We start from the raw sequence: 72,089 nt of genomic DNA, 5'->3' as shown, positions 1-72,089 counted from the left end.
GGAGTACATACAATCTAAAGGGGAAAGTGACGTTTAAATATGAAAAAGGTAGACTTTTATAAGGAAAAGGCAGGAATTTTTTTCCTTATAAGGAATATGTGGAAGATTAGATCATTTCTAACAATTCATTAACTAGGCTAGGCCTTGACAGAGAATATGGACTTTACCAGGCAGAATTGTGGAGGGAATGAGTTATGAGTATGACAAGTGGTTTGTGTAAATGCACGGAAGCAAGAGATGGTAGAATGAAATTATTCACTTTCCATTTTAACTATTTTATTCAAATGTAAGTTCTTTGAAGGCAGACCCTGTTTTACTTTTATTTTTTTAATCTCTCAAAACCTAACACAGTACTTTGAGCAGAGTTGGTACTCACTTGATACCCACTAAATTAAATTTAAATTGAATGTAACAATAATAATAATAATAATAATGATAATGATAGCTAGCACTAAATAGAACTTTAAAGTTTGCAAAGTTCCATACCAATATTGTATTATTTTATTTTCAAAACATCTTTAAGAAGAAAGTGTTACTATTATCTTCATTTTGCAGATGAAGAAACTGAGATTGACAGAAGTAAAATGACTTTCAACCAGTAAGATTCAGAGGACAGTTTTCATCTCATATCTTCCTGATTCCAAGTGCAGTACTCTAACCACTATGCAACATAGCTGCTTCAATTTTGCTTAAAATATAGATGACAACCAGGAAAGACTAAAATGAATGCCCTCAAATAGTGAGGTCCCAATAGGACTAGATAATATAAATTTATAATATACACAGCTGTCATAACTGAATATGAAATTGAGTAAGGAGAGGGTAGATATATATATAGAGAGAGGCAATTGAGTAGGAACATTGGAGACAGATAGTGAAGGTAATGGAAGGGGTGATATTTAGAGAGATCAAGGGAAAAAAGAATTAAAGGTTGAAAGATAGAATTCTTATCCACTAAACAACCAAAAATACCCGACTATGAAGGTAGGAAAATGATACCAGAGCTCAGATGATGGACTGACAGAACAGGGTAGAATAGTGAGAGGCCTGAGACTGAAAAATATATTTTGTACTGAGGCAGCATAAGAGCTGAAAGGCTAGGAATTTCAAGTCTGAGAGGTATATCAGAGCTCAAAATAATAGAATTGATGCAATTATAAGTGCTAAGTGAGACCTATCCTGTGACCATCCCCATAGGTAGTTGAAGTAAAGTTAAGAATAGGTCAAAGAAATGGAGGAAGTTGATAAAGAGAAGTTAGTGAACTCAATCAAAGGGAAAGAAATATATGATATGGAGAATCAACATACCTAGTATTTAAAAGTTTGCAAAACATAAATTTGAGCTCTACAATAACCCTGAGAAGTACTACTAATATATTAAGCCTATTTTGCATATGAGGAAATTATGCATATGTTACACAGCTGATACATATTTAAAGGTGGGAAAGGTTGGGTTTTACTCTGCAATATTCACGTGAAAACATTTAAGATTCTCTTCTGCAAGGTTTTGAGATTCAAGCTATCTCATAGTTAGTAGGCTCTATTCTTTGAGATACTAGACATATTTGCTTGTTTCCATTCATTAGTTCAAGAAAAATTTATAAAGTACATAGGCATATCCACTGAAATCTCTTGTGTTCTATATTCTAAATTATATGCTTTCTTGAAAGGAATAAATAGCTGCACTGTATTAGGCCTATTAGCCTCAGTTACTACTGCATGGTTACACTCCAACTTATAAATAAGCAAGACAAATTGCACCTTGGCAGACTACTCTTCTTCTTCTTCTTTTTTTTTGGTGAGGCAACTGGGGTTAAGCGACTTGCTCAGGGTCACACAACTAGTAAGTGTCAAGTGTCTGAGGTCGGATTTGAATTCAGGTCCTGACTCTAGGGCCAGTGCTTTATCTACTCTGCAACCTAGCTGCCCCACTTTTTTTTTTTTTTGGTCATACTACTCTTTCTAGATTGTAATGCCATTCTTCAAAGAGTTCTTTTCTTGGTTTATCTCACTCTCTCACTCTTTTTTCCTGATATTGTTTATATTATTGCTCAAGCCTTAAGCAAGAACCCACCAATAATCAAAAGTGCTCATTGCATTCTGTATCATACATAGTGCAATATAAGCTCCTTCAGGGCAGACACTTTTTCTGTGGTTTATACCACACCTAACTTGGTGTCTTGTAGATATTAGGAATTTAATAAATATTATTGGCTTGAATGGTACTGAACTGATACATCTAAAATGATTGATCATCATTGCAAAATGCCTCAAACTCTGTTGGTCTCATTTGTAGTCTTGTCTCAGGAATAGAGTGGTAAGAATAGCATAAATGCCTTATGAAATAACACAGTGATTCTGAAATCAAAGCTCAGTAAATCAGAACAATTGTAAAGTGCCTATTATGTGCCAGGCACAATACTAATCACTGCAGGTAAAAATAAAGGGGGGCAAAGCCCCTGTTCTCATAGAGATCAGAATGCAATGGTGGAGAAAATATGTAAAGAACTATATGTAAGCAAGCAATTCATAGGATAAACTGGAGAAAATCAACACAGGGAAGGAAGTAGCATTAAGGATTTAGAAAAGGTTGTTTACAAGTGGTAGATTTTTATCTGGAACCTGAAGTAAGTCATAAGAGGGCAAGAAACAGATAAAAAGAGGGAAACAGGTGTGAGCAATAGTAAAACTGCAGTCAAGAAATTGAAAGCATTGTTTAAGAAACAAGAAAGAGGTTAGAATCACTCACCACAAAATATATGGAGGGGAGGAAGGTGTAAAATAAAATAGGTTATGATATGCCTTAAAAACCAAATAGAGATTTTTATATTCAGTAGTGAAATACTAGGGTTGATTGAATATTGGGAGCTTGTGGGGTCTAGGGGTGATATGGTCATATTTGTGCATTAGAATTCAGGTTGTATGCCCAAAGGGCTATAGAACTGTGCATACCCTTTGATCCAACACTACCATTGGTAGGTTTATATGCCAAAGATACCACCAAAAATAGAAAAAGACCTGTGTGTACAAAAATGTTTATAGCAGCTTTTTGGGGATGGCTAAGAATTAGAAATCAATGGGATGCCCATCAATTGGGGAATGGCTGAACAAGCTGTAATATATGATGGTGATGGAATATTATCTTGCTATAAGAAATGACATGCCAAATGATTTCAGAAAGGTCTAAAAAGACTCCTATGAACTGATGTATAGTGAAGTGAGCAGAAACAAGAAAACATTGTGCACAGACAAAACAATATTGTTTGATGAAGAACTGTGAATGACAACTATTCTCAACAATACAATGACCCAAGACAATCGCAAAGGACTATTGATGAAGCATACATTCCAGTTTCAAAGAAAGAACTGATATTGATGGAACACAGACTAAAGAATGTTATTTTTCACTTTCTTTCATTTTTTTTCTTTTATTCAAGTTTTCTTGTATAAAATGACTCATGTGCAATGCTTTATGTAATTGTACATCTATAACCAATATCTGATTGCTTATTTCCTCAGGGAGGGGGAATGAAAGGAAGGATAAAAAGTGATAATCAAAACTATAAATTAAATGTATTAATTTTAAAAATCAGTAGGACAGCTGAGTTGAGAATGGACCATAGTGGGGAAAGACTTGAGACAGGAACCCCGAAAAAAGACTACTTCAATGCTAGAGGTGTGAGCTGATGAGGCTCTACCCCAAAGCTATAGATTTCTTCAGCATCATGGAATTTCATTTATTTGGTCAATTGAATTCTATTAAGTCCACTTACCACCTGGATCTACAGTTCTCTGGTTATATTTTTCATGCAGTTTTTTTTTATTCTTATGTATTTGAAGATAATTCTTTCCAAAAAGAAAGCAAATTAGTTGAGTAGTTTTGCCTTCTCTCTGTAATATGCTAACATTTCATCTTTCCAAGTTGAAGATCTTACATATTCTTCTTTCCACATTTTTACTTGTGAGAGGCAGGTCAGTGTAAGTCAGTCAATAGTGACCTGGTTTCAGATCTAGGAAGACAAATTAAATTATGCCTCAGACAAATATTAAGCATGTGTCCCTAGGCAAATTATTTAACCTCACAGCACCAGACAACTTTCTAAGACTGAGCTTTGTTTTAATAGGAGTTTTCTTATTCAGATGTTTCTTATATTAAACTAACACCAGATACAGATTCTATTCATTCTTTAATAAAATAAAAATATCTTCTTTTTTTCATTTTTAGATTTTCTTTTACAAGCTTCCCTTCATTTGTGGTTTTAGTCTTATGTAATTATTTTCTTTTTGTCCTTCATAATATATCCTCTGGTGTAGGCTTATACTCTTTGATACAGACCTAGTATTAGTTTAGCTTTATTTCCTCCCTCTTCCTTCCTTGACCTGAAAACCAGGTATTAGCTTTCCAAGAGATAATTATTCCCAAACCTTTGGGCTTAAGGTTTTTCAGACCCCCCACCCCAACTCTTTATGTAGGTATTCCAAATGGATTTATAGAAAAGCCAAAAAAAAAAAAAAAGATAAAACCATATGGATGAGTGGTGATCTGCTCTTGTAGAATAGGTATAGACACCAATGAAATTACAGATCAAAAGATATTTATACTTTAAACCTGTGAACTCAGAGATAAAACTATTTAGCCACAGAAAGATTGTTTTTGTTTATTTTTATTTCTGTAGTTGATATATATTCTAATTGAGATATCTAATCAAAGAACAAGCATTTATTTTGTATTTACTATGTAAACTGTTTTCTTCCCACTTTAGCAATGATTTTTATAAAATGACAGAAACTCAGGATATAGAGATGAAAAAACCCTCAGAGATAATCTAGTCCAAGTCTTCCCTTAAGAGGAAAATGTACTGATGCTAATCAGAGAAGTTAAGTGACTTCTCATAATTCACACAGTTTCATCCTTTATAAGACTTATTCCTTTGTATATAGTTTCTTGACATGAAACCATTCCCATTTTCCCCTTAACTTTTTGAAGTCCTACCTCATGAAGTTAAATATAGACTTTATCATGGCCATTTTCTCTTTTCCTTGATTTTTTATGAACCTTGAAATGATCTTGTCACTTTGCCTTTAAGGTCCCTGTCATTCTTATGGTTTAAAAAGTCATGGCAAATTTTCTCCATATCTCCAAAAGGTGCCCTAGTAAAACTGCATAGTTTCTAGATTGCTATATCAGACTTAGCCACAATAATCTTCAATCCCTCATATTATGGGATTATCAGATACCATTAAACATTACTTACTGCTGAGGAATAGATAGTTCCCATATACTAGTGTCTGCATATTGTCCTTAATGTTTGAAAAATGTTTTTCAATGACATTCAACAGCATATGGAATCATATATAGTTCATGAAAAAATAATATTTGTTGTATCACTCCAATGATATAAAGGTCCCCCTTTCCCATTTTTTCATCACTGTCTTCTACTCATTCACTTCTTGATATGGGATTCTACCATCCTCCCCACAGCTGAATGCCCATACTCAACATCTTTTTTTCCACTTCTACTAGATTATTTCCTGTGTTTTGATATTCTATCATCCTTAATTAACTGGAGCATGAAGATGCAATTTTGAACCCTTTTCATCTTCTCCTCCACCTCAGAGAACAGCTTGTAATTTCAGAAGACAAAACTGCACATGTATATATGTATATTTTATACCTTGCATGTCACTGCAATAGTTCCCTTGATATACATATTTTATCAGTGTCTAAATAAACTTAGAATTCTTTTTACTTTCTCCTAGAAATTTCCTATTACCAATTGGAGATAAGGAGAAAGTTCAGCATCGCTGGAGCAGCAAGGCACATTGAGAGGGAGACAGGAAGCAGCAGATAACAGGCAATTTGAATCACCACCACCACCTTGGCCACCTCCCCTCAGACCTATTCAAGAATTACCAATCATGTGTAGGAAAAGAAGCATGAAAAGTAACCTTAGTTTAAGGGCACAGAATAGGACATCACAGCAAAGATTGAGAAGCTTTGACACTTTCTCAAGATTATTACTAGCAAGTCTAGTGCAAAGAACTGGGGAGTTTACCACAATGTGCCAAAGGACCTCAAGTATCACACTCTTAATTTTATGAAAGGTTAAATGACTTTGGATGAAGGAACCATGAATGAAAAACTGGAATAGACCTTAGAGGTAATCTATTCCTTCTCCTTCATTTTACAGATGAAGAAATAGAAGCACAGAAATGCTATAAAGCTTGGTTAGGGTCATAAGGAAGTTAAATGCAGCACTGAGATATGAACTCAGTTCCCTAGTCTTACCAAGTCCCAGGTTCTTTCAAGTGAATTGTCTGCTTCCAGAGGCAGCCCAAGATCATATATACAACTTCTGCTTGTATCATATCATCTTACCATACTTTAATTTTCATACTCTTTTAGTTGAGACTATCTTGGTTTTTATCTAAAATATTGGGCTTTGCCTTCCATATCTCATATATTGAAAATGAGGATTTATTCTAAGACAGTTCTACCCCTGTAATGCAGAGAAGGATAGTGGTGATTAGATATAGACCTTTCCCCTGACTTCCTAGAATGATCTCTCTTCTCTTTTTCCCCTTAGGGAGAATGTAAGGAAATGAGTATTCATTAAGCATCTTCTATGTCCTAGGTCCTATTCTAAACTCTTGAAAAATATTACTTCATTTGATCCTTAATACAACCTTGGGAGGTAGGTGAAATTATTATTCCATTTTATACTTAAGAAAACTGAAAAAGGCAGAGGGAATGTGACTTGACCAAGCTCACGCATCTGTTTAAAGTCTAAAATCACATTTGAATTCAGATCTTCCTGACTCTGGGCCCAGAAATGTGCCAAGTAGCTTCGTTAGTCATAAACCAAAATTGATATGGACATGTTTTGGTCTCAAAATATCCCACAGTTAAGCAATAACAAAATAATAAGAAATAGTTGGAGATTGGGTCAAATCTGGCCCACCGCCTATTTCTATATAATACAAATAACATTCTTAGCTAGTAGGCCACGCAAAGACTGTCAGTGGGCTAGGTTTGGCCTGGTAGTTGTAGTTTGCTGACCTGTCACCAAAAAAAAGAGAAGAGGAAATAACAATCTATTCTATTTGCCAAGAAAAGCCCAAAAGGGAGTCACAAAGAGTCAGACATGACTGAAATGACTAAACAACAACAAAATTGTTGGAAAAACTCATATCAATAAGACAATGACTACACTGAAATAACAAAGCATAATTGACTGACTATATTTCTCAATGCTTTTTTGTCACGATGATATGACCCTATTTTTGCTATGAAGTACCACAAAGAGAAATATTCTATTTAAAATCAAATAGAAACATGTTGGTTTGCTGAGTTATCTTCTGCGTGATGCTGCAGTTAGCCTTGAACCATTGTATTTTTACAATGATTAATTGAAATTAAGTTTTGTACAGTTAATATTCAAAGTTTGGCTGCCTTAGACTAGAACAAACATAAATTTATGACATACATAAAATACAACTCTCATTAAAAAGGTACAGTAGGGGGCAGCTAGGTGGCACAGTGGATAAAACACTGGCATTGGATTCAGGCGGACCTGAGTTCAAATCCAGCCTCAGATACTTGACACTTACTAGCTGTGTCACCCTAGGCAAGTCACATAACCCTCATTGCCCTGCAAAAAAAAAAAAAAAAAAGGTAGGGTAGTTTCAGAAACATAACTAGGCCTTGGATGTTCCCATAGGATTTCTATTTTCTTTTGGGGGGAGGCGAGGGGGGCTATTTTCCAAAGAATTTAACATATCTGTACAATTCTAAATTTTCACAGTTACGCAAATCTTAAACTACATAGTTTACTACTTTACTTTTTCTATAATTGATTTTGTAGCAGCTATATTCTCATTATTTATTAGCTAATTTCACATTATTATTATCATTATTATTATTTTAATTCCTAGCGTTTTTTAATAGTATCACTGCCAAGAAAAAGACTGGGTAATAGCATATCCAGATGAATCCATTTAAACAAAACATTATATTGAGTCCCCTGCAGAGATGAACACTACAGGAGTGTGAGTAATGTAAAGGTAGTGACCATACTCATTAGACTGCCCACTGAGTGGACAATGTGTGTGCTTTAAGCTCTGTGGGTTAGCAACAGGATGTAATTTAAGGATGATTGAAGACTCTTTCTAGTAATTTAAAACACAATTATCTGCCTTTTGATGAAATTTAAAATATAGCAGTCTGATATAAAAGTAAATCCATGGATGTAAACCTCATCATTGGTTCCACCTAGGTGTTAAAGAGTTTTATTATTTATATCCATAAGTAAACTACAGGAAAGCTATTGGGTTTGACCGGTAAATCTGGAATCCTTTGTATTGTGTGTAAAAGTAATTCATTCAGTGAGCAAATATTTACAAGAAATCATACTATGCTGTAAGGCTCTAAGAGGGATTGTCCCCAAGTTTAAAAACAAGTGTTCCATCTAATTAGTAAATAAAATATATTCACATGATTTACTTAGAAACCACACAATTATAAAATGTTTATATATTGATATTCATTCTGTGTAAGGAGTTAGAAAAGGAGGGATTAGTGAGGAGGAGTCATTGTTGGTATATGACAAAGAAGGGAAGACTAAAGCTACTCCTTGAGACATAGATATAGATAATTCAAGAGGGAGAGAGGAGGAAAGTCAATAGAAAGGAAATGTTTTCCCATGGAGCCCTGAAGGCTAAGTCAAAAGCAAACTCCTTAATGAGTTTTTATTGATTCCTTGGATAGAAATGATTTCTCCCTCATTTCAGTTGTATTCCTCTTTTGAATGTGTCACATTTTCATTTGTATTAAGTATAGTAGAATAACCAGCATGCTGAAAGGCCTAGAATAAGTCATATAAGGAGGTAGAAAAAAAGGTTGACAATTAGTACTATGAGTTTGGGGAAAACCTGTGAGGCCAATGTATCACAACTATGGAGTTTGTACTTTAGTCCCCTCTTTAGTGATGACAATAGGATAAAGAATGATTCGATTTTAAAAGGGGCCTCCATTTGAAGCAAGTTTCTCTTATAAAAGCCTCATTTCTCAAACATATAGAGAACTGAATCAAATTTGTAAAAATACAAGTCATTCCCCAATTGATAAATGATCAAACACAGGATGTTTTCAAATGAAGTAATAAAGGTTATCTTTATCCATATAAAAATGCCCTAACTCACTATTAATTGGAGAGATGAACATCAAAATTCTGAAGCACTACCTCATAGCTAATGGGACTGGATTATAGGACAGAAGAGGAAAATGACAGATATTGGAAGGGATATAAGGAAGTACGTATATTAATACACTATTGGCGGTATTGTGAACTGGTTTGACCTTTCTGAAAAGCAATTTGGAACTATACCCAAAGGGTTAAAAAGCCATGCATACCCTTTTAACTAGCATACTACTACTACATCTGTATCTAAAAATAGACCAAAGAAAAGCAAAAAAAAAAAAAAAAGAAAGGGACCTACATCTACAAAAATATTTATAGCAGCTCTTTTCTGGTGGCAAAGAATTAGAAATTAAGGGTATGCCCATCAACTGGGGAATGACTGAACAATTTGTGGTATATGATTATGATAGAATACTGTTGTGCTATAAAAAGCAGAATGCTGTCAAAAACCTGAAAGGATTTACATGAGCTGATGCAAAATGAAATATATTGTGTAAAAACTAACAGTAAAATCATAAGATGATCAGCTGTGAAAGACAGCTATTCTCAGCAATACAATGATCCTAGACAACCCTGAAGGACTTATGATGAAAAATACTATCCATCCCAAAAGAAAGAACTAATGGTTTCTGAATACAGATTGAAGCATATGTTTTTTACTTTATTTTTCTTAAGTTTTTTTTTTCTGTTTTCTTTCACAACACGACTAATATGGAATGTTTTGAGTGACTACACCTGTAAAATCTATATCAAATTACTTGCCTTCTGAAAGGGAGGGGGAAAGGAAGAAGAGAGAGAATATGGAACTCAAAGTTTTAAGAATAGATGTTAAAATTTGCTTTTACATGTCATTGGGGAAATAAAATACTAAATATATGATCAAAAATAAATAAAAGTAAAAAATTAAAAGGGGTTTCCACCATATTAAAAATTCTTACTAGCACAGGGAATTCTGATGATTAACTACAGGGAAAAATATTTTTTTTTTCCAAATGAACAAATCTGACCTTTAGCAACTACAATAACTCAAAGGCTTGCACATTTCCTGTATTTTTTCATGCCACCAAATACTGTTGATTGTCTGTGTACTCTAAGTGATCCAGTAGTGTCATAAAAACTCAATATATACCCTAAGAACTTGAAATTGCCTACCAGCCAAAGCATTTTTCTTAATGCACTAATAAATGCGTTTTTCTTTTAATAGCCTAACCACTTTATTTAATCCCCCTGTGTTATGTACCAGATAATGAAAAAATATTCTACCTGAACTTTCACAAAGCTCAGTCTAGGAAACTCTCACATCAAGGATAAATTGTTGGAACTAAACCTGGGGGTGGGGATAAAACAACAAAAATAACAATAACAACAACAACAAAATCAACAACAACAAAATCAAGAAACAAAAAAAATAACCCAACAGGTCTTGAGGTATGTTGTGGATAATATGGGTACCTTCAGACATTTGAAATCTAGTCTTGTCATGAAGAGAGCTTAGTCATTCTAGTTTCATCAGCCTTAGGTTATAGAGTCCATTGTTAATACAGTACAGTGATCAAAACAAGAAACAACTTCCAAGTAGAGACCTAGTTGTTACAATGTAATTAAGTAAGATTTTCTTTCAGTTAAATAAGAAGAGTAATAAGAACAAAAGAGAGAGTTTGAAAGGCTAGAGAAACAGATAACTAGGAAGAGGTTGAGGGGGCCAGAGGCCTAAATTCAAAAGCGGGATACATCCTGGAAGGCCACATCAAGAATAGAGTCTGGAGTGAGGACTCTCCAAATCATGGCCAGTGAGGATGGGGTGAGATACATACAAGTCTGAAGCCAATGATGATACAATGCACTATGATAACTCTAGTTGAGAAATGATTTTCTCAAACTTAGGAGAAACTGATTTGATAAGACTAAACATTTTCCAGATTTAGACTTGCCACATTCAATCCAACAGCATAGGATGTAGATAATGGAAGAATGATTTTTTAAATAGATAAAAAATAGATAGGTAGAACTATGAAGTCTAAAGTACTGCAGTGGAATCAGGTTAAGAGAATATGATGGTCTTAAGAATAAAATGCCAGGTTAGAACATGTTTAAAAAGACTATAATGAAAGCACAGGATACTCACTGACCAAGTAAGAACTACACCAAAGTGGAATTGTTTATTGCAGGAGATAGTGGATTCTGACCCACTTGGTCTCAGGAACCATTTGGGGGGGGGGGTGTTGGAAATACAACTCAGGTTTAGATTAGAAAAGACGGCATTCCGGGCAGCTAGGTGGAACAGTGGATAGAGCACCGGCCCTGGAGTCAGGAGTACCTGAGTTCAAATCCGGCCTCAGACACTTAACACTTACTAGCTATGTGACCCTGGGCAAGTCACTAAACCCCAATTGCCTCACTAAAAAAAAAAAAAAAAAAAAAAAGACAGCATTTGAGACCTCCTCTGATAATATTATTTTGTTATATTTTAGAATATTTGGTTGTTTTAGTTGTTGCTTGTCCTTCATTCTCCAAAAGGATCATGATGTCAGGACCATGACCATGATTTGCAGTGACTCAGATTTAAGTGAAGGAAGGCTGCAAAGTCAACAACCACACTCTCATCCGTAGCTATCTGGGTACAGAGGCAAGATACACATCAGGTCGAGTGGAGATGGCTCCAAATGTTTAAAGAAATTAGAGTTAAGTGACTTGCCCAGGGGCATAGAGCTAGTTAGTGTCTGAGGTGAGATTGGAACTAAAGTCCACCAAACTTCAGGGCAAGTGTTCTATCCACTGGCCCACCTTGGTGCCCAGAATATTTAGTATAGAAAATAGGAAGGACAAGTTAGTGAAGATCATTACATGAGTGATGCAGTTCAAGTAGGATTTCAGTCATGGAGACTGACATTTTGAATGAGTTGAGGAGCTAATTAACAAGACATTTGTGGGATCAAGAAGGAGATAGAACTGCTTGCAGTGATGATAAGGTATGACAGACAAAAGACAAATCTATTCAACTGAGGTTTCATTTCTCTTTTCTTTATCAAGAAGAATGGTCTAAAACTTATATAGCAAAAATCCTTACAAGGAAATTGAAACTAGATTCAATTCAATTGAACAAATATTATATGGTAGTCATTGTATATTCATTTGGGTATAGTGCATGTGTATTTGTGTATTGGATTTAATTGTAGGCATTGAGTATTCAATAACAAAAAACAGTCTTTATACTGAATAAGCTTATATTCTACTGGAGTGAAGCAATAGGTAAACAGATAACTATATATAAAATACATATAAAAGAATTTGGTAGAGAAAGAATTTATAAACATAAATTGGGAACAACAGGAAAGGAAGTTAGATGTAATTTGAGTTGAATCTTCATATAAATTCCATAAGGCAGATAGGTGAAGAATGAAAGCATTACTGTGAATAAGCTATAGAGGTGGAAAATAAGATTGTGTATATGGGGAGGACTAATCAGGTCAGTATGGAATGTAGCATATGTGTGCATGTAAGTGAGTGTGTGTATGTGTGTGTGCACGTGCGTGTTGGGGGGGGCGGATTGGACAGGAAGTGATCTAACATAAAATCAACCTAGAAATCATGGGAGTTAGATTGTGAATGTTTACAAACTCTAAAATGAGGAGACAATCTAGCAATGATATAGAGTCATTCACACATTAAGAAAATCATTTAGCAGCTGCATAGAGGATAAATTAGAGAGAATAGAGATAAGTATGACAGAATCAACTAGGAAGTTACTGCAATAGTTGAGACAAGATATGAGGAATGATACTAGTGTATGGGCTTGTTGGACGGAAACGGACAATAGGGGGAATTGTCAATTTCCTATATATAGGAAATATGGGAAAGTAAAAGTCAGAGGTTAATTCTGTGGTTGCAAAATTTCAATAACTGGGAGAATATTGGTATGCTTGATAGAAGTTTCCCTTAGGGAAATTAAGAAGTCAAGGTGAGGGGGGTAGCTAAGTGGCACAGAGGATAAAGCAACAGCCCTGGATTCAGGAAGACCTCAGTTCGAATCCGGCCTCAGAATTTGACACTAGCTATGTGACCTTGGGCAAGTCAGGTAACCCTCATTGTCCTGCAAAAACAAAACAAAACAAAACAAGCAACAAACAAACAAAAAGAAGTCACGGTGAGGTTTGGAAGGCAAATTTTGTTTTTGAATATATTTAGATGCCTGTTAAATATCTAGGAAAGGATTATAACAAGAAGAATGTGAGCAGTTAGTAAGAAAGAACACATCTGTATTCAATCTGTTCAAATCATCATACCCTTTATCATTTATTTTAATCCTACCTCTAACTTAAAGTATCAGATTTGCTATGAAGGTGAAATTTGAAGAAAAACGCTACTGATATCTTTATTTATTTTTTGTTTATTTTTTTTTCTCTCTAAACAAAAGATGATGTATGGCATAGATGATTAAGAATCAACTTTGGAAGGAGGAAAACTTGAGTGCAAGTTCTGCCTTGACACCGAGTGGCTGGGTAACAATGGACAATTCACTTAAGTTTCACTAGGCTACTCTCTAATTTAACTAGGCAACTCTAAGAATTAAAGTTATAGAGAAGGTGCAGACCTAAATTAGTAGAAAGATATTTTTGTATGGCAGTTAAGTGGCACAGTGGTTAGAGTGGGTAGCCAGGATTCAGGAAGCCTCATCTTCTTGATTCAAGTCTGGCCTCAGAAACGTAGTAGCTGTGTGATTCTGGGCTAGTTACTTAAACTTATTTGTCTCAGTTTCCTCATCTGTAAAATGGACTGGTGAAGAAAATAGCAAAGCACTCCAGGTTCTTTGCCAAGAAAATTCCAAAAGAGGTCACAAAGAATTGCACATTACTGAACAACAACAAAAAAATTTTATTAATGATTTCTCAGTGCATACATATACTTTCCTTTACATTTTTTTTTTTTTTTTGCGGGGCAATGGGGGTTAAGTGACTTGCCCAGGGTCACACAGCTAGTAAGTGTCAAGTGTCTGAAGCCGGATTTGAACTCAGGTACTCCTGAATCCAGGGCCGGTGCTTTATCCACTGCACCACCTAGCCTCCCCTTTCCTTTACATTTTAAAGGGTTTTCATTTTAATGTGATCCAGTGTGTTCCAATGCATCCAATGCATGTGTAATTTGCACTAATACATTCACTCCAAGAGCTTCATAATATCTCCAAGTTCAAGCAAAAATCCTGTTATACATTTAAAGTCCATCATAATCTGGGAACATTGTGAGTCATTTTACACCTTTCTCCCAATGTACCTACTCTCTAATCCTACAAGTGGCCTCCCCACTCTTCCTCATGCAAGATACCATTTCTCTTTGAGACTGCATTTTCACTGGCTATCTTCCATGCCTGGAATTCTTTCCCTCTTTATCACTGTCTCTTGGTTTACTTGGCATTGACCAAGCATCAGCTAAAATTCCATATTCTCCAAGATTGCTTTCTAGGTTTCCATTAATGCTATTTTTTTCCTTGAGATTATGTCTAATCCATTCTTTCCATAGCTTATTTGGAATTCATTGTTTTTATGTTGCCTCTCACTTAAGATTGTGAATTCTTTGAGAGGAGGGACTGGTTTCACCTTTCTCTGTAACCCCAGTCATTAGGAAAGTGCCTAGGGATTATTAGACACTAAAATTCTTAATTTGACCTCCTATATTCCTCAAAAATAAAGTAAGTTATGAAAATATAATGTAATATAAATCTTTCTATATACACACATATACATGTATGCATGAATTATTGTTAATAGACTAACCAAGGCAATAATACAAGCTTTTAGACTTCTGATAAGTACAGAAACTATGTCCTGAGATGCTTAAACTGGTAGTGGCTTCAGAACAAGTATATTTTCACAGTGTCTTTGGTGGAAGTTTTCTTATTCTTTTATCTTTCCCTTTTGTACCTTTTTAGCTTTACTCATTACCCCGCCCTATTTCCTCCCTCTCTTTTTCTTCTTTTCCTTTTAACTTTATAGCATTAAATATTTTACATCTAACTTTTGCCCACAGAAGTTAGGCTTTTCAGTGGAAAGTCACTAAGTGAAATCTAAGAACAAATTCATAATATTGGGATTTCCATGTCGTTCTACTCCATTTTAGCATATCTTATGTTTGAAGTAGTGAAAATGGAAATGCACTATCCTGCAAATCCTGGCAGTAGTGACAGTTGAGAAAGCCTAGGGCAGAGAATAAATTCCCCACTTATTTTACATATCAGTGAGATAGATAGACTGCTAGAACATATTACATTTCTCAAAAGAATATTTTAAAAATTTGACATTTTAGGTAGTTGTATGTAAACATAAAGCATGAATGAAAAAGAAAGGGTTGTGCTCAGCTGGCAAAGGCAAGGGGATAATTAATAGATCATTTATACCCACATATAATTTGGAGACAAAGCTCAACTATCTAAAGGAAAGCCCCTAGCCTTTAGGAAAGACGATATGCGTAGTCATAAAAGCTCTTAGAACTAAGAGTTAGATGGGACCCATTATAGGGCTAAAATTCTAGCTAGTCTGTCTAAAATATCTAATGAGTATTTGCCAATAAATTACAAGCTTTGGCAAGAGTTAGGCTTTTAAGCATTTATTAAGGAGAATAAAATTTTGGTAAAGAGAGAAAGGCCTACATTCACCTATTTATTAAAGGGAGAGCACATTTCTAGCTCCCCTCTCCACCAGAGTCCACAGGAAAGAGACCCAGTCAGAGTGCCAGGCTCCCCCTTCTTCCTCCCACAAGCAAACGTCACTTCCTGATGCCAAAGAAAAAATGCACGGTCTTGCCCTCAAAGACCTTCACTTCACGGCAGAGCTTTTATACAGTAAGTCTCCAGCAGGTGGAATCATTCCAATCTTTACAGTCCCCGCTTTGTTTCTTCAAGAAACAGGGTGTTTCCTTGATGAAACAATCAAAAATAACAGAATATAATAGCCTATGCTAACTAACAATATGTTAATAACAATATAGAAAAGGGAGAGAGGAAAGTTTTGTCCAGAGGGGCAGTTTTTTTTTTTTGTCCTCATGAACTGGTGCTTTGACATTAGGCTTGCAGGGGAGGGCCTCTGCAGAGAGTACATGTTACAGATGGTGTATATTGTAATAGAAAGAGAAAAGAAAATAACAACAACAACAACAACAACAAAACTGTTCCTCAGAAAGTGTTTCCTCAGATGTCCTCTAGGTATAGTCATGGAATGGAAGTCTTTTCAGGGGTTGATGTGTGGATGCTGGTAATAAGCCAGGAATCTTTCCTACAAAATTAAGCTTAACACAACTTTAAAATAGCTTTGTCAATAATCAAATCAAACAATGAAAGTTCTCAAAAACATGTCTAAGGGAATTCAGAATCTTAGTTGTTACACGTGAAACATATAATAAAACAAAAATTGAAACATTCTTTAAAATTGATATTACTATAGTCCCCCTTATGGAGGATAAATTGAGAAAACAATTGCTGTGATATTAATTTTTTAAAATAATTTTTATCTTTGTTTCATCACTTTTTCCATCATCTGCCTAATTATCCTCATACCATTATGAGAAAATAAAAAATCTAATATAAATGGTAACAGGTGTCAAGGCCAAATCCAACACTGTATCATGACACCTGAGATAATTATGGGGGTTACCATAAAAGAACAGAGAAATGATGGTATATGAGCATTCCCACACTTGAGCAATATATACTGCCCATGCAGTATGGCAGGCTTAAAATAGGTGGATGGAATATATGTCCATGCCACTGACCATATTGGAGGAATCTGAGTCAGACTTAATCAGATGCATGGGATTGAGATGTCCATGGCATCAGGCATATAAGAGGGGTCATAGAAGCCAGGTGAAGAATGAGATGGGTGGGATCAAAACTTCCAGCCATCTGTACAGTATTGTGGGGAAAAATAAAATAAAATATTAAACCAAGAGAATCCTGCCTCAACATTTGTCAAAAGCCATTCCCTCAGCCATACCTTGACTTCATGCATGTCTCCCCTCATGTAACAGTTCAACGTCCACTTTTGCATGTATTCCTCTTGTGATTGGATGGCATCTTGGCCAACTGGCATCTGATAACTCAGAATAAAGGCAATTAATGTCTTAAATGATAAGTTCCCATAATCCAAGTCTCATATGGATTTTTAAATTGAGGATAATAAATGATCACAAAAATGTGAATACATCTTGACTCAGAATATAATATATCATTATGCAACAATTTCAAATAATACCCCCTTTTTTTTTACTTAGTATACAATTACTTTTGTGAAAAATAGGAACATATTTAAATACAAGTTAAAGCACAACACAATCTCAAGAGCATGAAGATGTCTATGAAAATAAACCTATACCATTGATTTCAAAATGTGTGTGTAATAGCATAGAAATTCTATGTAACCTCTGAACTGACATTAATAATCTGAGTGAATTTAGAAAACTTTTGATTCCAATATCTAAAATCCCCAATACTCATATCAATACCTTGCTGCTTACTTCTACATTTCTGTAAAATATGTACCCTTCCATGGCAAAAGAAGCAGAGTCTTGAACTATTCAGCTTAAGTTTGTTTTCTTTAACCCCTCTATATTGTCTCACTCCTTTTACCATACAAATGCTTTTTAAGGTTACTAATTAAAGACAAAAGCAGATTAGCAAAATTATGAACAAAACAAGCATTACTGGAATTTAAAGGGTTTTCTAAGGTTGAGTCAGAAGCACAGCCCGGCTGGAGAAGGGCTGAGCCTGAAACTGGAAATATAGGTAGAGAAAGCTGCACATAGGCATTAGATCTCTGGACTTCCCTGTCAGGGGAAGCAATGGGCTTGGCCATGGGAGAAGTAGAAGGTGGGGTCTGGAGAGGAGGAGAGGGACCAGAGCAATTTGAATCAGACTTGATTTTGAACTCTTGCCTGGATTTCCCTTCCCCTACTTCCTCCACTGCTAGGGCATTCAAGGCTTCTAGAGATTGGATCATTGCCTCCAGGCATGCAAAATTACAGCAACAATTAGTGTTGGAACTTGGAAAAGCTGTAGGAATCAGAGATTTCTCTGAAAAAGCAGCTAGGTGGTGCAGTGGATAAAGCACCAGCCCTGGATTCAGGAGTACCTGAGTTCAAATCTGGCCTCAGATACTTAACACTTACTAGCTGTGTGACCCTGGGCAAGTCACTTAAAACCCAATTGCCTCACTAAAAATAAAAAAATTAAAAAAAAAAAAAAGAAAAAGCATGGCTGGGAGTGGGGGAGATATTTCCCTGTGTGAGCACCTTGCTGGCTCTTCTAACATAAATAAAAATAAAAATAGAAAATCCACAAAAACAAAGCATTAACATGATCTTATTTCCCATTTTTCTGATTGAACAGACTAAAATAAAAAATGGGGTAATTAGGGAGTTGAAAAGGTCCATTTGAAAAAATGTAAAGGGAAAACAGCCAGTACTTAGCAATTTAAAGGGACAGGGTAGGGGAAATTTCTTACCCAACCAGAAGATCAGAAGAGTGAGGTTCAGCTTTCCTCTTTGTGGTCAGCCATCTGTTAATGCTAAAATTCTAGATAGTCTGTCTAAAATATCTAATGAATGATCGCCAATAAATTAAAAACTTTAGCAAGAGTAAGGCTTTTAAGCATTTATTAAGCAGAATAAGAATTTGGTAAAGAGAGAGAGAAAGGCCTATATTCATCTATCTATTAAAGGGAGAGCACATTTCTAGCTCCCCTCTCCACCAGAGTCCACAGGAAAGAGACCCCAATTTGGGGGAAACTGACTAAAATCACTGATACAACAAGTTTAGGTTTTTAAGGGTTTGTTGAAAGTAAAAGAAAGAGAAAGATTAAGAACAGAATTCCTCCAACCTGGAAATCCTATCTTTCCTCAATTCTCCTGAGAAGTCCTCTGGAGTCTCTCCCCTCCACCACAGTGAGGTCAGGAACCAAAAGAGAGAGAACTCAGGGGCAGCTAGGTGGCACAGTGGATAGAGCACCAGCCCTGGAGTCAGGAGTACCTGAGTTCAAATCTGGCCTCAGACACTTAACACTTACTAGCTGTGTGACCCTGGGCAAGTCACTTAACCCCAATTGCCTCACTTAAAAAAAAAAAAAAGAGAGAGAGAACTCCTCCCCCAGCGTCCACTTCCTACTTCATGTGTTCCTCCCAGAAATGGGAGGCTCCTCAAGTTGATTGGCTGGTAGCCTTGATAGACAGTACCCATGAGCAAATGTCGCTCCTGATGCCAAAGAAAAGTCACATGGCCTTGCCCTCAGAGGCATTCTCCTCATGGTGGAGCATTCCTATAGTAAGTCTCTAGCAGGTGGCATCATTACAATCATTACAATCACTCATTTTGGTTCATTTGAAAAACTAATGAGTTTGCTCAATGAAACAATCAAAAGTAATATGCTATGCTAACTAACAATATGGAAAAAGGAGAGAGGAAAGTTTTGTCCAGAGGGGCAGTCCCTCATGAACCAGTGCTTGTACATTGGTCTTGCAGAGGGAGGGCCTCTGCAGAGAGTACATGTTACAGATGGTGTACATTATTGTTATAATATAAGGAGAAATCAAACCCAACAAAACAAAACTGTTTATATAAAGTCTCTGATTTCTCTAGTCTTCTTGGAGTGGTAAGATGTCATCAGGGGGAAGCTGGCCTCTGGACTGGAAAGCTGGGTTCTCTTCTTTTACTGTTTGAATTCCTGGATTTTTTACTAAACCTTAGCATAGCGTTGTCAATGATCAAATTAATATATTCCATTACATTCCCTCCTTCATATAATTGAGGCTTGAGGTAGTAATGCAATCTATAACCTGTGAAATTTAAAATTGGATATTATAGCATTAAACACCCCCTTAACTTTTCCCTTATATATCTCCCAGACCACAAAGAAAAAGAAGCTTCTGAGCTTTAATCAGTGAGGGATTAGCTTTTATTCTTTGGGAATTAATTAGACAACAAAAAAGGTGATACCAATTAGGGAAATAGGAAAGTAGAAATACAAATGAATAATCTTAGATCTAAGGTTAGTCTATATTCCATTATAAAACTCACAGAATCCCAAACTGCCTGCCAGGCTGAGAACCTGAACTGACCACTAAATGCGTGTGCCTCCACAGCTAAGCTGCAAAGCCAGAGAGAGCATGAGCTTCCATTCCACTCGCAGTTTTAAGTTGGCATCTTGGGAGTATGGTGTGCTTGCCCATGGCATGCTTGGCCAGCTCTCCGGGCAGCAACAGGCACAGGGCCATTCGTCCTGGTGTCTTCCCCAAAAGGGTGGTCCTTCAAAAGCCGCTTCAGTAGCATGTGCTCAACTCTCAAATGATTAAGCTAAAACTTCCATTTTTTACCACATTCTCGCCTGTTTCATTTGAAAAATGAATGAGTTTGCTCAATGATACAGCCAAAAATAATATCCTATGCTAGCTAATAATTTGTTAATATGTTACATATGGTATATAATAACAGAAGGAGATAACAAAAACTGACAAAACAGAACTGTTCATATAAAGTCTCTGAGTTCCCTTGTCTTCTTGAAGTGGTAAGATGTCATCAGGAGGAAGCTGGATTCTGGTCTGGAAAAACTGGGCTTTGGACTCTGGACTCTGATCTGGAAAACTGGATTCTGGACTGTGGTCTGGAAAGCTGGATTCTCTTCTTTAACAGTTTGAATTTCTGGATTTTTACTAAACCTTAGCATAGCATTGTCAATGATCAAATTAATAGATTCCATTACATTTCCTCCTTTATATAATAGAGGGTTGAGGTAGTTATGCAATCTATAACACTTTTTACCACTATGTGTCTGGATCAAAGCCAAATTTAGTATGTGTTCATGATGCCTGAAAATGTTATGGAAAGATTATCATACCATATCTCATGGTTTCAAGACAGCCAGTGATTGTGCTATGCCACAGGTGATTAGACTGAGTGAGACAGAAAGAAAACAAGTTCAGTTAAATTAGGTTATATTAGGAGGGAGAGAGGATGGAACTGGACTGTGTCTAGTAATTGTGCTCTACATAGTCGCCATCATAATCAAACCATGGATTTACGTATACCTGTCTCTCCTTTTGTTGCACATATATTCTCTCCAGGGCCTTCATTATAGTTCACAGTAAGTTAGTCTCTGAAATGATAAGTTTCCACACTTCCTAAATCTCATATTAATTTCACCAAAGACAGTATGATGGTAAAAATGCATGCTATGCTGCATAATTGAGGCTATACTAGTGACATATACAACAATTCCAAGCCATACCCAGATTATAATGACATATAAATAATAAATGAATGTAAATAACTGATTATATTAGATATTATTACATAATCTTCTTTTAACAAGTAAACCACATCATCTTATACATGAATTCTCTAGTATAACAGTAGCAGACACTTAAAGTGGTGATCAATTTATCAAAAAGCAATAAGGCTTCAATCAGCAAGATTCAATATTCAATATGTTCATTGATAGATCAAGCAATAGGGTTCAATAACCCTCTTTTTTATTTTAAACAGAATCCTATAAAAGAGAAAAAACTCATTATAACTCATGGTTTTGTCAAAAAAAAAAAGAAAGAAAAAAAAAGAATTCTGGTAGCTTCTGAGGCCCAATGGCCCCACCCACAGAATATACTTAAAATGTCTTTGAAAAGTCACTTAGTTTACAAAATTGAGTTTAAAAAAAAGCAAAGGAAACAAAAGTCAAAACACAACAAAAAGCCAAAACCAAAAAGCAAAAGATTTGATAAGCACTCTTTTGTGCTAAAGCCAAAACAAAACAAAACAAAAAAGGATTAAAGGATAGGTACAGGTAGGGGAAAGGGGGGGGTGTTGTTGTTTTTGTTTTTTTTGTTTTTTGTTTTTTGAGGGGCAATGGGGGTTAAGTGACTTGCCCAGGGTCACATAGCTAGTAAGTGTCAAGTGTCTGAGGCTGGATTTGAACTCAGGTACTCCTGAATCCCGGGCAGGTGCTTTATCCACTGTGCCACCTAGCTGCCCCCTTTGCTTTTTAACAGTTGCTATTTTTAGGGTTTTTTGCTCTTTAGCTTCTCCTTGAGTTTTATCTGAAATCTCTTTATCTATGAATGGTGCAGGCTTTACATGAGAGCAATGAATCCAAGAGTCTTTTTCACCAGTTTTAATAGCAGTAGCAGTTGTCAATAATATCTGAAAAGGTCCCTCCCAAGCAGGCTGGGTTCCACTGGTTCTCTGAAAATTCTTTACATACATTTTATCTCCTGGATTTAAATTATGCAATGAAAAGTCTAAAGATCCTTCCTGGAACACAGCTCCTGCCTCATGGAGTTCACGTAGCCTAGTCTGTAATTCCTGGATATAGGAGGCAACAGAAGTATCACCTCTCGGCAGTGATGTATAAACTGGGGAAAAAGTTTTAGCTTGGATAGGAGGGTGACCAAAAAGCATTTCATAAGGAAGTTCATATGAAGTTCTCCTCTTGGTCTATTGCATAGATAGAATAATGCCAATGGTAGAACATCAGGCCATTTCAAATGGGTTTCAGTACAAAACTTGCCAATCATACTCTTAAGCTCTTTATTCATACATTTAACCTGGCCTGAATTTTGTGGGTGGTGGGGTGTGGAATTTTGGAGTTACTCCCAAGAAAGAGTAGATTTGGGATAAAATCCAGTCAGTAAAATATGTGCCTTTTTCAGAATCAATGCGGGCTGGTGGGCCAAAAATGAGGTACTATCTCTTTAAGAAGAATTTTGGCAACAAAGGCAGCTGTGGCTTGGGAGCTGGGAAATGCCTCTACCCACCAAGGTAGCTGATCAACTATAACAAGGCAAAATTTATAATGTCCTGCTTTTGGCATTGTAATATAGTCAATTTTCATGTGCTCAAAGGGTGTATATGCTAGAGGATGTCCTCCATAAGCTTTGGCCTTGAAAGCATGTTGATTATAGGATTGATATGTGGAGCAGCTCAAGCAGATTCCAGATGCTGTGTTAGTCACACCTGGTGCTATCCAGCTTCTCTTAATAGAGTCTACAATTCCTTGTGTGCCAAAATGGCCTTTTCTGTGAATAGAGAGACATACCTATTAATAGAACTTCCAAGGAAGAAGTGGTTTTCCCTCTGAAGACATCCAGACTCCATTGATCTGTTTCACCTTAAATCTCTTTTTCCACCTCTCTACTTCAGAATCATCATAGATTAGGTTGGAAGGAATATCCTCAGAAGGTAAAAGGTTAAATACATGTTCAGGAGTTTCTAATGTAGAAAGCTTGGCTTCAGAATGAACTCGTGCATTCCCTTTTGAAACAGGATCACTATTCCCCGTGTGGGCAGGGCAATGTACAATTGCTCGGGCAGGGGGCAGTTTCAGGGCATCTAGGAGGTCCTTAATAAAGTCCCCATTAACAATAACCTTGCCCGAATATGTTAAAAAGCCTCGCTGTAACCAAATCATGCCAATCAAGTGGCATATACCAAAGCCATATTTTGAGTCAGTAAAAAACGGTGGCACTCTTCCCTTTGGCTATATTACAGGTTTGTGTAAGAGCCACAAGTTCAGCAGCCTGCACACTAAAATGGGAAGGCAGAGAAGCTGCCCAGAGAGTGTTATAATTAGAAACTACAGCAGCTCCAGTGAAATGGGTCCCCTCTCTCATAAATGAAGAACCATCTGTATAGAGGACAAGATCAGGGTTTTCTAAAGGTGTATCAAAAAGATCATCATGGGATTTCTCAGCCATATCAACTAAAGAAGCACAGTCATGCAATGGCTCCCCCGAGAGTGGTAAGTTAGGGAGTAGTGTTGCTGGGTTAAGGACTGTGCAGTATTTTAGAGTGATATTCTCATTGCCTAACAGGGTTACTTCATACTTAGCCAGCCTTTGATCTGAAAAGGTTTGTGTCCTGTGATGTAGTAAGAGAGCCTCTACTTCATGAGGGAATTGCACAGTTAGAGGTTTACCTAGGACCAAATCAGAGGCTTTTTCTACCAAAAGGGCTGTGGCCAACACTGCCCTAAGGCAAGGTAGCACCCCAGATGCTACAAGGTCAAGCTGGGTTGAATAGTAGGCTATGGGGCATTGGTTAGGCCCCAGCAAATGAGTCAGAACTCCAGAAGCCACCCCCTTTTGTTCATGTACATAGAAAGTGAAGGGCTTACTGTAATCTGGAGTCCTAGGGCAGGTGTTGATAACAAGGCCAATTTTAATTCTGTAATGGCTGAGAGATGCTGGGAATACAACTGTAAAGTGTCTGGGACAGAATTTTTTGTTAGAGCTTTGAGAGGTTTAGTAATTTCACCAAAAGAGGGTATCCATTGTCTGCAGTACCCAGCTGCTCCCAGAATGGCTCTTAACTGCTTCTTTGTAGTAGGGGAAGAGAGTTCTTGAATGGCCTGGGCTTGCTTAGAAGAGACAGAGCAAGTTCCAGCAGCCAGAATAAATCCTAGGTATTCTACCTGGGGTAAACACCATTGTACTTTTGAACTGGACACCTTGTGGTCTCTCTTGTGCAGCTCTTGTAGTAAGTATCTTCCTGACAAATTTCAGCATTAGGGGAGGCCAAAAGTTAGTCATCAACATATTGTACTAGCGTGGAGCCTTTAAAGGTAATGGAGGCCAAATCCTGCAGTAAAATCTGGGAAAATAATGTGGGACTGTCTACAAATCCCTATGGGAGTCTAGTCCAGGTCCACTGTGTATTTTTCTAGGTGAAAGCAAATAAATATTGGAAGTTCTCATGTACTGGTATGGAGAAAAAGGCAGAGCAGAGGTCTACCACTGTGAAGCATGTAGCCTCACAGGGAATGGATGACACTATCGTAGCAGGGTTTGGGATTATAGGGTGCCTAGGGATAACATGATTGTTAATCACTCTAAGATCTTGCACAAAACGATAAAAAAGTTTACTATCTGGCCCAGGCTTGGGTTTTTTAACTGGCAAAATGGGAGGATTGCATGAGAGTAATGACATGGAATAATAATACCCTGGCTTTTCAAAGCCTCAATTATAGGGGTGATCCCTTCTATTGCTTCCCTAGACAATGGGTATTGTGGAATGGAGGGGGGTGGTCACCCTTTAACCTTAAAGGTAACAGGCATGGCAGATTTAAGGAGCCCCACCTTAGTAGGATATGAGGCCCAAAATGACTCAGGAATGTCAGAGGGGATTTAGGATATATCCCCTACTGTTCCTTGAGCTTCTGTAATCAAAAGTGGCAATAAATGTCCAGTATCCTCTGGCAATTGTAGGGACAGAGCCCCATCTGGAGCACAAGGTATGGTTGCTCTAAGCTTGCAAAGGAGATCACGGCCTAATAAATTTACAGGAGCATCAGGCATAAGTAAGAATGAATGTTCCACTGTTAAGGGCCCCATAGTTATCATGCGAGGAGTTAATTTTGCCACTCTTTGGGCTTTTCCTGAGACTCCTCCCACATTCAAAGTTCCTACAGCTTTACATCCAGGGTCTGGTTTGCTTACTAATACTGATCTAGAAGCTCCTATGTCTAGCATACAATCATAATACGTGCCTCACCCTTTGAGGGTCAGATGAGGTTCATTACTCTGGGGAGGTGAATGGACTGGCACAAGGGCATTAAAAAATCTGTATCTGGGAATATGTAGCTTTCAGTATCTATTTTCCATCCCTCCCCTTCATCCCATCAATCCTGTGCCCCACTTTGAGGGAGTCCATGGTTACCCTGATTCTGGTTCTGTCTTTCTATACCTCCCTGATAGGGTCTACGGTTATTCTGATACTGTCTCTCTGTATCCCCCTGAAAAGATTTATATTCATTTTGATTCTTCCTGTAATAAGGCCTATAATTACTCCAGTTGTTTCCTTTCTGATAAAAGTCTCCATAATTATTTTGATTTCCCCCAAAGAATTCTTCAAGGCTCTTGGTCATTGTCCTCTTAAGGTCTTTTTTTCTAGTCCTACATTCCCTCAAGAAGTGTCCTTGTTTTTTGCAGTACTCGCAAAATTTAGGGGGTTGATAGTGATTTTCAACTGTCCAGTCTCGCTGCCTTGTTGTTTCCTGTACTGGAGCTAAAATGTCCTGTCTGTTCCTTTCATCTCTCTCATTTCCTTCATAAATATATGTCATTATTTCTTTAAGTCTGTCAGGACTCAAACTATTCCAGCCAAGACATTGCTTTTTAAAATATTTCCGAATTTCTGGTAAGGACTGGTTTACAAAATGAGAGAAGATAATATGAGAGTCTCTACCATCTAATGGGTCTAATCCAGCATATTGCCTGGCATGCTTACACAATGTGTCATAGAATCTATTAGGTCTCTCATCAGGTCCCTGAGCTGTATCTATAAATTTTTGCCAGTTATCAGTCTTTCTAATACAGGATTCCATTGCCTTCAGCAATGTTTCTCTTGCATCTTTCAACATATCAAAATGCCGAGGGTCATTGGGGTCCCAGTCATGGTCTTGAATAGACAACCAAATATTAACCTTTCCTGTGTCTTCCAGGCCATTTGCCGCAGCTACTATATCCGTTCTTTCCCCTGGGGACAATATTGTTTCCATAAGGTCAGTAACATCATTCCAAGTGGGCTGATATGCTCTAAAAATTGTCCTAAACTGCCTGATCACTGCTGTGGGACCCTCATCAAATTTAGGAGTACTTTGTCCCCATAAAACAAAATCCTTGGGTGTAAAAGGTGTGTATTGTCTTAGCTTACACATAGTACCTTTTTGACCATGGGTGAGGATCTCTTGAAGGGGAAAAATTTTTACCTTCTCTGTCTCCTCTACAGGGGAATCATTTATTTCTTTATTTATTTGCTTAGTTGGCATGGAGGAAATAGAGGGAGAGGTAATAGGAGTTGGGTCATTTGGAATTTCAGTCTGAACGGCCTTGCATTCAATCTTGGGTTTGGATTGAGTTGTATTATTGGGCGTTTCAGTTTGGGAGGCCATGTCTACAAGTTGGGGTCTGGATTAAGTCAGATCATTTATTATTTCAGTTTGAGAGGCAGACCAAGATGTAATCTGGGGCCTGGATTTTCTTCGTCTTATATTTTTAGTATGATAATTTTCACTTGCTCTGGCCCAGATTTCCCAATAAAGTGAATGTTCAGGTGGACATTCACTTAGGGTTCTTTGCAAATGCCTCAATGTTTGGGGATCAAATGACCCCTATTTGGGCCATTCTTCCTGTAATTCCTCATGCCACATAAAACACAGTCTGATAAGCTCTCCTCTGGTTATGGTTGTATTTAGCCTAAGTTTTCCCTTATTCCAATCTATAAGTAGCTTTCCTAATGGGGAATCCTGGGGAATCATCTTTATGCTATTATCATCTAGGACATGCCAAATTCCCCATACCACACCACAAAGACCTACAAAACCAAAAAGAGGAATAAAAAATTATTCATTAAATTCAAACTGGCCAACATCTCTAATTAGTGAAGGTAAAGCTAGAAAAGGAGTACTTAGGAAGTTTAAAAGATCCATTTGAAATTTAAAACAGCCAATAATTGGCAGCACTTTCCAATTTAAGGGGACTGGGCAGGGGAAATCTTACCCAACCTGAAGATCAGGAAGACAGACATTCGGTTTTCCTCTTCGTGGTCAGTCAAACTGTGTAATTTAAATTTCTAAATGTAGGTTCTGATCTGTTCCCACAATTTTGGGGGAAACTGACTAAAATCACTGATAAAACAGGTTTAGGTTTTTAAGGGTTTATTGAAAGATAGTAAAAGAAAGACAAAGATTGTGAACAGAATTCCTAAAACCTGGCAATCCTATCTTTCCTCAATTCTCCTGGGAAGTCCTCTGGAGTCTCTCCCCTCCACCATGGTGAGGTCAGGAACCAAAAGAGAGAAAACTCCTCCCCCAGCGTCCACTTCCTACTTCATGTGTTCCTCCCAGAAATGGGAGGCTCCTCAAGTTGATTGGCTGGTAGCCTTGATAGACAGTACCCATGAGCAAACGTCACTTCCTGATGCCAAGGGAAAGCCACATTGGCCTTGCCCTCAAAGGCATTCTCCTCATGGTGGAGCTTTCCTATAGTAAGTCTCAAGGAGGTAGCATCATTCCAATTATTACACCTTAGATATTTCAAAGTTAACATATCTGAAATAGAAACCATTATCTTTCCCCTAAAACACACCCCTCTTCCAAACCGTCTTATTATTGTCAAGGGCATCACAACATTCTTACTTATCCTAGTCACCACAACTACCACCTGGGTACAGGCCCTTACTACTTCATACTTGAACCCTTTCAGGAGCCTTCTGCTTTGACTCCCTGCCTCACTTCTTTTCTAATTGCAATCCATTCTATTGTCATCTGCTAAAGTGTTTTTCCCATAGTGCAGATCTTTCCATGTTACTCCCCAACTGTATAAATTCAAGTGGCTCCCTTTTTCTCCAGGATCAAATATAATGCTCTCTGGCATTTAAAACTCTTCACTTTCTGGTTCCTTCTCACCTTTCTAGTCATCTTACATTTTATTCCACTCAACATATATACTATGCACCAATGATACTGGCCTTCTTGCTATTATTCCTTGCACATAACAATGTCTTTTGACTATGTATTTTCATTGGCTTTCACCCATTCTTGGAAGGTTCTTTCTCCTCAAATGAAGAAAAAGAAGTTAAGCACCTACTATGTGTCAGGCATTGTGCTTATCTATCTCTTGGCTTCCATGTTTTCTTTCAAGACTCACTTCAAAGTCTACCTTGTGCAGGAACCCTTTCTTGTTCACCTCACTGCTTAGGATCCTTCTGAGATTACCTTCTATTCATACTGTGAGATCAAGAACTGAATTTTACCTTTTTTGTGCATCTTAGAGATCAATTTTCTGACATTTATAAATAAATAAAATAAATGTTTGTTCATTAACTAACCGACATTTAGTTACAAATGTTCATGTTATAGAAAAGGTAGTTGATACCCTTGAGTAGAAAACCACTCAAATAATTTTGCAAAAAAAAAAATGGGTTGATGAAGAATGGAACATGATTGAAACAACTGAATGACACCAACAAAGTTGAGATCCATTGAAATCCAAAGATTTTTCCAAAGTCACAGAGGTATTCATTTGCAAAACAGGACTCAAAATCAAATTCAAATTAAGTAGTAAAAGTTCAACACTATTTTTGCTGTACCATGTCGACTCCCTAAATTCAGAAGGACATGGACCTTCATCCCATGAGATGGGAAGTGATCTATCCAATTGGAAATTTTACCTGAGGTTAGTGTGATCAAAGGTCTATCAAAGTAAGTCTGAGAAGATTCTTGCTTCTTGGTGGAATTATCATAGCACTTAAATCTTAAAGGAATCTTAGAAAATAGCTAAGTCCACTACCTCATTTTACATACATATAAAGCACTGAGACTTGTCAAACATCATGCATTGGGTTTTGTCAATCTACCTTTACTGTGTATCTCATAAATTTCATTCTAGAAATCCCTTTGTGAAGTTAGAAATTACTTCACACATAAAATGACAAGGATGGACTCAGTCTGGTTATGAGTCTATTATCAAGTTAATGTCAAAACTAGGACCAAATTAGAGAGCTATATGTATTCACTATGTCTAACAAAATTCTAGTATATTGTAAACACTGTCAAAAGAATGTCTGAAAACATTAGTGAACTTGTTTGAAACTTTCTATTTGTGTATAAAAGTTGTGTTTTGCTTTAGTTCTCATTCCCATAAACACAAAATTCAATTTGGAGTGTATTTGACTCTGCCATAGTAAGAGAGGGATAGCAATTCTATTGTTGCTTTAAAAAATCCTAGGAATGACATGGGAGGATCTAGAACAACTTGCACCTGAGCAATAATTCTCTCTATAATTTTTCTGTGCTTAAATTGCTCCAGGGAAGGGAAACCAACCTTAGGAAAGCCATTTAGTTTTTCTTTATCTTAGTTTCCTCTTTTTGAAAATGAGGAGGCTGTGCTCCATGGCATCTCATTTCTTTTTCAACACTGAATCAATGATCCTATAACTTTCAAAAGCAGTAGATTTCAATTCCACCTTTATGAAAGATCAAATTATTAGCATTTTTTCTTTAAAACAAATATAAATTTATCACTTTACAAATCCAGCCCATTGTTCATAAACTTTCTCTATGAAGCCAAGTACTAGTAGAAGCATACTCTTACATGCCAGTCATTCAAACATCTGCAGACATCTATCATGTCATACTCATACCAATCCCTACCCAAAAGCCTTCCTTTCTTCATTCTAAATACTTTTAGTTTTTGTAGCTGATCCTTTAATTACATTTTATTTTTACCTCTGTCTATCTATCTGCTTGTTTGTTTATTCATTCATTCATTCGTTTGTTTGTTTGTTTGTTTATTGTGGGCCAGTGAGGGTTAGGTGACTTGCACAGGGTCACACAGCTAGTAAGTGTCAAGTGTCTGAGGAGGGATTTGAACTTAGGACCTCCTGAATCCAGGGCTGGTGATTTATCAACCGTGCCACCTAGATGCCCCTACCTCTATTTATTCTTAAATGGATATCTCAAAAGCAGTCAACAATTGTATTACCAAAGTTAAAGAAGCAATCCTGGATTTGTAGGAGCTATAGAACCTACTTTAAATGTTGGAACAATTAAAATCTCAGCAAGAAGGTGATGATCCTTCCTAAAGCCTTGTATCAGATCTTGTTGTCACATAGGGCAGGGACCAAGGACTGGACAATAAGAAGTAGCTAAGCCATCAGTCAACAATCTTGGCTCAAGTGTTCAACATGTAAGTCTAAAAAGTTAATGCATAAGCTTATTCTGGCTAGAGATGATGGAAATTGTCAGGTAGTGGCCCTACTTGTAGCAACTCCTTATAACTCAGATTTTCCTGTGTAGTAAAACCAGAATTCTTCTTTTTTCACTTGGGATCACGAAATTTAATCTCCTCATGAGCCACAATGTCCCCACAGAGCAAAATAAAGTTTTTGGCATTTAGCCCCTTTAAAAATTGCCAAGTGCTTTGTTATCTATATTCCAGTTGAACCAGCTCCCTATTTACAACAGGGTAAGGTGACATATGCTGTCACCAGTATAAATACATCAGACTTGGGAACAGCTAGATGGCACAATGGATAAAGCACCAACCTGGGATTCAGGAAGACCTGACTTCAAATCTGGCCTCGGACACTTGATGCTTGCTAGTTATGTGACCTTGGACAAGTCACTTAACCCTCATTGCCCTATAAAAAACTAAAAAAAAAAATAAATGCTTCAGACTCAACACTCAAGATCATGCTTCTTCTCACTAGTGCAAATTGTCATGCTAAATGGGCACTGGCAGAATTGGTGACCAAAAATATGATATCCTCCTTTTTCACAGGGATAAGGATCAATACAGATTGGTTAGTCTGGGAAGGTTATGAAGCTCAGGTAACAGCTTGTTCTATAAACATTTGTCTCTTGGAGGCTAAGGATATTAGAGGCTTCTTCATTTATGCAATCCTGATTCCATTTCTTGATCTAAGTCCAGACACCATACATATTACAGGAGCATATCTTGAATGTTGCACATTTGTCAGTAGGTGAGTTTTGCTGGTCTGGAGGGCCCTCATACAGGGTAGAGTGTTTCTCTAATGCCCTATTCTCTTGTGTACCCTTCTAACTCTTCTTAGGCTTGGGCTCTTTAGTATCTGGCTCCTCTTACTGATCTCAACCTTACTATTACTTCCTCTTCTCTTGCTTTTGGCATCCTCCTCATCCAACCCAATATCCATTGACTGAAGCTCTATAGAACCCAATGCAACATAACCCTGGCCCCATGGACAACTCTAAACCAGGAGCACTGTGTCTATACCAAAGTAGACTCTGGTTAGAAGATACAAGGTCTCTCTTAACCCAGGCACAAAGGGGCCCTATATGACATTAACTGGTTCTTTACCATCTTAGTTAACCTACTCTGGATTTTCTCTAGTTTATCAGTATCCTTCCTGAAAGATAGTCGCTTTAAATGACAGTATTGAGATTTAGCCTTATCATGAGAAATACAATAGGGTTAGGGGCCTACTATGTGTCAGGCTTTGTTTTAAGTCCTGGCTATAAAAAGGAAAAATAAAAAAGGCAAAAACTGTTTTCCCTGCCCTTAAAAAGCTCATATTCTAATAGAGAAGGTACATGCAAACAGCTATTTACTTAGACATTTTACACAGTATAAATTCGAGTTAATCTCACAGGCAAGGGATTATTTTATAACAAATCCAGTATCACATTAGTTTGCTGTCATAATGCAGTAATGGTTTGGATTGAAAGTAAAGTCCACTACAACCTCCAATATCATTTTATGCCCAGAGTTGTTATCTAGCCAAGATCTATCCCTGTTCCATATGTATTTACAAAATTAATATTGTTGTTGTATTCAAGTGTAAAACTTTACATTTATCCCCAAATTATATCTTGTTCAATGTCTTAAACTGAAGTTTTGTTTTGTTTTAATTTGGATCCTGTTTTCCAGTATGTGAATTTTTTCTCCCAGTATAGTATCATCTGCAGATCAGATAAGCATTCCACCTATGCACTCACTCTATTTGTTTAGGGGAAAAAAACGTTAAAAAATGTAGGACCAAATATATATACTCCTAGGATGATTCACTAGATGTCTTCTTAGTATGGTGACATTGATCAATTAATGACCACTCTTTGAGCCTGGTCATTTCTTCATTTCATGGAGAGTAACAGACAATCAGTCAACTAACACACATTTATTAAATTCTGACCATGAGTTGAGCACTGTGCTATATACTGAGTATATATAGTATTAAAAATAAAGTACCTGCTCTCAAGAAGTAGGATTCTATTAATAGAAACAACATAAAAACATGAATAAAAAGTACTTTAGATGGGTATATTAGCTGTTGAGGAAATCAGGAAAAGCCTTTTGTAGAGTGTGACATTTGAACTATGCTTTAAAGAATGCTTGGGATTCTAAGATGTGACTGAGGTAAAATTTATTTGTTGAGGATTCTCATCTCTCCTGCTGCTACTGCAAGGAAAGCACTTAGTATTTTGACTTTCAGAACATTTTGATGGACCAATTCTTATCAGACTTGTATTCACACATAAGTTGAGTACTGATTATTTTTTTTTCCCTTCCTATAAAATTTTAGCTTCAAGACTGACATTTCCACAGCTCTTCAGAAAGCCTAGGGCAGTGGTCACATTTTAAACACATCATGGAAAAAGACTCAGAAACAAGGAGTGCTGACTGACAAACTTTAAGAAATAGCCTCCAGAGAATTGGAACTATGACACCATGTTTCGAGTTGGAACATAATGTACAATATGAATAGTTTGTAAAAATTGGTGTGTCATCATTTTAATTGGGTAAAAATGAGAGAAATGATCATGGGGGAAAATAAAGATATGGATGTAGGATGGTTACAGAGTTAAAATTAGCTTCACAGTGTTATAGAATGTGAGAGCTGTTAATACAAGAGAGGTGATATAACATACCTCTAGTTACTAAACTCCATATTCTGCATATTAAATATTACTTAATATAGCAAACATTTCCCCTTAAATCTTCTGAACTTCCATCATTTCAGCTGACAGTACATTTACTATAGATGGGATACGATATGAAGGATGCTACAAAGCCCTGCCCCAAATTTCCTTAAGCATGCTTAGAATCTTTTTGACTGCATCTATAATATGTCAGGCTTTGTTATACTGCTACTGATTCAAAGAAAAAAGAGTAAGCTTCTTAAAATTAGAGCAGATTACACATGTATAAAATATGTGTGTATGAAGAAATGATAATAGCTAGCATTTTAAGGTTTGCAAAGCAACTTACAAATATTATCTCATTTTATGATCACATCAAAACTGCCAGATAGATGCTATTATTATCTCATTTTAATAGATGTGTAAACTGAGGAAGAAAGAGTTTAATGACTTGACCAGGGTGGCACAACCAGTGTCAGGGACCAAATTTGAACTCAGGACTTCCTGAATATAGGTCTAGCATTCTACCCACTGACACACCTAGCTGATTCTAAAATGAATACAAGTTAGTTGGCATCTGATCCACCATATTAATGGTTCTTTATTAGTGTTCTTACATTTACTAGAAAGGTGATCCCATTAACACTTTAGCAAGGATTATTTACCAGATTATCAACTAATAACATCAAGCAAGGTGCTGAGGGAATTAGATTTAACTCAATATTTTCAGAAGCTACCTTTTTGAAAGTATGAGTATTCTGGGGTAGCTAGATGGTGCAGTAGATAAAGCACCAGTCCTGGATTCAGGAGGACCTCAGTTCAAATCCAGCCTCAGACACTTGACAGTTACTATCTGTGTGACCCTGGGCAAGTTACTTAACCCTCATTGCCCTGCCAAAAAAAAGTATGAGTATTCCCAAATAGAAAATTTTTATACTTCCTCAGTACTCCCTAGCCCTGGGATTCTTCCTCCTTTTCCATTTAGTGGATGCAGAGTGGACATCAAAGAATTCCATACAAATCCTCCATATAAGAAGGTTGTCCAGTGTAGCTATCTCATCATTTCCCACCAGGCTGATGGTTTTCATTAGATCCCATGTTACCTCTCTCTTCTCCCTGCCCCCCAACCTATTTCAGCTTCTTTTCATATATCATCTTCCCCCATTATATTGTGAGCTCCTCGAGGACCAGGATTTTCTTTTGCCTTTATTTCTATCCTCAAAGCTTAGCATTGTGGTTGGCACATAGTAGGTGCTTGCTACATGTTTATTGACTGCTCAAGTAACATTGTACTACTCTTATCTGATTTTTTACATTGAACAGAGTTCCTAGGTATTTCAAAATTATGTCTTGATGATATTTTTGTCACCATATAAACTGTTTTTCTGATTCTGTTTATCTCACTCCATGTAAGGTCAAACAAACCTTCCCAGATTTTTCTGAAACCACCTCTTTCGTTATTACATATTTATATTATTATAATATATTTATATTGTTACGATATATTTATATTATTACAGCACAATAGTGTTACATCATGTTTTTGCTTTATTTCTTGTTCCGATGCAAAAAGAAGTATTGTAAATATTTTATGATGTTCTTAGAGTTTGTTTTCTTTAAGAATAAAACCTGCCATACATATTTGTCCTTTTATTATCCCTCTCTCCCTTCTATTCTTTTCCTCCCTGTTTTCCTAGTAGGTGAAATATATTTCTGTGCTCAACTCCTATGTGTATATGTGTGTATGTGTGCATGCATGCACATGCATGTGTGTGCATGTGTGTACATATGTGCATATATGCTTCCACCCTTCAATTAGTTTAGATGACAGTGAGGTTAAATTACCACACATTTTCCCCACCCCTTTCTGCTTGTCTGTATTATATTTCTACTCCCATAACCCAATTATGTGAGACAGTTTCTTACATCCTTTCTTTTCCTTTCCCACCAACCTAGTGTATTTTTCTTTAACTCCTTTCTATTCTCTTTTTATTTTATCATAGATACATAACAGAACCACTCACAGAACTTCTGTGTAATTAGACTTTCTCAATTTGCCTAATAAAGATAGATTTATGAAGGGACACATGTATCATCTTCCCATAAAAGAAAAGAAAAGAGCTGGACTCTTCACCAGAAAAGCTATGAAGTCCTCTATTTCATTAAAGGTCTGCTCTTTCCCTTCCCTAACCCCATAAAAATATACAATTTTTTGTCAGTTACATAGCTTGCTTGGCATTATAGTCCATATCCTTTGCTTTCTGGGACATTTTATTCCAAGCTCCCATTCCTTTGTACTAGTTGCAACTAAATTGTGTATGATGCTGAGTGTATCTACTTCACTACTTGGATTCTTTCCTTTTGCCTGCTTTTAGTGTGTTTTTTTTTTTCCCTTGACCTAGAAACTCTAAGTTTTGGCTGTGATCTTCATGAAAGTTTTCATTTTGGGGTGATAATTACAGAACTTTATATTTCTTGTTGCCTTAATATATATGCAATGAAAGCAAATATACCAGTTTTTATTTGCGACTCCAGTAAAGGCCATGTTTCCATTTCTTTATAAACTCTTTGTTACTTTCATTTATGAGAATGACTGCATTTTTTTTCACTCTTTCCAACAGTACGTAAACTTAACTGTCACTGAACATTCATTAGGTACTGAAGGCACTGTGAAACAGTAGAAAGTGTTCTTGATTTTAAATAATAAGAACTGAATCCCAGATCTGCTGCTTAACCAACTTACTTCTCTGTGTGTTGGGGCAAATAGTTTAATTTCTCTGGACCTCAGATCCTCATATCTAAAAGGAAAAGATATCCTTTGAAGTTTCTCCCAACTCTAAATCTATGGTCCTAGTTGGGATCAATTCCATTGACCACCCCCTCCAACTTGAATGTAATTATCTCTATTAGGTAAGAATACTTAGCTGAATCAAGCATTCAGACCTATGTGTTAACAAGGCCTGGGTACCTCTTTGAATCAATCATTGACATTTCAGTTAGATATGACAGAAAGTCTTTTCTTATGGAATAAAGGATCTAGTCATACACTTAAGAAATTGTGCTAAAAGCAGGAGCTCATTCAAAAATGCAGAGATGTTTTGAAGGTCTTGCAGCTGAGAGGAAAGGGTATGTGCACCAAGAGATAAACCAGAAAGAATCAGTGGATCTAGAACAACTAGCAAAAAGAGAAAGAGAAAGTAGGACTAAGCTATGGCAGAAAAGGGGGAGATTAAAGAGGGGCATTATTAGGTACCTTGAAGAAGGCTCAAACTGATACCAACATTTGTACCCATGTCCTCAAGGACTAAGGGAAATTACAAGAAAAGTACTTGAACTTCAATAATTCATAGCTACAACAGCTAAATTCTATATAGCATTTAAGGTTGGCAAAAACTTTTGCACATATACATATATTTGCATATATACATTTACATATAATTTATACATATTGCATATGTCTATACATTTATATATGAATGTGTGTATAAACATACATATACATGTACATGCAAATATATATATATATATGTATATACTTCTATCTATCATCCTTATAAGAACCTTTTGAAATAGGTATTGTTTTCCCCATTTTACAGATGAGGAAACCAAGGCCTAGAGAGATTAAATGACTTGTCCACATTCACAGAGTTAGTAAGAATAGAAGGCAAGATTTGAGCTCTGATCTTGCTGATATCAAATTTAATAAAAATGATTATAAATTATTCTGCTGTTTCTTTAACCAACCATTTCAGGTAAAATGAATTTTCTTCAACTACAAAAAAGACAGGAATTTATAACTAGAATAAATGCAAACACAGTTTGAGACAGAGAGCCCTCTTCCCCTCCATTTTTTAGTCATCTTTTGTGTCTGTGGTATTGTCTTCAGGGCAGGGATTATCTTTCTTTTCATTTGAATTTGCATAACGAGTACTTATTAATGTGCCTAGCACAAAATAAGTGGTTAATAAATACTTGTTTTATCTTTCCTTGTTTATTCCTACTTGAATATTTTTATCAATTTGTCCTTATCATCCAGGTCATCAAGCGTATGCAAATTTATAAGTGTTTACTTTGACATCATGTTTTGAGAATTTGTGGAGGGAAAAAATATGTTATTTAGAAAGCATCCCATTTTATCCCCATTAACAACTAAAGAGAAGATAGTTCCCTTTAAATATTTACATGTAGCCTTCAGGGTGACATTCTGTGGTCTCTTTAATCTTTGGTGGCTCCCCTGAATGTTCGTTTTTGTCAAATCGATTCATCTGTTAAAAAAATGCCAAATCACACAGTATATTTGTTCCAGGTTGCTACCTTAGCTTTGTGCCCCAGTAGAGACACTGAAGTCTGAAAGACTGTACTAAACTAAGATATTCAAAGGCAGCTCTTGAGAAAGAATAATAATTTCACTTAGAAAAAGGATGAAATTCATTTCATAAAAGTGGAACAGACCTAATTGTACTATAACTAGTCTCCTTGATGAAATATATCACAGAGACATTGTAATAATTCTTGGGCAAACATATTTGCAGAAACCAATTCCACCAAAATATCTTTAACAAGAGCTCATAAAGCTGGACCCTGCAAGTCTTCTAATCCCATCCCCTTAATTTATACAAGAGAAAAAAATATTAAACTCAGATGTGTTAAATAATTGGTCCAAGGAATATAGGAATATAGGAAGTATAAGAACTAGAATTTGAAATCAGCTCTCGTGCCTTGAAGTTCAGCACTTCTTTTTTTGGTGAAGCTGTCAACCTTTACATGCTGCTATTATGATCAACAATGCTTATTTAGCATTTCCAGAAACTGTTTCATCCAGCTTAGTACTCAGTTACATTTGGTTAAAGTTTTAATGACTTCCATTAGAAGAAGAAATAAAGGTTAGGCTTATAAATGTGTGAATGAAGCAAGTAGGAAATGGATCAAGTAGAAAATGGATGCAAATTATCTGGCAGACAGAATTGGTAAAGGATACCTACAGGCTGGAATGATGACCTGAAATAAACAAGATTAAACTTTATAAGGATAAACATATATTCCTGTCTAGTGCCTTCAATCAATCTGTGATCTCATTCATTCCAAAACTTGAAATCTGATCTGACTTTTTCTATCTACATTGTAGTTGTCCATGTCTTTCTGAAATTCTCCATAGAAGGACCTATCTAATCTATTTTAAAGTTTGTATTTCCTCTTAATATCTCATAGATTACAATGCAGGACTGAAGTTTTCCATCTTCTTATCTGGCTCTCCCTACATGACTAGCCCATAACTTTTTTTTTTTATTTCATGCATGCTCTTCAGTATTTTACCTCCCTCCTTAAAAGTCATTATTAGCAATATGTTACAGCTTAATGATCAACTTGTATAACCTAAAACACATAGATATACATATAAGCATATATCCACCTACACACACACATGTGCGCACACACACACACACACACACACAAAGTAAAACTTTCTCTAGCTACCCATGCCTGTCCTCCACATTTCTGTTCACTTGACCCTATGCTATTGCATACCTTTCCTTTGCACTTTGTAACTTTCATTATGGGCTTTTCTCATCTCAAGATATTCCCATGATTCCTTGCCATACAGAATTACTAGGAGAACAGGGATAAGAACTAGAATTTATACTTCATTTGTATATGGACACTTACATCCTTCAGTGAGAACACTCCCTTTACTAATGCAGATAGGGACTTTCTCTGCAACAAATAGTTTTGGAGATATGCCTAGAGAATAGAAAGGTTAATTGACTTACCTTAGATTATACAGTTCAAAATGACTGAAAGTTTCATAATTTCTCAAATGAAATATGCCTACTTTCTTACTGAATTCTGGGCCCAACTCATTGATGACCTGTAATGCCTATCCATGGTAAGCACTGATGGACTAAGTCAATACATCGCCCACACAACTGCAAATCATCACACAATTTTATATACAGTAAGGCCCATCAGGTGAGCCTCAGCATTCATAGTGATCCATTTGTCAACATGCACATTGCAGAGCATATCCAGCATTCATTCTCTAGACTTCATCACCATTGCTCAGCTGTTTCCTCTCACTGCTTCTGCAGGCCCCTAATCCTATTGGTTAATTTTATCATGCTCCAGACATTCGCTTTAACTGCCTAAAATGTAGATGTAAACTAAAAAGGAGTAGGAAGAGTTAAGAGCAGTTTTTTCTCCCACTCTATGACATAGGGGGAGAGATATCATGAATAATCACTCTCAAATCATAGCAATATTCCTTTTAGGGTATTGCTTCAATCACATTAGCTCTGTGGACACATGCACAACCCTGTCTTGTCAGGAGCAACAACAGCAGCAGTCCCATCATAGTCTTGCAGGAGAGAGTATCACGACCAGAAGTTACCACACAAACCCATATCAAATGCAAGGGGTGGGGGGGGGGAAGGGATTCCATAGCACTTTACTCCTGCTTTGGCTCATCTTTTTCCTAGAATCTTTATTTTACAAAGTTTTGTAATGTATTTCCGGATGGTTTCATAAAACTTTCCCAAAAAATCTCCAATAATCAGCAATTGATGGATCTAGGGTTTATATTTCCCTAGCAACATAGGTTGCATTCAGTTCCTTTCTTGGAATTCTGTTCAATCTTTGAAGAGTTGAGTGCAGATGTTCATTTCAAACTACTGCACTAAAATGTCATTTTCTCCCTTCCTTGATGCAGCTGATTCCTGCTTTTATTTCTTCTTTTACGTATTCTTTCTGTTACTTATTCTAAATCAGTTTTTTAAGTCTCAACTTCTTTATCTCAGTGTGTCTCTAACTGTAGACCCACATCTCTCTCTATTTTTTACTCCATTCTCCATATTACTCAATTCAAATGGAAGCAATTCTGTTTCCTAGCATGGTGCTGGTATACTGTTGAGGTTTCACAAGCATAAAACAATGAGGTAAACACAGTGTGTTCCTAGACCTTCAGTTTCATAGGCAGTCTAATACCTCTTTTCTCCTACAGTTTCCTTCAGAGCCTTTTAAACATTGAACTAACTTTCACAATGAAGGCATCAGCATTATCATCATCTCTGTGCATATTCCTGGAAAAGTATACTGCCAAGGTGAGTGAATTTATCCACAGTATACACAATTTCTCCATTTTCTCTCACTAATGGTTACAAGTTGTGCTGGCTGGTGCAGAAGCTGCATTTTCTTGGTGTTGTTAGGCCAAAATTAGCATAAGCAGCCGGTAATTGATCCATACTTTGTGGCACATCAGCCTCAGAGGCTACATTGTGTGCAAAGTAATCTGTGAACAACAACAACAATAACAACAACAACAACAACAACAACAACAACAAATCATGCACTAACTCTATCACTAGTTTTGTCTTCGCTTGTAGCCTTTTCCAGTTAAATAATCAATAACTTCACCAAAGAGAATGTTAACAATGAGACAACATACCAAAACTTATGGAATGCAATTCAAAACAGTTCTCAGGGGGAATTTTGTATCTCTAAATGCTTGAAAAAAAAAGATAGTCAAAGAGGAGATCAATGAATTGGGCATGCAAGTAAAAAGCTAGGAAAAGAACAAATTAAAGCTAGAAAAATTATAATAAAATTCATCAGGAAGACCAAAAGTTCAAGCATATCAAGGGAAATAATGGGAAAGAAATGCAAAGAAAGGTAGGTTAGCTGTACCAGATCCTAAACTATATTAAAAACTGTCAAACATCAGAACTATTTCATACTATGACAAAAAAAATAAAATGATTAATGTTGAAAAAGATGTGGGAAAAATTGAATACTAATGAATTGTTGGTAGAGCTGTGTACTGATCCAACCTTTCTGGATAACAATTTTGAACCATGCCCAAAAGGCTTTAAAACTGTCCATATCCTTTGACCTAGCAATATTACTACTTGGGCTTCACACCAAAGAGATCACAAAAAAGAAAAGGACCCAAATATACGAAAATATTTTAGCTATTCTTTTTGTGGTGGCAATGTGTTGGAAATTGAGGGAATGCCCATCAGTTGGGGAATGGCTGAACAAGTTGTGGTATATGAATGTAATGAGAGACTATTGTGCTGTAAGAATGAGCAGGCAGATTTTTAAAATACCCAGGAATACTTACACGAAATGATGTTGAGTCAAATGAGCAGAACCAAGAAAACATTGTACACAGGATCAACAACATTGTGTGATGATCATCTGTGATAGACTTAGCTCTTCTCAGCAGTGCAATGATCCAGGACAAAGAAGAAGATTCATGATGAATAATGTTCTTCATCTCCAGAAAAAAAAAAACAAAACATAAAACTATGGAATCTGAATGCAGATTGAAACATACTATTTTCACTTTTGTTAATGTTTTTGTTGTTATTGCTGTTTTTTCTTGTTTATGTGTTTTTTCTTTTTGTTCTGATTCTTCTCTCAACTTGGTTAATGTGGAAATATTTTTAACATTATTGTAATGCATAACCTATATCAGACTGCTTGCTGGCTTGTGGGGGCAGAGGAGGGAAGGGAGAAAGAAAAATCTGGAACTCAAAATCTTAAAAAAATCAAATGTTGAAAACTATCTTTTTATATAATTAAAAAAAATGAACTAAAATACTATTTTTTAAAAAGTAAATGCTTGTTGACTAATTTTGAATATTCAACAGCAGCCCCTCCATATCCCTACTCCCAACTCCCCACTGTGAGTATATTTTTTTAAACATTCTTTTGGCAAGAAAAGTTCTGTGTGTTCTGTGCCACAATTGACACTACTTTTTCCTTTAAATGTGTTGCTTTATATTGCTCACACTGAAACATGTCATCTATATCTGAACCCATGAAGAGAAACTTATAAAATCCTCTTGAATATCATCCCTGACAAGTTGTTGATTTAGTTACTAGAAAGACAATAGTGTCTTCTGAAAACCTAGAGATTTCTTTATGCTCTTCCTTTTCTACATCTGGTATAAAAATATTAAATGAGACAAATTTCAGTGCCACTCCTTGAGGGACTCCATTGTTCACACTTTTCCATTTAGTTTATTTCTCTCTTTCCCAGCTCAGAGCCTCTTTTTATCTATAACAACTCATATACTTACCTAATTATTTTTTCTTATTTTAGGTGGTTTTAGAGTGTAAATGCATCAAAATATTCTTGAACAACTCAGTGGATTATATTTGTGAATTTGTCCTTTGATTACACACTTCCCCCATAAAGCAATTAGTATGTTAGTTAAGCCTGTTTTTCCATCAGAAAACTATGTTGTTTCTGACTAATGAATTATATTTGTTTACTTACTGTGAAATACTTTTTTATCCACCTAATGATAATCTCTTTTCAGCATTGCAAATATTAACTAATTTAACTCTAACAGCAACCCTGAAAGGTAGAACCTATTATTATCCCCATTTTACAGTTAAGAAAATAGCCTAAAAGAAGGTTAAATGACTTGTCTAGGATCACACATCTAGTAAGTGACTGAGTCCAAATTTAAACTATGTTCTTCCTGACTCTAGGTCAAATGCTCTCTATCCACAGTGCCATCTAGCTACCCATTAGCAAACCGATAGTCTAAAATGACCACTTAGGTTTACTTACCCAATAATATAAGGGAATGTAGTGTAGTATAAAGCTGATTAAACCATGGGTTGTGACTCCATGTGGGGTTACACAACTGAATGTGGGGTCATGAGAAATTTGGCAACTGTAAAAGGTTAAGTAAACCTATTTTATATACCTATATGCCCAGAGCACATAAAAATTTCTTGGGCAAAAAGGGGTCACTAACAGAAAAAAATTTAAGAAGTCCTACTATAATGAGTATAGAGGATGTCTGTAAGGCAGAAATAAGTGATGCATACTGCTTATGGTGTGAGTAATATCTCTTATACCTGTACAAGCAAGGCTATTAAAATATATACATATACATACATACACATATACTTATATACAGAGAGAGAGAGAGAGACAGAGAGATCATTATCATCATCTGGGTTTGGTATACATCTTGGCCAGCTTAGTAAAAAAACAGTCAGGTAGCCTCTCTGATACTCAGATAGTATAGCATTGGCTCATTTGGGAGCTTCTTCCAATTGAATCAATTCAGCTATGCCAATGGCTGTTCTCATTGAATTTATTTCTCCTGCAATGCCTAAGTAAATCTGTTAGATTAAATACTGAGTAACTAAGAAGTGTCCCCTTATTGAAACTAGTCTCACAGCCATTGGCCTGAAACAGGCCCAAACCAGAACACAGGCTATATTTCTATTTAAGGAACAATCATTCAGTGTTCTAAAGAATTGATTTTGTTTAAGGTACCCCTAAACAGCATTAGTAAAAAGCAATTCCACACCTGTGAGTTTCCTATATTAATCATAATCCAGTCTTTATTTTTGTAATAGATAATTACACTTTTTAATCAGTAGTTTCATACTTTTACCTCTTAGATCTTTCAAAAGTATTGGGTGGATGTCATATGGCCACAATGATTTGTTTATAGGTAGTTTTTTTTTTAAATTAGGTATAGAATTATAATTTGTCTTTTTTTTTTAAATCACTTCTTGGCTTAGTACCTCAAATACTCTTCTTCAAAGTTGAATTCCAAAATGGAAATCTTTTGAAAGCAATTTAATATGTTCCCTATATTCTTTATAACCCAGAGTATACTTCCATATCTGACAATAAATTGGTCCTATGGGTTCTAGAGTTCGTTTTCTGCCATTAAGGAAACTGTGGTGGGATGCAAGATCCTAAAACTTAAAAAACTTAGAGAACTTCAACTCCAACTTTAGCAGAAGTGAAAAACAATATTTACATTTTAGAAACTGAAACCAAACATTTTAGAAATAAAAACAATTCTTGTTTCCCATATCAAGAATGTGATGTTGCCAAGACCAGGGGTCATGCAGACCCTGGGATATATAAAGACATTTCTTCGTATGATGTAAACACCAATAAGCATATCAAGGTCTGCAAGGTACACATATTATATTTGAGTTCCATACTTGTTCATTGGCAAGATGTGTCAATCACTTGACCCCCAAACGCCCCCTCCCACTGGCCCTCCTGCGTAACTTTTGAAATATCATCACTCTTGGCATTTAGCCTTGTCTGTAACTGTATAAAAGGTGAACTCTTTTCCTATTCAGCAAGATAATTTCCAGCATGACTCTTTCCCAGCCATGTATTCCTCTTTCCTAATAAATCTCTCTATTTTACAAGATTTACTGTGAGCCTGACAATTCTTTGGGCATCACTGCACCTTGAAACAGCTTCCATGTCAGAAACTATCATTATACACTTTGGAATTCCTTAAAAGTTACCTCTCAATATTTGGTTTCTGTCTTCATTCTCCAGTGTGCACCTGGCTTGCCACATTTTGTGAACTTTTCTTTTTATTGTAGTTCGAGCAAATTTTTCATCTTTTAAAAGATGCCATTTCCCTGTATAACCTTTTCTGACTTAACCTCATAGAGTCTCCATAACCCTGTCCATAGAAAATTTCAATTCAAACCTCAGTAATGAGACTTAAAACCATTGTGACCTTGAGCAAGTAATTGAAACTTTCTGTGCCTCAGTTTCCACATCTCTACAATGTAAGGATAACGTATGATGATTCATGATGTCCCTTCCAGTTTGAAATATATTATCCTATGTCATTTTGCCAGCCAATTGTAATTTTTTCTTGCTACAAGTGAAATATATACTCACATGTTAACTATAACAATGCACAGTTTTCATCTATATTTCTCTATAACATTCATATATATTTGATGAACCTTCCTCCAACAGGAAGGCTAGATAATCACTTAATACTATAAATGTTGGATATGCCCACCAACCACCACTTATTCACTAGTCACTCCTGTTTTTGAATTTATATCATAAACAAAAAATAATCAATTAGGAAAGTTGAATATTTGTGTTAAACATCTTAAATATCTAACCAGAACAGATATCTGAAGCAATGAGGTCAGTTTGTTCTCCTGACATTCTCTCAGTATGTCTAGGATGGTAGTACTTATGGTAATTACATTAAAGAGACAAACAATTATGGTTCTCCCAGTGGTATAATCCTATCAAGAGAAGTACTTACTGGAATAGAAAGCACAATGTGGCAGTGAGATCAGCATTATTTTAAGTACTACAAACAACTTACTGTGGCTAAATAACCTAAGAAACAGTCTTCTAAGAGCATCATTGTAGTTGGTAAAGGGGGTTACTTTTGAGGTTAGAAAAAATGTTATCACCTCTCTGTCGGTACACTAAATAGTCTTCATTACAAGAAAGAGTTACTCAAAGCAATACAGCTAAAGAAATCCAATTCCACTGTGTATGTATTTCATTAAATATTTTATTACGCTATTTTCATAAGAAAATTCTATTGAAAAGACTTTCTCATTCATCTTTTCTTATTACATCAGGAGGGTAAAACAACACAAACCCAAGCATTTTTCAAAGCCTACATTTCATCCTTACAAATTTCTGCAGTTTGAGTAAAAATAATTATCCACTTGCTATTCAGAATTTGTTTAAAGGAGATATATGAAATGGTAGTTTGATGGTGAGATAATCTAGGAAAGTTTTGATATGTTGCTTATTTTTCATTTTTTAAAAATTTTTTTAAAAATTTATTTATTTTTAAGTGAGGCAATTGGGGTTAAGTGACTTGCCCAAGGTCACACAGCTAGTAAGTGTTAAGTGTCTGAGGCTGGATTTGAATTCAGGTACTCCTGAATTCAGGGCCGGTACTCTATCCACTGCGCCACCTAGCTGCCCCTATTTTTCATTTTTTAATAATATAGGACACATTATTTTAAAAATAGTCAAAAAAGTAGTTATTCAAGGTAGGGGATTCAATATGAAATTTAAACAAAAATAATCAAAAGATGAAAGAGGATGTATTTTGAGGGGAAATGAGAGATCTCATGATGGACAACCTCAGTAGTATAGGCGTCAAAGTCATTTGCTAAAAGATACGGATTAGGTTTCTCTTGAAGGAATGAATGAATGAATAGAAAAGCATTTTCCATAAATAAAGGGTTACACCAAATTCTAGGGATACAAATAGATAAGATGTATCTTTATCTAAATGAATTCTCATTCAAATAGGATGGCAAAACAAATAAAGGATATTGTAAAACTCTTAGTGCACTTTTAAGATTTAATAGTTTACTCATGTTTAAAACTGCTATAAGAATTTTGGAACACTATATAGGATGTTTCAGAGGCAAGTAGATGGAAAATGCGGTAAACCTTGGAAATCATCAGCAAAGCAGATGGTAATACATCTACTTTAGTGTCATTTCCATTTATTAAATCAAATCCATTTCTAATGTTGACCCATTTGACAGTGCCAATAACTTTTTTGTCAAAAACTTCCCCCTCCCCACCAGGTCTTCAGTAATTGTATCTGCTAAGTGGCTGCTATTGCTGCTACTGGTGGTGGGGATGGTGGTAGTGGTGGGGTGTGTTTATATATGTGTGTGTGTATGTACATTTATGAAATAGGGGAGGTGGGAGGGAGGAGGAAACTGGTGGGCAGCAAATTTCATAGGCATTTGATAGGTTCTACTTCCCCAAGAGTTACTGGCTTGTATAAGCTTGTATAGGCTTGCAAGTCAAGGCTAGAAGCAGAGTCAGTGATCTGGAGGCATTGATATTCCTGGGGCTTTTGAGCTTAGGGTATTGGGCTACCTCCTCCAGAGAATGGTCTGAAGGGAATTGGGGGCAATTGTTTGACCAGATTCTTTCCCCCCCAGGTTCTTGCTGTTTTGGTGAAACTGGCTTGCTTGTTCTATTACTAACAGTGGTTTACTATTTGGAGATGGAAGATCCTTTCTCCATTGGAATTGCATACTAGATGGTGATTGCACAGAGCAAGCTGGAAGCAGGTATGGTGGTCCTGAAGTGTATCACTGCTTTGTTTAGGGCATTTGGGCTTACGAAGGGTCACAAGCCTAATGCCATCTTTGACTTCTCAATTTCAGTTATCCTTCATTTTCTATCAGCTGCCAAATTTTGTCATTTATCTTTACACAATAACACATATGGTCTCCTATATCTTCTTAGACAGCCAGCACCCAAAGTCTGGTGCTCATTATATTTCATATGAACTATAGAAACAGTCTTTTATTTAGTGTCCTGGCCTCATGTCTTCCCATTCTAATACATCTTCCACGTAGTTATCAAAGTGAATTTTCTAAAGTGTAGTTTTGAACATGTCGCCTTTCTATTCAATAATCTCCAGGGCACCTTATTACTTCTTGAGTCAACATAAACTTCTCTCTTCGGCATTTAATCTTTTCACAATCATGTCCATTCTTACCTTTCTGGGTTTTTTCTACTATATTATCCTAATCCATTACTCAATAGCTTGGTCATACCAGTTTACTTGCTAAACAAGTAACATGATTCTGCCTCCCATTTCCATGTCTTTCCAGTGGAGTATCTCTTGTTTCCAGAATTCTCTTCCTCCTAATTTTAGTTTTCCAACATATTTCTCTTGAAATTTATGGTTTCCTTCAGTTATATTGTAAGGTCCTTCATCGAAGGAACTATTACACTTCTGTCTTTGTATAGTTCTTAATAAAGTTTGTGGAATATTATAGTTAGGGGCTATCCATAATACAGTATGTGGTATATTATAGGTGTAGGAATTGAATCCGTGATTTCATTGTTGTTGTTTTTCACAATATGAAAAAAATATCCCTAAAAATACATTCATTACCTTTTCTGCAACTTATAGTGCTAGAGAGTTGCCTAAAATAATGAGAGGTCAAGTGTCTTTTCAAGGGTCACATAGTATGTGTCAGAAGAAAGGTGACTCATAACCAGATATTCTTGCTATAAGACCAATTATCTATTCATTAGGCTGCACTTCCTGTCATCAAATAGGTACTTAATAAGTGTATATTGATTGTTTGATGTTCTCAATTCAGTCTATTGACCTAGCCTACCCAGATATTTTTGCATCCCTACTGTCATTCAGTGTGTTACTTTTGCATCTCAGTATTATACCCTCTGCTAACTTCACACTTTACAGACATACTTTCCTCTGGCTTCTTCTACATCCTTGATAAAGTGTATGATTAGTACAGAAAAAAGGAGGGAACACTGGATCTCTCAATCAGGTTCCATTTTGCCTTAAGTAAATTACTATCCCATGAATATGGTCATTCGATGCATACAAAATCTACGAAACTCTCCATTCCTCTACCCAGCAACTGTTCCTCTTGTCCAAAAGAATTCAAATTCCAACATACTTCCAAACTATCCTCATCTACCAATAGAATTACTCTTTAAAAACAAAGGAAATGGAGTTTCTTTGGCATGACTTATTCTCTGTGAAACCAGTCTGGATATTGCCTTTACTGATTCCTATTCCCAGTGTTTGCAAACCCTAATGTTTTTGGAATCATACCAAAGATAGAAGTTAAGCTACTTGATTAATAGTTTACTGACTAATATTTTGACACTTCTCAAACTGTGGACCCTTTGATCTAATCCTTTGCTGTTGCTTCCATACCCTACAATCTTTCAAATGTCACCACCAACAGAAATTCAGTAATTACTTCTCATTCTGACAGTCTCAGAGAATATTGATTATCTAGACTTGGAAAGGATGGGTGATAATATTCTAGACAGGGACAATAGCATTAATAATGTATGAGGAAAGTTAGAATATGTGTGGTAAGTTATGATGAAATATCTTAACAATTGAAATTAATGTTTCTTTAAAGTTTGCAGAACACTGTACATATATATACATATGCATGCATGCATACATATAATCTAATTTGACCCTTGCTCCCTGAGGTAATTAAAGATGAAGATGATCATGCTTCCCATTTAACAGATGTGGAAGCAGTATCTGAGAATTTATGTGATTTGACCATGACCTTGCAACTAACTATTAAGTATCACAGGCAGAATTTGAAACCAGTTCTGTCTGACTACAAATTCAACATGCAACTCATTACACAAGTTTGCTTGGAGCAGGTAAAAAGTGGGAAATAATATTGCCCAAGTGATTTAAAATTAGATTGTGACCATTCTTGAATGAATTAATATTTTATGACATCTTCTGGAAGACATGACTTTATGTCTACAGGTGCTAACTATTTGAAACACAATCAGTCTTTAAGACAAGGTTTTGTCTAGTCAACAAACTATGCTATATTTTGTGTATTTTTTTTCAGCAAGAAATTATAGTTGACCTGAATTGCTTCACTGTTCAAATCTGATTTGACATTCTGTGGCCTATAACTCTGTTTACCTAGACATATGTTAAGTATGGTCCTTTCAATAAATATCTACTTCTTGTACATGAGAAAACTAAGTATGTTCTCCTTGTTGAATTGATTTATTTAGGTAAGTCTAGATCAGACAGATGGTATTGGAAAAATCTCAGCTTCTTCTGTGTAATTCCTCACTTAATGATTTGTCATCCTAATGTAGTTTTGTGTTATTTTAATTTTTTGTCTTCATGATTTTTCACTGTAAGGTAGCACTCAACAGGTATTATTTTGCAATTATTGTTTTGTTTGTTTGTTTGTTTTGTTTTGTTTTTAGTGAGGCAATTGGGGTTAAGTGACTTGTCCAGGGTCACACAGCTAGTAAGTATTAAGTGTCTGAGGCCGGATTTGAACTCAGGTACTCCTGACTCCAGGGCCGGTGCTCTATCCACTGCACCACCTAGCTGCCCCAATTATTGTATTTTTTTAATAGAAAATAAAGAGTTACAATAATTAAAAATAAAAGAAATAACCATCAGTGCAGGATCAGGGAAATAGCCTACCAGTATGGCAAGAACATTTTATCTTACCTGGGTGAGAGCGAAGTAAGGTCCACGAGCAAAAGAAACAGCAACAGCAGCAGCAGTTTCTGGGCTCACAGGAGGGGGCCTGAAGCAGAGCTCTGAACCTGTTGCAAATTACCAGTGAGTCTCTGTCCACCTGTAAACCAGCAGTTCCCTGGGTGGGTAAGCAATATGGACAGCTAGCAGGGAACCTCACCAGGTACCCCGCAGCTAGCAGAGACCATCAGGGAGGCTTTGAACCCACTGCTTACCAGTAGTGAAGCCCCACCCAAGACTGGTCAACAGCAAGTTCCCACCCCTGTGACCTCCCAGCAGAGAGATTCTTTCCAGGACGAAACAGTAGCAGGGAGCTCCAACCCTCAGCAGAATGCAACAAAATTACACTGTCAGGCTACTGGGGACTCAGTTACCATAGCAACCCAGCACTTGGGCAGATTGGAAACAAAATTACTCTTTCAGGACCAGATAGCAGAGAGGCCCTGCTAAAAAAGCAACCCAGGAGCAGGGAGCTACCCCTGGGGCTGACCACCCATAAAATCACTCCTCCAGGCCCAGTCCTCAGAAAGACTTTGTTAACATTTGCAACCTAGCAGCAGGACACCACCCCTGGAGAAGGCCAACCCACACAGAAAGGAGGCCAAAAGGGAGAGCTAACACCCCCTCTCCCAATACTAATCAGAAAAGAAGCTAAATCTACTTAGAAAGCAAGCAGCTAAGTCCTGAAGCCCAGTGAAAGCAACCAGTAAGACCCAGAATCTCACCACAAAAACTTGGGACAGTGTAGAAATTGAGCCCAAATTTCTCATAAGAAAATCAAAGCAAAAAACAAAAACAAAAACAAAAACAAAAAACCACACAAAACAAAACAAAACAAAAAATTGACTATTGGCAGTTACTACAGTGAGAGGGAAAATCAAGGCATAAACATAGAGGACAATAGTAACAAAATGGCTATAGGCGAAGCTTCAAAGAAAATGTAAATTGGTCTCAGGTCAGAAAAGAATTCCTGAAAGCACTTTAAAAGGACTTTAAAAACCAAATTAGATGGGGCAGCTAGGTGGCGCAGTGGATAGAGCACCGCCTGGAGTCAGGAGGACCTGAGTTCAAATCCGGCCTCAGACACTTGACACTTACCAGCTGTGTGACCCTGGGCAAGTCACTTAACCCCCATTACCTCACTAAAAAAAAAAAGAAAAGAAAAAAAACAAATTAGAGAAGTAGAAGAAAAATTGGGGAAAGAAATAAAAGTAATACAACAGAATCATGAAAAAGAAATACAAAAATTTACTAAGGAAAATAACTACCTAAAAAACCGATTTAGCCAAATGGAAAAGAAAGTATAAAAGGTCACTGAAGAAAAAAAAATTTTAAAAATTAGAATTGAATAAATGGAAACTAATGACTCTATAAGACAATAAGATGCAATAGAACAAAATCAAGAAAGTAAAAGAAAATAGAAGAAAATAGGAAATTTCTCATTGGAAAAACAACTGACCTAGAAAATAGATGCAGGAGAGATACTATAAGAATTATTGGACTACATGAAAGCCATGTTAAAAAAAAAAGCCTATACAATATCTTTCAAGAAATTATCAAAGAAAACTGCCCTGATATTGCTCTGATATATTAGAACCAGAGGGTAAAATAGAAATTGAAAGAATCCATCAAAACTGCCGGAAAAAGATCCCAAAATGAAAACATTCCAGAATATCATAGCCACATTTCAAAGCTCACAGACCAAGTAAAAAGTATTTGCAAGTAGCCCAAAAGAAACAGTTCAAGTACTGTGGAGCTATAGTCAGAATTACGCAGGAATTGGCAGCTTCCACAATAAAGAATTACTGGGCTTGGAATATAATATAAGAGGAAGCAAAGGAGTTAGATTTACAATAAAGAATTACCTAACCAGCAAAATTAAATATATTCTTTTGTGGGGGAAAAATGGACATTTAGTGAAATCGAGGACTTTCAAGTATATCTGATTAAAAGGTCTGAGTTTAATAATAAAAAAAAATTGACCTCCAAATACAATACTCAAGAGAAATTTAAAAAGGCAAAAAAGAAACAAGAAAGAAAAACTGTAAGAAATTCAATGATGTTAAACTATTTATATTTCTATGTGATAAGATATTTGTAAGTCTTAACAACTTTATTATAAGAGCAATTAAAAAGATTATGTATAGAGTATGTAGTCGTAAGGTGATATTGAAGGGACAATAATATTTCTAAGTCTTAACAACTTTATTATAAGAATTAATGGAAGAAGTATATTTAGACAGAGGGTGTAATTATAAGGTGACATTGATAAGATCACACCCCTCCCCCCAAAAAACAAAATGGAGGGGTAAGAAAGAAATTTCATGGAAGAAGGAGAGGTAAAATTGAATGGGGTGAATTGCCCCCCCCACACACACACACACAAGAGGCATTAAAGAACTATAATAATGGAGGGGAAGATGGGAGGGGATGGGCAAAAATTAAGATTAAGGTTTAAACCTTTCTCTCATCAAAGTTGGCTCAAAGAGGGAATAGCAAACATACTCAGTTGGATATAGAAATCTATCTTACCCTATAAGGAAGTTTACAAAGGGAGGGGATAATAGATGGTAAAGGGATGACTGATACAAGGGAGGGGATATGGGGGAAGGCAGTTATCCTAAGTAAAACACTTTTGAGGAGGGAAAGGGTGAGGGGTTAGAGTGGGGAGCATAAGTAGGTGAAAAATGCCATGGAGAGAAATAAACTATTAGTAATAATAACTATAAATATGAATGGAATTATCTCACCCATTAAACAGAAACCGATAGGAGAATGGATCAAAAACCAAAATCTTACAATATGTTATTTATAAGAAACACATTTGAAGCAGAGTGATACATAGGGGTTACATATAAGGGGCTGGAATGGAATCTGTTATGCTTCAGTTGAAACAAAGAAAGCAGGACTAGCAATCATGATTTCAGACAAAGCAAAAGCAAATATATTAAAAGAGACAAAGAAGGAAACTATATCTTACTGTACCATATACAATGAAGTCATATCAATACTTAACATATATGCACCAAATGGTCTAGCATCTAAATTCTTGAAGGAGAAGTTGAATAAGTTACAGGAGGAAATAGATAATAAAACTATCCTAGTGGGGGATTTTAACATTCCCCTCTCAGAAATGGATAAATCTAAACAAAAAAAATAAAGAGGACATAAGTTAAGGAAATGAATAAAATTCCTGAAAATTCAGATGTCATAGATCTCTGGAGAAAATTTAATGGGAATAGAAAGGAATATACCTTCTTCTCAGCAGTACTTGGGACCTACATGAAAATTGACCATGTATTAGTGCATAAAAACCTTACAACAAGATGCAGAAAAGTAGAAATAGTAAACACATCCTTTTCAAATAATAATGTAATAAAAATTACATTCAATAATGGACAATTGAAAGAGAAATTTAAAATAGGAAATTAAATAATCTGATCCTTAATTAAAACAAGGGGGTCAAAGAACAAATTGTAGAATCAATTGATGATTTCATTAAAGAAAATGATAAGGATGAGACAACGTATCAAAATTTATGGGATGCAGACAAAGAGGTACTTAGGGGACAATGCATATCCCTAAATGCTTACATCAATAAAATGGAGAAAAATCAGTTCAATTAATTGGGCATGCAACTTAAAAAAAAATCCTAGAAAATGAACAAATTAGAAATCCCCAACTAAACACCAAATTGAAAATCTTGAAAATCAAAGAAATAACTATATATACATATATAGCCATACACATAAACATACATACACACATAATATATTTTGTGTGTATGTATGTGTAACAATTAGAACAATGCCACCTGCTGGAGACTTACTGTAGAAGAGCTCCACCCATGAGGTGAAGGTCTTTGAGGACAAGACCATGGGTCTTTTCTTTGGTGTCAGGAAGTGATGTTTGCTTGTGGGAGGAAGAAGGGGGAGCCTGGCGCTCTGACTCGGTCTTTTTCCTGAGGATGCTGGTGGAGAAGGGAGCTAGAAATGCACTCTCCCTTTAATAGATAGATGAATGTAGGCCTTTCCTTCTCTCTTTACAAAATTCTTATTCTCCTTAATAAATGCTTAAAAGCCTAACTCTTGCTAAAGCTTATAATTTATTGGCGACCACTCATTTGATATTTTAGACAGACTAGCTAGAATTTTAGCCTTAACAGATGGCTGACCACGAAGAGGAAAGTTGAACCTCACTCTTCTGATCTTCTGGTTGGGTAAGAAATTTCCCCTACCCTGTCCCTTTAAACTGCTAAGTACCAGCTGTTTTCCCTTTAAATTTTTTTCAAATGGACCTTTTTAAACTTCCTAATTACCCTATTTTTGATTTTAGTCTGTTTAACCAGACAAATGAGAGATAAAATCATGTTAATGCTTTGTTTTTGTGGATTTTCTATTTTTCTTTTTATTTTTGTTCGAGGAGCCAGCAAGGTGCTCACACAAGGGAATATAAATACACCCCCTTCTCCCAGCCATGCTTTTTCAGAGAAATCTAGGGCTCCTGCATTTTTTCAAATTCTAATGCTAAGAGATTCTCTAATTTTGCATGCCTAGATGCTAGGACCCAACCTCTACAAGCCTTGAATGCCCTAGCAGTGGAGGAAGTAGGGGAAGGGAAATCCAGGCAAGAGTTCAAAATCAAGTCTGATTCAAATTGCCCTGGTGCCTCCCCTCCTCTCCAGACCCCACCTTCTACTCCTCCCATGGCCAAGCCCATTGCTTCCCCTGCCAGGGAAGTCCAGAGATCTAATGCTCATGCGCAGCTTTCTCTACCTACATATGCAGCTTCAGGCTCAAGCCTTACCCAGCCTGGCTGTACTTCTGACTCAACCTTAGAAAGCCCTTTAAATTCCACATATGCTCATTTTGTTCATAATTTTGCTAATCTGCTTTTGTCTTTAATTAGTAACCTTATAAAGCATCTATATTATGAAAGGACTGACAGACAATATAGAGGGGTTAAAGAAGAAAAACTTAAGCTGAATAAGAAACAATCATAGTTCAAGACTCTGCTTCTTTTGCCATGGAAGGGTATATATTTTACAGAAATGTAGAAGTAAGCAGCAAGGTATTGATATGAGTATTGGGGATTTTAGATATTGGAATCAAAGGTGTTCTAACTTTACTCAGAGTATTGATGTCAGTTCAGAGGTTACATAGGATTTCTATGCTATTCCATATACATTTTTAAATTAATGGTATGAGTTTATTTTCAAAGAGATTTTCATGCTTTTGTGATTGTGTTTTATACTTAGCTTTTAAAACATGGAAAATATTTGTAAAAGCTTTTTATAGTCATGTGATCAAGTTTATATTTTATAATACTCTTATTAATATTAAGTTCATATTCATTTAGATTTCCCTAGTTTGAATTACATTGTCTTTTATTCTTTCATGTGTATTCTCTTCTATTCATTCATCTGTATTTTGAAACATTGCAAGATGGTTTTGATTTCATAATATAATGTTAATTCTGGGAGTCTTGTGCTCCCATGTTCTGAGCTGTTCGTTTTTGTTATTTTTTCTCAACTGATTATTTGATCAAACTCTTTAAAGCATTTCTCTGGCAAATTGGTTGCCATGGCAAGTGTAAATTGATTCTTAAAGTATTATTTTTGATAAGCATATTGCAAAAAAAAAGGGGGAACATTTTTTAAAGTTTTCTCTTTTTTTAAAGTTTTCTTTGAGATCGTGTTGTGCTTTAACTTGTATTTAAATATGTTCCTATTTTTCACAAAAGTAATTGCTGTACTTAGTATAAAAAAGGTATTACTTGAAATTGTTGCATAATTGTATATTATATTCTGCATCATGGTACATTCACATTTTTTGCAATCATTTATTATCCTCAATTTTTAAATCCATATGAGACTTGGATTATGGGAACTTATCATTTAAGACATTAATTGCCTTTATTCTGAGTTATCAGATGCCAGTTGGCCAAGATGCCATCCAATCGCAAGAGTAAAACATGCAAAAGTGGACATTGAACTGTTCCATGAGGGGAGACATGCATGAAGTCAAGGTATGGCTGAGGGAATGGCTTTTGACAAATGTTGAGGCAGGATTCTCTTGGTTTAATTATTGTTTATTTTCTTTTTCCCCATAATACTGCACAGATGGCTGGAAGTTTTCATCCCACCCATCTCATTCTTCACCTGGCTTCTATTACCCCTCCTATATGCCTGATGCCATGGGCATCTCAATCCCATGCATCTGATTAAGCCTGACTCAGTTTCCTCCAATTGCTTGGTGGCATGGACATATATTCCATCCATCTTTTTTAAGTCTGGCATACTGCATGGGCAGTATATATTGCTCAAGTGTGGGAATGCTCATATCCCATCATTTTTCTGTTCTTTTATGGGAACCCCCATAATTATCTCAGGTTTCATGATAGATACAGTGTTGGATTTGGCCTTGACATCTGTTACCAATTATATTAGATTTTTAAAATTTCTCATAATAGCATGAGGGTAATTAGGCAGATGATGGAAAAAGTGATGAAACAAAGATAAAAATTATTTTAAAAAATTAATATCACAGCAATTGTCTTCTCAATTTACCCTCCATAAGAGGGGATTATAGTAATATTAATTTTAAAGAATGTTTCAAATTTTGTTTTATTATATGTTTCATGTGTAACAACTAAGATTCTGAATTCCCTTAGACATGTTTTTGAGAACTCCCATTGTTTGATTTGATTATTGACAAAGCTATTTTAAAGTTGTGTTAATCTCAATTTTGTAGAAAGTTTTCCTGTCTGATTACCAGCATCCACACATCAACCCCTGAAAAGACTTCCATTCCATGACTATACCTGGAGGACATCTGAGAAAAGACTTTCAGAGATTTTAAATGAACAGTTTTGTTTTGTTGTTGTTGTTGTTGTTGTTGTTTTCTTTTTCTCTTCCTGTTATAATATACACCATCTGTAACATGTATTCTCTGCAGAGGCCTTCCCTTTGCAAGACCAATGTCAAAGCGCCAGTTCATGATGAGAGGGACATAGGGATATGACCCTCCAATGAGAAGAAAGTGCCCCCCCCCCTTTGGCCTAGTGATCTGCTCTCAAAGTCTTAAAGCCCCTTAGAGCCCTCTATTTCTCTCTCTCTCTCTGTTTTTTCTCTATAGAGAGGCGATAATGGGAAGCTACTACCCCCCTTTCTAAATATAGGCATATCAACTTAAAAATTGCTTCATAGAGTCTTCACCAAGACATTATGTAGACATGATACATTGTTGCAGAAACAGAAAATTTTACAAAATAATCTAACTCAGGAGAGAGACTTTAAGCTGAACATTCCAGGAGAATGATTTATTGCTGATCCCAATTACCGCATTTTGCTCAAATTAGATGCTTGTAAAGAGTATAAAAACTGCTTGGTTTCCTAATCCTGGTGTGTCACACCTCCTGGTTGTCCCAGTGAGTGTGGTGCACCTTTCTTTCGAAAGAAATAAAATCAATGCTTTGGCCTCCTTTCTCCTCGAGTCTCTATTAAAGGGGTCAGTGGGTGTACTTCCCATCCCACTCAATGAGGACAAAAAAAAAACCCGTCCCTTTGGACAAAACTTTCCTCTCTCCCTTTTCTATATTCTTATTAACATATTGTTAGTTAGCATAGGTTATTATATTCTGTTATTTTTGACTGTTTCATCAAGAAAATGACTCTTTTCTTAAAGAAACAAAGTAGGGACTGTAATGATTGGAATGATGCCACCTGCTGGAGACTTACTGTAGAAGAGCTCCACCCATGAGGTAAAGGTCTTTGAGGGCAAGACCCTGGGTCTTTTCTTTGGTGTCAGGAAGTGATGTTTGTTTGTGGGAAAAAGAATAGGGAGCCTGGTGCTCTGACTTGATCTTTTTCCTGAGGAAGCTGGTAGAGAAGGGAGCTAGAAATGTGCTTTCCCTTTAATAGACAGATGAATGTAGGCCTTTCCTTCTCTCTTTACCAAATTCTTATTCTTCTTAATAAATGCTTAAAAGCCTAACTCTTGCTAAAGCTTATAATTTATTGGCGACTACTCATTAGATATTTTAGACAGACTAGCTAGAATTTTAGACTTGACATATGTATATGTAAACACATATGTTTATATGCATATATGTTTATTTTTAAATTATATACAGCTATTGTACTGATATATGATTGAAAGTATAAGACTAAAAATGGAAATAAAAAGAAAAGGAGAAATATAATTTTTAATATACATATTTCATAATAAAATGAATTGTTCTCTCTATGTCAATTATACTTTTAATATGACCAGTGTGGTTAGATATACTTTATTTTTTTTTAAATCTTGCTGTAATACTTTGTCATGAAGTAATCTGAATTTTTGGCACTAAATTCAGTTCCTGGATTTTGTTTTAATGAATAAAAAGAAAGTTCAGATAGCTGTATTGTCCCAAAGGGAAGAAGTACATAGGTGTCTATACTTACTAATTCATTGTATGTACATTCACTAATTTTGCAAAAGATTTTGGTGGAATTAAAATTTCTTTTCTGGTATCAGTCATTCTTATAAGTTCATATATTTTTACATTTTATAGCAATTTTAATAATTGATTTCCAAATGCACTATATATCTTAATTTGTAAGATTTTCAATAGGTAAGGAAATTCCATTTCCAAGTTTTAAAGTGACATCATTTTTAGAAGAAAAAATGTTTTGTCTTGCTCATATCCATAGCTTCATACTATCAACTAATAATTTACTTAAAAATATTCACTATTAATAATATTAGTCATAGTCATATAACAGAGATGATATCTGATAATTTTGCATCTTTTGGTGAACCTTTTTAGAATGGTTTAAATTATCATTATTTTTACCTTTTAATATAACTAATGAATAGGTGGTGCTAGGAATAAAAATGTCAGTTCCACTCTTTTATTATTGCTTACTTGTGCTGGCATCATCATCATCATAATTCATTCAAAATTTTCTTTGAAGAAGTATTTTTTAAACTACTTATTCATTTTGTTCAGGCTAGTGTAGCTAAAACCAGACAATTTAATCAGTAAATCCATTTCAATGAGCACAGAAAACTGAAATACATCAATACACTGGAATGGATAAACTATGACACTAAAGTCAACCTCTCCAAATTGTAGCATTCCTATTCTTCCCTCAGGATATCTCAGGTACCATCACTGACAGATGTCTGTATAATTTATATGTTAAATACAATTAAAGATCAATTTCTTATTTTTAGAAAAAAACAAAATAGAAGCTCAACCCTGTTATTTTTTCTTTTATAAACATATACCCCTCCCTCCTGCAGATAACGTTCTTATATGCACAGAGCACAAAAATAATATTGTAAAGCTCCATTTGACAGTACTTGGATAAAAATTGAGGGGGGGATCAAAGGACAACATTTTACAAATAAGTATAATTAGCCAAAATGAATCAATTCCATAGCCATGTCTACAAATAGATGCCTCTTTTTACAAGTGAGTCCCTCACTTCCCTATCAGGATATGGGCACCCTGTTTCATAGGGGAAGCCAAATGGCTCAGTGGATAGAGCACTAGGCCTGGAGCCAGGAAGACCAGAGTTCAATCCAGCCTCAGACACTAGCTGTGTGACCCTAGGCAAGGCACTTAAAATCTGTTTCTCTTAATCTGCTACAGAAGGAAATGGCAAACCATTCCAAGAAAACTCCCTGAAGAATATAGTCTATAGGGCCACCAAGAGTCAGACATAGCTGAACAACAAAAAACCTGCTTCATCACAGGTCCTCCAGAGACATGGCTTGTCATTTCATAGATAAAAGTATTTGTCTATTAAAGTTGTTTTCTTTTGAAATGTTGTCTTGTATAAATTGTTCCAATTTTACAGTCTCCATTCTGTATCAATTCCTACTAGCCAGTATTTGTTGTGATTATTTCTTGTGATGCAGTAAGTTTTCATTACATTCCTATATGGCAAATTGTTCTGTCATTCCATAAGTGATGGTCACTTATTTTCTCACCCCTTTTTATTCCATTCTTCAAATTCTCAGAATAGAACCAACCCCATCACCACTACATCATTTTCTATTCTTTTCTCCTGAATTTTTAACTTAATGAAAAAGATGCTTAATTTCTTATGCATATTTGTAAAGTCCTTATGGAAAATCAAGTTTTTCCTTTGCATCTCTACTTAAAGTTGTTACAGAGTAATTTTCTCCTTCTTGCCTGGAATTTTGTTCTTCTCTGGGTCCATATTTATTTCCATACTATTCAGTGTCTTTAGTTTACTCATCTCTACAGTCTTAGTTTCATAATTGGTGCTTGCAACCAGATTGGACAACCCCTTTATTCTATTTTTGAAGGGGTGGTCATCTCTACTTGTTTTAACCTTTAACTCTTTGAGTTAGATACACCCTTTACCTTTGAATTTCAGAGTATGGTATCTTTGAGCTCTTCTATGTTATTTCAGAATAGAGTGGTAGGGACTTTGTAACCCTTTGGCTTCTGAGCTTTGCTGTTCTTTAAACTTGCTGTACTTTATAATTGCTGCCATGCCTGGTATCTTACTGTTCATGTCTTACTACTTTTGGGCTTTCTCAGAGGAGCACTCAAATCTAGTTGCCTCCAGAAAGAAAACTATACAAGTTACATGGTTCTCTGCCCCATCCCTAGTCAAGCTTTGAGCTAGGAAGTAGTTATGCCTACAGTTATAAAACAAAGTGGATAAAGTGGATTTTCTTGGGGGAGGGGCTTCTTTTCCTATTTATGACTGACTTTTTGTTCTACTTGGGAGTAAAAGTTACTTAATATAGTTTCTCATTAAATTTATTGAGCATTATTTGGTCCAGTATAAAGTTGAGGGTTTTGTTGGAGTAAGTATGTAAGATCTGAAGAGTCTACTTATCTTTGATCAGACAGTCTTCTTAACCAGAAGTTCGCTACTATATTATTTCTACACCACATTGGCTCCTCTTTTAAAACTGCGGAGTGCACACACCACTATTAGAGGCCACTGGACTAGTTTCCTATGTGTTAATTGTACAATTATCCTGCTTTCACTGAAAGGGGATAGAAAGGAATATACATTTTTCTCAACAATACATGGCACATTTTCAAAAATAGACCATGTATTAGGGCACCAAAACCTCATAGTCAAATGTAGAAAGGCAGAAATAGTAAATGCATTCTTCTCAGATCATGATACAATAAAAATTACATGTAATAAAGAGCCATGGGAAGGTAGACTGAAACTTAATTGGAAACTAAATGATTTCATTTTAAAGAAAGAGTGGGTGAAACAACAAATCATAGAAACAATCAATAACTTCATCCAAGACAATGAAAATAATGAGACAACATACCAAAATCTATGGGATGCAGCCAAAGCAGCTCTTAGGGGAAATTGTATATGGCTAAATGCTTGCATCAATAAACAAGAGAAAGAAGAGATCAATGAATTGAGCATGCAACTTACAAAGCTAGAAAAAGTACAAATTAGAAATCACCAATTAAATACTAAATTAGAAATTTGGAAAATTAAAGGAGAAATTAATAAAAATTAAAGCAAGAAAACGATAGAATTAATAAAACTAAGAGCAGGTTTTATGAAAAAACAATCAAATAGATAAACCATTGGTTAATTTGATTAAAAACAAAAGAAAGAAGAACACCAAATTACCAGTATCAAAAATGAAAGGGGTGATTTCACTACCAACGAAGTGGAAATTAAAGCAATAATTAGGAACTTTTTTGCCCAATTCTATGCCAATAAATTTGACAATGTAAATAAAATGGACAAATATCGACAAAAATACAAACTGCTCAGGTTAACTGAAGAGCAAGTAAAATTCTTAAATAAGCCCATATCAGAAAAAGAAATTGAACATGCCATTAATGAACTCCCTAAGAAAAAATCTCCATGGCCAGATGGATTTACAAGTGAATTCTATCAAACATTTAAAGAACAATTAATTCCAATATTATTAAAAATATTTGGAAAAATCTGAGGAGATCTACCAAATTTTGTTTATGACACAAATGCGGTGTTCATACAAAAATCAGGCAGAGCCAAATCAGAGAAAGAAAATTATAAACCAATTTCCCTAATGAATTTTGATGCCAAAATCTTAAATAAGATATTAGCAAGGAGATTACAGCAAGTGATCACCAGTACAATACACTATGACCACGTGAAATTTATACCAGGAATGCAGTGCTGGTTCAACTTTAGGAAAACTATTAACATAATCAACCACATCAATAAGAAAACTAACCAAAGTCATATGGTTATCTCAATAGATGCAGAGAAACCTTTTGACAAAATACAGCACCCATTCTTAATAAAACAAAACAAAACAAAACAAAACAAAAACAAAAACAAAAAAACGCTAGAGAGCTTAGGAATAGGCAGTGCTTTCCTTAAAATAATAAGCAGTATCTACCTAAAACCATCAGCAAGCATGATATGTAATGGAGATAAGTTAGAGGCCTTCCCAATAAGATCAGGGGTGAAGCAGGGATGTCCATTATCACCTCTATTATTTAATATTGTATGAGAAATGTTAGCTTTAGCAATCAGAGAAGAAAAAGGAATTAAAGGAATTAGAATAGGCAAGGAGAAAAGAAAACTATCACTATTTGCAGATGATATGATGGTATACTTAAAGAATCCTAGAGAATCAACTCAAAAATTACTTGAAACAATTAACAACGTTAGCAAAGAAGCAGGATATAAAATAAATCCACATAAATAATCAGCATTTCTATGCATGACCAGCAAAATCCAGCAGCAAGAGATAGAAAGAGAAATTCTATTTAAAGTGACATTAGACAATATAAAATACTTAGCAGTTTACTTGCAAATACAAACCCAGGAACTCTATGAACACAATTACAAAATACATTTTTCACAAATCAAATGAGATCAAAATAATTGGAAAGATATCAATTGCTCATGGATAGGCTGACTTAATATAATAAAGATGACATTTCTACCTAAATTAATTTACTTATTCAGTAACATAACAATCAGACTACCTAAAATTATTTTATAAAGCTAGAAAAAATAATAAAAAATTCATCTGGAAAAACAAAAGGTCAAGAATATCAAGAGAAATAATGAAAAAAATGCACAGGAATGTGGGCTAGCTGCACCAAATCTGAAGTTTTACTATAAAGCAGCAGTCATCAAAACCACTAGTACTGGCTAAGAAATAGAGTGGAGGAGCAATGGAATAGGTTAGGAAAAGGAGATACAATAGTAAATGACTTTAATAATGTACTGTTTGATAAACCCAAAGACTCCAGCTTCTGGGATAGGAACTCAGTATTTGACAAAATCTTCTGGGAAAACTTGAAGAAAGTATAGCAGAAACTAGACCAATATCTTACACCTCATCCTAAAATAAGGTCAAGACGGGCACATGATTTAGACAAAAAAGGTAATACCTTAGGTAAATTAGGAGAGGAAGGAATAGTTTACCTCTCACATCTTTTGAAAGGAGAACAGTTTATGACCAAAGAAGAGATAGAGATAACATGAAATGAAAAATGGATGATTTTGATTACATTAAATTAAAAAAAATTTGTACAAACAGAAGCAATGCATCCAAAATTAGAAGAGAGACAGAAAACTGGGAAACAATTTTTATAGCCAGTATTTTTGATAACAGCCTCATTTCTAAAATATATGGAGACATAAATCAAATTTTAAGAATCCAAGTCTTTCTCCAATTGAGAAAGGGTCAAAGGACACGAACAGGCAGTTTTCTGATGATGAAATCAAAGTTATCTATTCCCATATGAAAAAAATGCTCCAAATCACTATTGATTAGAGAAATGCAAATTAAAACAACTATGAGGTACCACGTGACACCTATCAGATTGGCTAATATGACAAAAAAGGAAAATGATAAATGTTGGAGAAAATGTGGAAAAATTAGAACACTAATCCATTGTTGGTGGAGCTGTGAACCAACCCAAACATTCTAGAGAGAAGTTTGGAACTATGTCCAAAGGGCTATACAGCTTTGCATACTCTTGGCCCAGCAATGCCACTATTAGGACTTTTCCCTAAAGACATCATAAAAAAGGAAAAAGGATTCACATGTTCAAAAATATTTATAGCTGCTCTTTTTGCGGTGGCAAGGAATTGGAAACTGAGGGATGCCCATCAATTGGGGAATGGCTGAACAAGTTGTGGTATATGAATGGAATGCAATACTATTGTGCTGTAAGAAATGATGAGCAGGAGGAGTTCAGAGAAACCTGGAACGACTTGCATGAACTGATGGTGAGTGAGATGAGTAGAACCAGGAGAACATTGTAAACAGTATCAACAACTTTGTGTGTCAATCAACTGTGATAGATTTGACTCTTCTCAGCAGTACAATGGTCCAAGATAAGTCCAAAGGACTCATGATGGAAAATACTCTCCAAATCCAGAATAAAAAAAGAAAGAACTGGTGAATCTGGATGCAGATTGAACCATACTATTTCTATTATTTTTGTTGTTGTTTTCTTTTTTGAGTTTTTCCTTTTTGCTCTGATTCTTCTCTCATTACATGACATGCAGAAATATGTTTAATGTTATTGTACATACATAACCTATATCTGATTACTTGATGTCTTGGGGATGGGGGGTGGGAGGGCGAAAAATTTGAAACAAGAAATCTTGTAAAAACAAATGTTGAAAACTATCTCTACATGTAACTGGAAAAAAATAAAATATTTATACGGGAAAACACAATTATCATGATTTATTTGCCTTTTATAATATAGTGTTACTATTTTCAGGTATTTTAAGTTGTAATGATTGGAGTGGTGCCACCTCATGGAGGTGCTTTCCTACAGTAACTCTCCAGCAGATGACATCACTCCAATCATTACAGTAGAGTTACTGAAGGAAAGCTCCACCATGAGGAGAAGGCATCTGAGGGCAAGCCATGTGGTCAGTTCCTTGGCGTCAGGAAATGATGTTTGCTTGTAGGTACTGTCTTTCAAAGCTACCAACCAATTAGCTTGGAGCTGTGTGAGTGTATGGATGAGATGTTCCTAGTTTCATAGGAGGCTTGTGGGAGGAAGAAGGGGTGAGGCTGGCTCTCTTTCATCAGGACTCTTGTGGAGAGTGGAGCAGAAATGCAGGCTTCCTGTTATAGCTGGATATAGGCCTCTTTTTCTCTCTCTCTTCACCAAATTCTTATTCTCCTTAATAAACACTTAAAAGTTTAACTCTTGCTAAAGCTTATAATTTATTGGTGACCACTCATTAGATATTTTAGACAGACTAGCTAGAATTTTAGCCCCTTACAAAGTGATTGTCCTTGATTGTCCTTAATGTTTTAGTGTTGTCTTCATTCAAATTGTTGAAGTTGTATATATAGTTTTTTAAATCTGTTTTCTTCTTTCTGCTCATGTTAGTCATATCTCCCATGTTTCTCATAAACTCTATTCCTTATGGCAAAATCAAAGTGGATACATTTTATGAATCACAATTTATTTAGCCATTCCCAGTCTTTGGGAAAATACTTTGTTTGCAGGTTCTTTCCATTACTACTCCATATTCTATGAATATTTTTAGAAATGTGGGTAATTGATCATTGTCACTTAAACATTTACAGTATATGAATATAGTAGTTGAAACTTTTAAAGATAAATAATGATTTAATAATATTTGTTTTATTATTTCAATTTTTAAAAAGTGCTTGAGTCAATTCAGAGCTTCCTCCCAAATTGCATTGTCACAACAATTACAATCACCACCACCAAATATTTGGATCATTTTTTGTTTATTTGTTTTATCACCTAGTGATAATTGGGAAATTTAGACCTCTCTGTATTATGTTTTCCTCACAGTCCCTAGAAGTTTTCTCATAGGTGTCTAATATCAAATATTTTATAGAGTTATATTTTACCTTTTTTAATTCAACAGAATTATCTTTTCAAATGGAGGTATCTAAAAGTGGTTGACAATCACTTAAAACAGAACTGGTTTCGCTATGTTGGGAATGTCATAGGAGGAAGATCTTTCATATGAACTAGACTATGTGGTGTTTAAATTACTTTCAATTCTCAAGTTTCCTGAGTCCTTGAAAAATGGTAACATCATAAAAAAGTCAATCTCATTTCTAGAAAACATAGTAAAATCAAAGACATAGTTTCTATCGATTTGGCTCTAATTTGAAGAAGGAAGAAAATCAAATCTTAATTAAACATTTATGATGTGGCAGGCATTGTGCAAAGTGCTTTGCAAATATTTTCTAATTTGGGAGGTAGGTGCTATCATTATTCCCATTTTACAGTTTAGAAAAATGAGGCAAACAGAAATTAATTTTGTCAAGTGTCACACACCTAGCAAGTGTGTCAGGCTGGGTTTAAACTCATGTCCTCTTTATTTCAGGCTTACTCTTCAATCCACTTTATTACCTATTTACTTAATTATCACCTCTGTACAAGGCACAATTATCCAAGAAAATGCACTCTTTACACTAAATTACTTCTTACTTTCTTCCTCTTTTGAATGTAGAAAATTGATTTAATGAATGAGCAAATACATGAAACACATCTAAACATTGAATAGGCATGCATATTATGATCGTTCTTTTCCAGCATCATAAGGCCAGTTCAGTGTTAACAAATGGATTAACAAATGTCCAACCCAACTCTATGGACAACATTTAATTATACAGGTTTTCTTAATGGTTTTGCAAAGTAACCTTTTGCCAAACCAGTAATTAGCTAGTGCAATGACCCATAATGATAAAATTGAAACATAATCACAATCTTGAACCAACTGATAATTAAGGCATTTTAAACCATTTCAAGAATTTGTTTGGATGTAAAACTTTACTCTTTATCATGAGATGACAAGTTTAGGTAAATGTTTCAGGAATAATTCCTCAAGTAGTTTATCTATCAGTATATTACCTCCACACATGTCTTTCTACCTCAAGTGCACATGACATTACTATATCAGCTCTAAATGTGATCTTTGTAAAACACTAGTCTGAGCATGTGAACTTCCCTATTCAATAAACTTCAGTGACTCCCTACAACCATCAGGATGAAACATAAAACTCTCTGTTTGGCATTCAATACCATTCATAACATTTCCCTACCCTCCTTCTCCATTCTTCTTATATCTTACACCTAGCTCCTCTGCCTCTGCTCTCCCCCCACCCCCCATTTCTCTCTCTGTCTCTGTCTCTGTCTCTCTGTTTCTGTTTCTGTCTCTGTCTCTGTCTCTGTCTCTCTATCTCTCTCCCTCTCTTTCTCTCTCTGTCTCTCTCTCCCAACAGACATAAGGTAAGAATTGTGTCTGTTTATACACAAACACATACATGTATATGTGTATATGTATGTGTGCATGTGTATGTATATGTACACACATATACATTGTTTTATTTGTATGTAATTGTTTATATGCTGTCTCCTTTAGACTATGAGATCCTTGAAAGAATGGATTGTTTTTTGCTGTTTGTATTTATAAAATATAAATGTAACCAAATATCAATTATTAGAATATAAGAAATATATAATGTTGGCATAGTGTAGATGCATTTAAACTCCATGTTTCACTTATATGGAAGCTATGTTTTCTGAATGAAAGAGTGTTTCATACTTTTGTTTAATAGAAAAGTTATTACTGAGAATTTAACCTGAAGTTTTATTTTATTGCATAATCTATTCAAGACCAGTTTGCTAAAATGGAATGACCAGTTAGCTTTCCACATTAATGTTCCTATTCATTGTCTAGAAATAGAAAGCCTGATTAGAAAGAACTCCTTAGAATAGTATTATTCATAAATGTGGTGTCTAAATAAGATTATATGGGGGCAGCTAGGTGGCACAGTGGATAAAGCCCTGGCCCTGGATTCAGGAGTACTTGAGTTCAAATCCAGCCTCAGACACTTGACACTACCTGTGTGACCCTGGGCAAGTCACTTAAACTCCATTGACCTGCAAAAAAAAAAAAAAGATTATATGACAACTAGAAAATTAATTCAAAGCTTATCTAATATATAGTCGGCCTAGTTATTTTTAAACATAAAAGGCAATACATTGAATTTTTAAAAAGCATAATACATTGAAAGAATACTGCCAAATAACCACAAATCATCTAATTACATAATTTTACTTGCTTCCTCCTTCCTTCCTTCCTTCCTTTCTTCCTCTCTTCCTTCCTTCTGTATAGCAAAGCATAGCTTTGTGTAGCTTTGCAAAGAAAGCAAGGGATAATGGATAAATTCTGTGTTCCACTTAAATGCATGAAATGTCAAGAAGTCTACATGAAGGTCCCTCGAATGTTGGGTTGACTACCCCCACCACACACTACTTCCTACACCCATGAATTTATAAGTAGGCATAGACAAGAGTTTTACATGATCAAAAGGTATGGATGTGCTGCAATTTGCATTAATAGATGAAGTAAACAGAATAGTGACACCTTTGATATGTTGAAGTATCAAAGTCTATTATATTATCATTGAATATATATATATATACTATTGATTCCAAAATTCTAGGAAATATTAGGAAGTCAAATGGGATTGTTAGTTATAAGAAATCCTTATACTTGACATTAAAAGGATGATGCTGGAATAAAGTTTGTTGCTGAAATCATTGATGTAATTGAATTATTGAATTGTTTTCTTCTAAAGATAAAGGTAAATAGCTTGCTCTGTTATCAGCACCAAAGAGTTTTATTTCTTGTATTGTGGAACGTAATTTAGGCGTTTTCTATTAAATTGTTCCCATAGTAGCAAAGGTAGTTAGCTTTAATAAGCTAATAAATATTGTTAATGATTCTCACTTTTACTCAAAATGGCTTTTCATATAAAATATAAAGGACTTCAGATAAGGTGGATTAAGAACATTGTATGACTGTCACAAGATAAACTTGTTGTATATTGTGGCCATTAGATCAACAACAGGAAAAATGAACATTTTCTATATAATGCTTGGAAATATCAAAATTCAGCTCATCCCTCCCAAATTTGGAATGTGAAAAGGAAAACTATGCTTTTCCATATGTTCTTGTAAGAAGCTTAGCTCTATCATTTTTGACCTTTTTCTAAATGTAATTATTAAACAATAGAATCCAGCTAAATTCTATGTAAAACATAACACCATAGAATCTAAATAAATAAGCATTTTTTATTGGCCTATTATATGTGGCACACTGTTTTGGGCCAAGAGGATAAAATGTCAAAAAGGAAATAAGCCCTGTCCTCAGGGAAGTTTAGAACTATATAATGGAGAATTACAAATGAATATAAAATATAAGTTTAAGTGAGTAGATTAAGTCACTCAAAACTAACCCCATCTAAAGTAATTCACAGATGCCTCTAACAGGTGAGTTAAAAATAACATCAATCAGAGGTGTAAATTGTGTGTAAACAAAGCATATGTCAAACAATTATGTATCAGTGGTAGCAATCTCTAATAGAAAATATTCCTCCATGGATTTGTTAACTTAGAAAACCACAAATTAACATTATCTATGTTATATTGCATTTTATTTATTTTGTTAAATATTTTAAAATTATATTTTAATCTCATTTTCTCATAATAGGGAGTTTGACACTTCTATTTTAGAGTAAGTATAAAAAGCCTTTTGAATGTAAAAGATCATGACACCAGTGGATAAAGTGAATGGCTTCTCAGTAGTGAATTCAGATTGATTGAGGGACTTGTTCATGTGTAATATGGCTTGTCTAAACAGCGAAATAGTTAGAAAGAAAAACTTGGCTTTCATACTTTCTTTACCATGACACAAAAGCCTGGATTATATCCAAATCCTCTGATTGGAGATCCACTTAGAAGGAAATTCTGATTTGTAAATATTTCTACATGCTTCCTAATTCTTTTTCCCTTTTTCTACCTCCTATGATTTTTTTTTTTACTTCACTGAGCACATGAAAAGTCCTGAATAAACTCTAAATGATTGCTTGGTTAGAGTAGTTAGAGAAATTGATTCATGTGAAATGTAATTATGAGAGCAAATTTCTCCCATAGCAAAAAATATTTGATATCAGATTATTTTTCACTAATGGCACAGTAACCAAATTTCTTTACAGGGAGGAAAATTCCCTTCTACATGTGATAGATGCAATCTAGATATATAGAAGAGCATATGTATATATGTATATATACAAACATACATTCACATACATATACATAAATACATGACATGTTTTGCTTCTTAATAAGTACAAAAACATTAAGAAATTACTGATTCATAATTTTTCAAATAACTACTCATATTTGGGTGTAGAAATTTCATTACAGGAAAGTAGGAACAAAAAGACAAAGCATGTTTGCAAAGGGAGAAGAGAATAGTAGATAATAGGTGCCAAAGTCAATCACAACATCATGAGATGTATGTGAAAACCAGGTTTATTACAAGAGAAATGAGTACTCATGAGAACTCAATGGGTTCAACGTTTTTATTTTATTTGGGGGTGGGCAATGAGGGTTAAGTGACTTGCCCAGGGTCACACAGCTAGTAAGTGCCAAGTGTCTGAGGCCAGATTTGAACTCAGGTCCTCCTGCATCCAGGGCCAGTGCTTTATCCACTGCACCACCTCTCTACTCTGATTCAACCTTTTAAAAGAAGTTTACCCTTTTATAATAGCAGGAAAAAAGGAGAAGGGGATACCAAGAAACGGCATAACACTGGAGGGTGAACAATGTGTCAAAGGCATAGAATACCAAAACTACTTGTTACCTGGAGGAGCAGGATGAAGGCAAAAGCCTCATTCTTTTCCCTTGGCAATTGCTAAAATATGAAGATAGGAGGTTCCTTTTGTCTGCAGAAGACCCAAGCTGATCAAGCAGTATCCCAGCCTGGCACGGACAAGTGGTGCCTATCTTTCCTCCCAAGCACACACAGGGAATCCATCTTGGGGTAGAACTATAAATTTTGTCAACTTGGGGTAGCTTCATCCTTGCATACTCTGTGTCCAGTGTTTCTGAAAAAAATGTGAAAATTCCAAAAGACAAGTTCCAGCAATCTCCTTAACAGCCCTTAACATACTTTAGGCACAGCTTCAGGAAGAAATGAGTTCAGATCCTGCCTCTGATATTTATTAGGTGTGTTACCATGTACAAGTCAATTAACTTCTCTGAATCTCAGCTTAGTAATTAAAAGAAAATGTTGTTGGGTGAACCAAATGAGAAAATGTATTTAAAGTGGTACAATAATGTTACTATTTTAGCAGAGGGCGATAATAGTTTATGAAATGTTCAAAACTGCTGTGAACAATGTTCAATATGAATAAAGCCCTTCCGAGGAAAGGGCAGGGAGTCTAGTAGAGTCAGAATTATAGAAGAAACAGAGAAAGTAGTTTAGTTACTTAGCACCTCTCTAAGAGGAAAATACCATGAGGTTTTAGCAGACTTAAGAAGACTGGAGGAGAAGGATAATTGATTGTTTTTTTCTTTTTAATTCTGGGTTGAAAAAGGCCATTTGAGGGGGCAGTTAGGTGGTGCAATGGATAGAGCACCGGCCCTGGAGTCAAGAGTACCTGAGTTCAAATCTGGCCTCAGACACTTAACACTTACTAGCTGTGTGACCCTGGGCAAGTCACTTAACTCCAATTGCCACAAAACAAACAAACAAGCAAAAAAAAATGAAAAAGGCCATTTGAGCTACATGTAAGGTACCCATT

This window comes from Dromiciops gliroides, chromosome 1, assembly GCF_019393635.1.
Source record: "Dromiciops gliroides isolate mDroGli1 chromosome 1, mDroGli1.pri, whole genome shotgun sequence".
NCBI lineage: Eukaryota > Metazoa > Chordata > Mammalia > Microbiotheria > Microbiotheriidae > Dromiciops > Dromiciops gliroides.
The sequence above is the reverse complement of the archived record's forward strand: the minus strand, read 5'-3'. Positions refer to the sequence as shown.